Genomic DNA, 62,817 nt, shown 5'->3' with positions numbered 1-62,817 from the left:
GTTCTAGCAAATTAGTTTGCACTCCACCAATAAATGATTTAATAAATGTAACGAATAAATGCCATTTATATGAGTAGAAAACTACCAGTAGTAGCCTATACTTTAAATATATTCATGTGCTGTGCCCATGGTGTGCAAGCACGTGCATCCGATTTCATCACAAATCAAAATTCTACACTTTACAAATTAGGTGCCGAATCGTTTGTTGAGTGTATGTTTGAAGGCCATTTGTTTTAATAAACACAATCATAGGGTTTAGCACAGTTGGAGATGTTGTAGCTACTGATGACGATGATGACTTTTGGGAGTGCAACTGAAAGTGATTAATACAAGTCTGAATCATAAGAATTATAAATATAGTACATTCTAACATAGCATACTACAATAACCCATGCACAGGGCGGATGCACAGCAAATCTCTGTTGAGGATTAATAGCCAAGAGTAGGAAAGTAGCATTTCTTGCAACTAATGCATGATAAAACACTTTTATTACTCCCTGATTTACAATGGTTGCCTACACTGTAAATCCGGATAAGTTCTGGCTACACAAACATTTTGAGGAAACCGATTACCTAAAACAAATTCAGTTAAGAAACTTAAATAGCTGACGTGAGCAGTACTAGCTTCATATGAGTAATACAAACGCATTTTATTTGTAAGGGACTCTTACATTTCCCGCCCCCACTAAGCCACGCCTTCAATAATGTCCTGGTATACAGTGGCCTGAAAGTCATAGTTTACAAGCCACATCAGGCCTACACGTAGGCTTGCAAAATTCCACAAACTTTCCTAATATATATATATATATATATATATATATATATATTAATCTCCCAACCAGGATTTCTGGAAAACCTGGGAAATTTACCAGAAACTGTAGATCACATTATGCTGGCATGCAAAGTGATGTGTAATTCCTATTGGAATCTAGCCAGTGCTGGGTAGTTCAACTGTTGTAGCCTAAACCATTTAAACTGGAACACCCATTTCAGTAACAGGCGCAAAAATGAAATGACTGGATTAGTTTAGAATTGTTTTATCTTTGTGTAGTATAAAATTGAATCAATCAATGACTAAATGTACATACAAAAATACAGATATTAATAACAATTCCAGAAATGTTGTTGTTGTTATATCTTTAAAAAAATAATGTTGGTGTGACTTCTCATTTAATTTTGAGTTTGTGATACTAACGTTTTAAGTAATAATTACTTTTCATTGACTTTTTCTTATACTATAGAAACCGTATTTCCATAAGGGAACCTACATTAAACAAATGGTAGAATGATAATAATGGTTTAGAACAGGGATGGGCAACTGGCAGCGAACCTTTTTGTAGGCCAGAGGATCAATTTCCAAAAACGAAAATAAATAAAGAAATATGTATATATCACACACATATAATTTCGAAATTGCACCTTATATATTCTACTATTTCAACTCTCAACAGTAAGTTGAGACACCGACAGAGTTCCTAATATATATAATATGCTGAATGTACTGTATTAGGAACTCAGTTGGGGTCTGAATTTACTGTTGAGAGTTTGAATAGTAGAAAACACAAGGTACAATTTGGTTGTGCATCAGAAGTTTTTCTCTTGTTATGTCAGTCAGTAGCTAGGTTTCCATCCAATTGGCGGCAGATTTTCATGCAAATATTCAAAAATCTGCACAAATAAAATATTTATACATCAGAGATGTTTCCATCAAATTGACTTGTTGCCGGTCAATGTCTTTGCGTGAAGACATAGTGCACATAAAAATAACTTTTGCTGTTCAGTTCCCATGTAGCAAAAAAATAAATACATGCCATCGTATTTTCAACTCTACTGATGGTTTGTCACTAAGAATTTAGTTTAATATAGCGAGTGTGCCCACTCTGGTATTGGCATATGTGCTCTAGCCACTGATTTAATCTGTAGCCTAATAGAGGGTATGCTTTCCCAAATGGTAGTGGGAGGACCACACAACATGTCACCGTGTGACTTCCAAGTTTTACTTCAATATGATTGTTATTATATCAATATTTGCGCATAAAACAGTTGACACCGCCCTTTCTTGCATAATTCCTTTTACCTACACAAAAAGATCCCACCTTGTCTAGTATATTTAGTTTAGTCGATATTTGGAAAGTTTACCAAGAAGGTATAGCCTACATGATGAGATTATTATGGACAAAATAGCGAGATAATTTTTATTTGTCAAAAGGCAGCCAAGCATTTCTCATATAATTAATTTTACACTCATAAAGATAACCTACCGTGTCTAGTGTATTTAGTATCTTTTTTTTACATTTGAAAAGTTTACCTGCACAAATTTCCAATTTCCATCAGGTCTGTCGTGTCGTTTTTGATCCTACATGTAGCCTACTTTACAGGCATAAAAAGGTTGCATGTAAACCTGGTGACTGACAGTCACTCAATTAGCCCATGTCCGCTAAGATTGGTAAATTAGTCTAGCGGCCAGCTATCTAAACTTGTAATCATCAACTAAATGTGTCTTAGGGCCCCCAAAAGTCTAGGGCCGGCCCTGACTGAGTGTGTGGTTTTTTGTGGCCCCCAAAGTTGCCCATCCTTGATTTAGAACACAACTACGGCCATACAACTAGAATTATATCAATAATTCCAATCATGTTATGTTTCACGTATAAAAAAAGATTCAAACCTAAAACAAAACGCTTACAATTTCATCTCAGACTGACAACCATAATTTATTGAAAGTACTAGTTTAATCGTTATAATAAATTGAGTGTAGGCATGGATTTGTTTGAATACAATGACAGGGCTGCTCGACACATAGGCTACTGCAAAATTATTTATAAACACGCCGTTGATGTAAACACATTATTATTCACTTTAGGGCACAAATAAATAGTGTTGTGTGGAAATAAGACGATAGGCAAGCAGACATATACCGCAAAACTCCGTTATAAAACTGGCCCACATCTGTGAGAGCAGAGAGCCCCCTAGCGGTAGAGGAGCGAAGGGCTTTTGGTTTAAAAAGAAGGCGTATCCCGGAGAGGGAATCTTATTGTTTATTGGAGAAAGGAATTTTGATTAAATCGATTCAATGAAAATTCAATGTTTGATCGGGACTTTAAATAAAAATCACCTAAAACTATTGTCTGCATGTGTTTTAATGGAACATTAAAACAAGTTCACCCTGCAGTTTATAAGCAACTTAGAATAATTTTCTAATTGAGGTATGAAGATAAAGTATCTGTACAACTGTTGTCACAGCAAACCGTGTATATTTATTTATAAACGTGATAAATAATAATGAATCATTATTAGATATTATTTGATCATACATTTGATTATCAAATTGGTCTGATTGTGGGTTCATTTTATGGACCTAACCTACCGGCAACTTTACAATGCTGTTTGTCGTTTAGAGGTGCTGCTGTGTTACGGTATTGTGAATCTGTATGACTATATAACGGACAAGTCTACAGTATTTTGACTGTTGTGTTCTGTAGTAATGTGTGGATATTTGAACCATACTTCAAAAGGTGAATAGAGACTATTTGCCTTTCGTTTTCCCTAAATGTACACTTGGCTATTTTATGAACTTATTGGTTTACTCAAGGAGTGGGAGCCCAATTTAACCAAGCTTAAATTGGGTATGTGTGTGTGTGGCATACATTTGTATCCTGCAATAAATCTTAAAAATGAGAAGTAAACTGTAAATATAAAGCCAATTTGAATACACATCAGGGGGTTTTAATTTACTATCGTGTATAGGTCTATTGAATGAATTAGAAACAAAACACAAAATTGAGGATAAGAGATGTGTCCCTTTTACAATCTTGTCATTTTGGGAAATAGCCTATTATTTTGAGTTTTAAAATTAGTTTCTCAAGAATAATGTATTTCCGATTTATTTGACTGATTTTACTGGCCGGGAACAACATTGTTAAATCTTTGAGCTGTGTGGTGATTCATTAAATCAGCTGCAGCTGCTTTGGGAGACGCGTGATCCGAATAACAACTAGGGACTGGCTTCTGATCAAATAACCTATCGAATGAAGACAATTCTATAGTCTTGGGGTTACCAACATAGTTTACAATGAAATGTTTTTGCAAGCAAGCGGAATGATGCGATTTTGTAGAACAGGAAATACAGGCACATATATTCTGTGTTAATATTCAATAGAATTTGTAAGGCTACATCTGGTGCTTTGACAAATAAACAATTTTCCACCCTGTAACCTGGTAGAGCATGACATTTGCTTATGGATGATTTCTAAATAATCTCTGTATAGGCCTTCTTAAGCCTTACATTTTTGAACATGTCAAATGTGTTATTATTACTATACAATTGGGCTGTTTTTTTCTTTCTTTTTCTTTTCGATTACAATTCAAACGCAAGGCTACCGTGTTCAAAACACGATGTCCTTTAATTAGGCCTACTGGAAAACCTCAAACTAATGTAAACGTAATAAATAAACCTACTATAAATACTAACCATCGCACAGAAATGATCCAGAAATAAACTACCAAAATAAATTATCTTGCCCATAACCTCTATATATTACAATCATTGTGTTTGAGGCAATAAAAGAGCCCAGATATGAAATCCCTTTATGATTTTTATTCTACCCACACGTCTATTCTAATGACACCAAAATAAGTAATCAAACCCATGACCTGAAATATCATGGCACATTACCCAAATGGTTTAACAAGTTAAATGCAATAATCACAAATAGACAAAGCTCAAGATGTTAAATCAATGGCAACATCTCGAATTAACTTTTGAACTGCAAGGGATAGACTGTCTTGTTGCTTTATTGTCTCTGACGCCATCAAGCGGTAGCAAATGTTGCTGACTCATGAAGGCATATAGTCCGGAAGGCCTAGGATCGAAAATGTTGAAAGATCATACATTTGTGGCATGTACTTTGCTGACACTTATTGTAGGGTTGTATATTGTGGTACAATTCTTTACGCATTTCTCAATTCCAGTGAAATTGAGCATTTCCATCAAAGACATGTATTTTTACAGAATCCGCAAAACACACATAACCGTTTAATCAGATGATCAAAAGTGAAGGTATTTTGGCTACTAGCCTACACAAAAAAAGCGTAATACATGTGGAATATTGGATGACAAAAATTGTCCCCTAATTTTATCTGAATGCAGGCTTTTATTATACTAACACATTCTCAATCTAAAATATGTCATTTAGTTGATTCTTAGTTGCAGTCTAAACCGAAAGTAATTAAAATACGAATGACTTTTGCAAAATGTATAATGTAAAAGTTGTAAAAGTACACCCATCATAATCACAAGGTCATTAAGTTATGGCATGAAAATGAATTGCAAAAATTATACTAACTTTGAAAAATGTCCTCTCATTTCATTTGACTAAAATATTTAAAGAATACACTTCATATCATGCATTTCTTTCTCACTCAATATGCTGTTAAAAATATTTTCACATTTTCAAAACAATATTGGCAGCCTATAATCCATACAATTAAATATCGGTGACATATTTACTTAAAATAGACATGTATAATTCTAATATCGGCAAATCTGTCATTGACATAATGCATTAATAAACGTGAAACTTCTTTTGAGCATGGTAAGGATGATCTATTTATACGTTTCTACACAAGAGATATTAGTTCAATTACCAAATGTGGTGATTCGAAAATGATTGTGGTTTGAAATGTGTAAAATGAAATAGGCCAAACTGAATGTAATTATTTCTATTGAATATATAAATTCGCTTTTTATATAGGCACTGGCATAAAATCTCATGAGCATGCAGCCATCTTGAGTAGATCAACGCAAGGAGAAAATGAACATACAAATTGTTGCTAACATATCATAAACCAATGCTAATGGTTAACAACAGAAAGATTGTGGCATTTGATTTGACCATTGTAAAGGTAATATTAAGATATAAATTGGTAAGATGACTCTATTCTAATAACACAGGAAATATCCCAAATCACTTTCCGAAGAGCTTCTTGAAGACACTCTTGTTCTTGGGTTTGTCTTTGGTCTCAGGGTCATTGAGGCTTTGTGGAGGTAGAGGAGGTTGGGCGGTGGAGGGATGCCTCCCCTGTAAGGAACTCAGGCTCTGAGTTATTACAGTCCCTGGAACAAGACCGCACATTATGTTATGAGGCATCAAAGTATTTCAGAGTATTTCATAACGATTTATTAATATAATTACAATGTTAACATGCCAAAAAATGCAGTGAAGAATTTAATTTCTTTGTGTACCAAAATGGTTGTTTGTAACCATTGTGTTGGTTATGCAGTCTCACCTGGAATTTATTTCAGTTTCAAAATGGCTGTTTTTGTAATATTTCAAGTTGTGGGAAACTAATGCATGTGTAGTCTCACCTTCATCTTTGGTCCCCCCTCCTGTAGGGTAGCGGTGCTTGTTGTAATAGGTATGGGGGGGCTTTGGTGGTGGCCCTATATCACTCTCAAAACTTTCATTGGAAACCACACTTTCTCTGGAGCCAACTCTAGAACCAAAACTTTCACGGGAGCCAACTCTAGAATCAACACTTTCACTGGAGCCAACTCTGGAACCAACGCTTTCACTGGAGCCAACTCTGAGAAACCCTTTGTTCTCAGAAGCATCATTGATGTTGACCTGTTTGGAGTACTGATGATCTACTGTGTCCTTTGAGGAGTTCCTGAAAGAAATGGGAATTGGCAAATGTTTCAAATATCAAGATACTATATTCACTCAATTTTATAATGAGAACTACACTCAAAAACACCAGGATTCAAATCAATTGTTTATTAGGCAAACTATTCCGGTAAAGGCACTGGTAAAATATGTGTTATTCATTTATTAATAACAACATTTTAAGAAATGGACCTTCTGTTTGACAGTTGCCTTACCCAGAATCCTCAGAGTCAGAGGAGCTTCCAGACTTGGTGCAGTTCTGAAGTTCCTCTACCCATTTGAGCTGCTGCTCTCGGCTAAAGGCAGCGAACAGGTACTGACTTCCATCATCCAGACTAACGGACATACACAGACAGCAGAACAGACGGTCATATACAATTACATTTTGTCAGAGGAGGCAGTCTTTGTATACTTTATGTACAAGTCCTCAAACTTCTAACATGGCATGTTTTATACAGTACTTAGAAATAGCTTGATTTTCCACTTTAAGCATGGATTCTCTTTCAATAATGTTTAAGGCTCACGTTAGTTTGAAGGTATGGTCTTTTCTCCTATAGTATGGGTTTTCCTTACACACTGCTCTAACCATATTGATGGGGGGCCATAGGGAAGACCTCTGTAAAAGAAAAAGCAGTGACATACTGTACGTTCAAAAGTCATTATTCTCTCTAAAAGCACCTGTGAATTTAACTTCAAAATATTGTTCTGTAGACTTCATGAATAAGCAGTACCTCTGTAGCTGCGTCTCTGTCTTTGAAAAGATTGAGTGTCTCCCTCTCCAGTAATGCATAGACAGTATCCCAGTTCTCCAACCCCTGCAAACCAATACAGTTTCACAGTTTTACTGCTTTATCTTATTGTAAATCATGAATGATTTGATCATTTAAAAAAAACACTGGAGATGACCTAGCATCAACAATTGTTTTAGGTCAGAATGTTTCGGTCCTCCACATTGAGAAAGTAAAACAGGGTCTTACTTTGTTTCCGCTTTGTTTCACCTTGATCTCCAACATCCCATCCATTCTGGCAGGCACTTGACCACTGACCTACACAGATGTAAACAACACAGTTCTCAAGATGGAAAACAGTAGACATAGTGTAAAACGTAAACAAACATGTGTTATCCACTCAGATTCAGAGTGTAGTTTGTTAATTAGTTAGTTCGTGATCTGATCTCACATCAGATGTTGAGTCTGACAGCGTCGCCATCTCCTCCGGTAGGTCCTCTAGTTTCCTGTGGTGTAGCAGTAGAGGGGAAGGGGGCAGGTCTCTGGAGGGGGGAGGGACATCTCCAGAGAGGGGAGGGAGTTTAGGGGGTGTGGTGGGTTCGTTATCTGGCTGCTCAGGATTTTCAGAGAGGACAGGTGCAGATACAGGTGAGGGTAGGGGAGATGCACGTGAGGCTGGCTCAGGTGAGGTTGGGGCTGGGGCCGACACAGGTGTTTCTGGGGCCAGCTCCTCATGCCTGGCTAACGTCTTTTTGAGGGAGAGCCTTGGCTTGGGGGCGATAGATGGTCTATCTGTGGGAGACAACTCTTCTTCCTTCACTGACAATCTATGGGGTCTGTAGCAGGAGTGGCTACTGCTCTCTGTAGCGGGAGAGGATGGAGGGGATGGAGGAGGGTTGACTGGAGGGGCGAAGCGTGGGGATCTAGAGGGGGCCACAGAGGCAAGGTTCTGGGTGGTCAGGGCCCTAGGGAAGGGGCTGGGAGGGGGGCTGCTGGAGATGGAGGGAGATGAATCTGGATCAGGTGTTTTGCCGGTGCTGGTTCTGCGGACCCAGTCTGTGGGTTTTAGGGGTTTAGGGCCAGTGTATCGGGGGGTCTTCGGGTCAGACGGTTTCCTCTTCAGGGAGGTCACCCTGGAAAGCTTCTTCCTGGAATTGTCTCCATCATCACCATGGAAGCTTTGTAATCTCTGCTCTCTCTAAAAAAAATATAGAATAAAACTATGTGTGGTTTAATGGAGTTAGCCAAAATTCAACAGCCATAACATCAGTTGTCAGGAAAGGTGAATTAGCGTCCTCTCATATTTCACTCACCTGTGTTTTCTTCTTCTGTAAGGTGCTAAACCTGTCACTCTGGGCTTGAATCATAGCCTCCAAGTCCTCCTGTTTCTTCATCAACTCCAGAACGTCTGACACAGAGTCCTGGAAAAGGAGACATCACTGAGCATCTTAACAAGGCTTAACCAACTTTCACTTAGTGGGTCAAAAAGGAAATGACATAGAACTAAAACCAATGACCAGTATCATCAAAAATATGGAATTCAAGAAAATATTCACTATTTCATACTATTGTCAGAAAGCATGATGATTTATATAAGTGACAAGGTTCAAACCCTGGTCTCCTGCGCCACAATCCTATGTTAACACCTAGGCTTTTAATTGGGCTGTCCACCAGTTAAAAGACTCACCCCGTACTCCTCTACCCTCAGAGTAGCTTCGTAGGTACTGAGCCAGTGCTCTGCCTGCTCCAGCTCCCTCTGTAGATGTAGGATCTCCAGTTCCTCCTGGTACAACACCCTCCTCTCCTCCCAGACCTCCTGCACCCGCGTCTCCAGCTCCTGCAGCTCCAGAAGACGCTCCCCCAACTGCAATTTGGCAGCAATAGACAGCTTTATTCAATGTTCCTATAACAATATTTAACATTGTGGCACAAGACATATCAATAGAAACAAGGACAATAATGCTTAAAATAATGAAAAAAATTCATTAGCAAAAGAGAAATGTAACATTTCCGTATCTTAGCATTACATTGATGTTTAGGTTTCTTTGACATTATGTCTTAATTGTTAAGTACTGTGTCATTACCTCTTGGCACATGAAGTTGCCTTCCTCCACGAGGTATCTGCCCTCATCTTTCACAGCCTGTGATTTGTTGAGCTGCTTGTCAATCTGAACATGGTACTCTTCGTGTCTTTTGATTAGCTGCTCCAGGTCAGCACCCTCCCCTCCTGACCCCTCCCCTCTCACCAGGGACAGGGTCTCTTTCAGCCATGCCCTGGGCAACACAGGGAAAAATAAAATAACCTCATGATTGAAAACGTAATCGCACTTAAATTTACTTTAAAATGTTCAAATTAGATCCAGGTCACACCTCAATAATTATACGTTCATAAAGCATACATTACACATCTATAAGCACATCATAAATGTGACATTATAGAATTGGGTCTCATCTTGGGTCTTAGCTTATCAAACCTAATTACATGAAATCAAAAGAAGTAGACCTACATGAGTTCTGTCCACTCTGTGAGGTATCTCTGCATCGCCTCAGCCTGCCCCAGTCTCTTCCTGCGTTGGATGGCCTTGGCATGCAGACTAGCCCAGCTAGCCTCCACTTCCTGTAGTCTCTCACCCAGACTGGCCTGCACCTGGGGGTACTTCCTGGTTAGGCCCCGCCCCTCCTCTTTAGTCCGAGACACCTCTCCCTCGATTACCACCAAGTCTCTCTGGAAACAAACAGTTATTTGATGGGTGAGTTAGTGTAACCGGCTGTTAGCCCACCGAGTTAAAGGCATTCGTTTAGGGAGCTAAAGCAAGTCATCAGGCCTTGGATGGCTAATGGAGTCTGCCTCAATGAAACTGCTCTGCTACCATCTCAGTCAAACATGTTGAATGAACTTGGGTTGTGTACTCTACCTCCAGTCCTTCATGTTGTCTGATGAGTGCCTGGATACTGAGTAGATCGTGATCGTGGTCGTCAGAGTCCAACACCACCTCCTTCTCACTCATCCAACCCTTCAGCTCGTCCACGTCATGGTCAAACTGGTGCACCTCTCGGGCAGACTTCAGGTTCTGTCACACAAAATGGCTGCTAAATCACCATGGCTCAGGTCAATTACCCACAGTAATATATAAACAATACTTAGAAGGAGAGTGTTTAACGCACATCAAGCTTGGTACAGGAGCTGAGGGAAAGAACAAAAATAGGGCCACTATAGAAATGTGAGTCGACGTTGCCTTTCTGCCCTACCGTTTAATGTCCCACTTAAGTAGCGACTTATAATATTATTGATAGAAGAACTGGACTTAGACTTTTACCTCCGCTCTAATCTTCACATTCTGGTTGAGATCGTCCCATAATTTGTGCAGCGCTGCCTCTCGTCTCGGGCCTTCAGCAGACTTCACCTCTTGTCGTAGTTGTTGAACAGTGTTGAGTTTACTCTGGCCCAGCGTGTTCACCTCAGCCACAAAGTCTTCAAACTTCTTCTGCAACATCTGGAAGACAGTAACTTTATGATGAAAAGTGTGGCCTGCCTCTAAACTAAAATGCATTCGATATCGATCATCACTTGTCTGATTACAGTCTTGGTAAAGACTGTGTTTCACTAGAGCAATATATAAACGATACATATACACCCAACAGCTGAAACAAACTGTCCAGTACTTGGCGTATCCATACTGGCCCTATTCCCATCCTCCAAGACATGGGTCAAAACTTTTAAAAACACTTGAGCTGCACCTAATTTGCTCTGTATAATGGAACCAATAGAATAGTCCACTCTGCATCTATACCTCCACATCCTCCAGGTCTTGTCCAAAGTCTTCTGACTCAGCCAGGGTCTTGCGGGAGCACAGCCAGTTCTGCAGCTCCCGGGCCTCTCTCTCAAACACATAAAGGTTCAGCTGATCCTCCAGAGCTGCCCGTCGCGAGCCAGAGACACGCAGCAGACTCTCATACTCACCCAGCACGTGTGGAAGACTCTTACTCACTAAATGGCTGACGTGAAATGAGAGAAATGGTATCATGTCAATGGGCTTACAACATTTGGAATGAGAAACAAACATTAAGAAATAAACTAAATGCATTTAGAAAATCACTAAATGTACATATTTCAAATATGCGAATGTAGTTAAATATGTGAATATATAAAATGAATATATCTGTGAGACCACATATGTTAATTCCTGACATTGATAACAGATCAAGTGAATAATGTACATACTGTAAGGTTTGTATGCTGTACCTGTTGGGGTGGCCACAGTGCTCCAGTTTAGCGCCAGTCTCCTGAAGAGACTCTACTTTCAGCCGCTGGTTCTCCATGTCCAGGTCTACAGAGTCCAGGTTCCTCAGGAGGACCTCAGTGGCCTCCTCACTCTTCCCAAAATCTTTTGACTCTAACATTGGTCTCTGCTCATCCATCCACAGTTCTAGCTCTGAAACCTAAAGAGAAATGTAAGCTTATAAAAGGTTCTTCAGTGGGCATCATATCTGGGTGGCACATACAGTGCCTTGCGAAAGTATTCGGCCCCCTTGAACTTTGCGACCTTTTGCCACATTTCAGGCTTCAAACATAAAGAAATAAAACTGTATTTTTTTGTGAAGAATCAACAACAAGTGGGACACAATCATGAAGTGGAACGACATTTATTGGATATTTCAAACTTGCACGCCCAATTTTTCAGTTTTTGATTTGTTAAAAAAGTTTGAAATATCCAATAAATGTCGTTCCACTTCATGATTGTGTCCCACTTGTTGTTGATTCTTCACAAACAAATACAGTTTTATATCTTTATGTTTGAAGCCTGAAATGTGGCAAAAGGTCGCAAAGTTCAAGGGGGCCGAATACTTTCGCAAGGCACTGTAAGTCCCTCACTGTAGAAAGATGTATTAGGAGAGAGTTTTTGTGGATTGTGGAACCTGTGTTTGTGTCCAAAGAGAATGTATAGAGACTATAGAGTTGTGGTCACAGTTATCTACCTCAGAGAGGAAGGTCTGTATTTTCAGAGCCTCCTGTAGCAGTCGGCCCTTGTTTTCTGACTCTCTCGTCAGGCTCTCAAAAATCTTCTTGAGCTCAGCCAGCTTCTCGCTGATCTCATGCGAGGCAAAGTGTCTGCCCCTCACCAGGTTCTGCCCTGCATTCTGGACAGCCTGCACCAGAGGGGTACGGCTCACTATCTCTTGCACCAGAGCCTGCACACACACACACACACACACACACACACACACACACACACACACACACACACACACACACACACACACACACACACACACACACACACACACACACACACACACACACACACACACACACACACACACACACAGAGGTTCGATCAATCAACCAATGGAATCTGACATGCATAACACTTTTTACAAATACATTTCTCACAAAGTTCTTGACAGAACCCCAAGCCCAACGTTGTTGTTAGTATCTTAACTGCAAACTGGAGCATTGACCATCCCTGTCTCTGACCTGATGTTTTTTGACCATAGACTGAGTACTCTGTAGGGAGGTTCCCCAGTCTTTGGCGGAGGCAGAGGGCAGTTTGTCCTGGACCCAGACCAGCTCATCCTCCATGTCACGGTAGAACTGGAACAGCAGCTGCCAGGATTCTAAGGTCTCCCGTCGGTTCTGCAATGGCTCAGCCAGACTGTTATACCTGCAATAACGAAAGTTGGTTAAAATCAGTCTTGAAGGATCATGTAAAAAAAAAGAAAGGTCCCAAAACTTACTACTGTGCAAAACTCTTACAATTCCTTTCACAAGCGCAGTCTCACAGCCATGCAGTATTGGTGTGTGTGTGCTCTGTTACATAGTAATAAACACGTGTTTTGTTAATCTGTGTTTTGTTACTCTGACTAATATTTAAATGTAGCTGGGGAGAATCAAAGACATAATATGCTTTGCCAGTATTATTTATATATGCCAGTATTTATTTACCTATTGACAGTTTGGCCTACTCGTTGCTGGATCTCCCGGGCCAGGAAGTTGCCCTTGGAGCTGAAGTCCTTGGCTGTATCCACCAGGCCCTGGACCCTCTCCAGATAGCCATCCACTACCTCCTCCAGGTCCTGTAGAGCCTTCAGCAGCCTGTTGACTGACGGGAGGTCAGTGCCACAGTCCTCGTTGGTTACTTCAACTTCTACGGACCCAAGCCACTCCTCGATGTCGTCCAGAGAACGTTGGAACTGTAAAGCCTGGTGGTAGAAAATGACAAATTCATAGAAGAATTATAGCTTAACACTTTACTTAAAGACCAATAGCAGTCAAAATGTGTTTTATATCATATTGTACAACAGCTGATGAAACTAACACTGTAAAAGTATGAAGGCATTTGATCAGTGTTATTTCCTAATAGTTGCTGGTACAATCTACACAAGACCTTCTATTCAGCAGGTTTTGCATGGGTGGAGTTTTGGCTTGCCTCGTGACACCAGCAGCCGATATAAGTTAATATAGACCAATAACAAAAGAGAGTCTAACTCCGACCACTCCCAGACAGTCCTAGCTAAATTCCTGTTTGAGAATTTGTTTTGTTAAAAAGCTATTTTTGTTTCTTTTCAACCAAAATTATAAAAGTCAGGTATTTAATTGTTGCCCAGAAAGGATTTGATATTGAAATAAAAACAGCTGCAATCGGCCTTTAAAGCAGAATGCTTTATTACTTGATTATTTTACCTGGAGGGGATGTTGTCTCTGCAAATACACTACATGACCAAAAGTATGTGGACACATGCACATGTGCGGGGCTGCTCGGCCATGGAAACCCATTTCACGAAGCTCCGGAAAAACAGTTATTGTGCTGACAATGCTTGCAGAGGCAGTATTGCAACCCGAGCACAGACGATTTCTACCTGTTTACATGCATCAGCACTCGCTGGTCTCGTTCAGCACTCGCCGGTCTCGTTCAGCACTCACCGGTCCTGTTCTGTGAGCTTGTGTAGCCTACCATAAGCTGAGCTGCTGTTGCTTCTAGACATTTCCACTTCACAATAACAGGACTTACACTTGACAGGGACAGCTCTAACTGCGCAGAACTTTCACGAACTGACTTGTTGGAAAGGTGACATCCTATGACGGGGCCACATTAAAAGTCACTGAGCTCTTCAGTAAGATCATTCTATTACCAATGTTTCCCTAAGGAGATTGCATGGGTGTGTGCCCGATTTTATACACCTGTCAGCAACGGCGCGTGTGGCTGAAATAGCTGAATCCACATACTTTTGTATGTGTAGGCGACCAATAAAATTTGATTCAATTTTTAGTTTATCATCTCATAAAAGTTACATTATCTTTTTCACAGTATCATCTACTGTATCTATCATCAAAGACGAGTACAATACGTCTATGAGGTGCAAATACCTGGTAGGCCTGCTGCAGACGAGATTTCTTCTCTTTACAGTTGTTGAGGAGCAGGTCCCAGCCATGGTTAAGGTCCTTCAGCCACGGTTTGATCTTCCCAGGAGTGGAGTGACCCGCTGCTATCATTCTCTCCCCCTCCTGGTGGTGAACATTGACTCAATAACACTTGCCTAGACCAGTCACTGCTAACTAACTGTACTGTGGATAACATCTGCCGAGACACTGGTCTCAGAGCTTGCAGATTCTATGAAGGACAGAGAGCTATGTTATTCTATCATAAGGTGTATTGAGCTGTCATAAGCCATATGAAAGTACTGAGATAATACTCTGTGATTAATGTGCACTGAAAGCACTTCTTCACACATACCTTAGTAAGAGTGTCAACTCGGTTACGGTTGGCTAAGATCTCAGCCTCAAAGCTCTGGTGTTTCAGCAGTTTGGCCTGGAGGTTGATGGGGTCTCTCCAGCTTTCATCCAGGGCCACTGCATTCCTCTCATTGAGCCACGAGCACACCTGCAGGTTCCAGTTATCACACATTACTTTACAGGTTCAAGGTACTACACATTACTTACAGTGCCTTCAGAAAGCATTCATACCCCTTGACTTATTCCACATTTTGTGTTACAGCCTAAATTAAGAATTGATTAAATAGATTAGTTCTCAACCATCTGCACACAATACCCCATAATGACAAAGTGAAAATGAAACACAGAAATATCTCATTTACATAAGTATTCACACACCCGATGCTATGAACCTCCAAATTAAGCTCAGGAAGCATCCAATTTTCTTTGATAATCCATGTCACTACAACTTGATTGGAGTTGACCTGTGGCCAATTCAACTGTTTGGACATGATTGAGAAAGACACACAACTGTCTATATAAGGTCCCACAGTTGACAGAACATGTCAGAGCTGAAAATATACTATGAAGTCCAAGGGCCTGTCCGTAGATCTCCGAGATAGAAATGTGATGAAACATATATCCGGGGAAGGGTATAAAACCATTTCTAGAGTGTTTAAAGTTTCCAATACCACAGTGGTCTCCATCATTGGGAAATGGGAAAAATATTGAACTACCCAGACTCTGCCTTGAGCTAGCCGTCCAACCAAACCGAGCAACCGGGCAAAAAAGACCTTGGTCAAGGAGATGATCAAGAACCCAATGAACACACAGAACTGCATAGTTCCTTGGCTGAGATGGGAGAACCTGCCAGGACAACAGTCTCTACAGCACATCAGTTTGGAAAAAGACATGTAAAAGACTGAGATCATAAGGCAAAAGGTTTAGTGGTCTGATGAGACAAAAAGTTTTGGCATGAATGCAAAGCGCTATGTCTGGAGAACCAGGCACAGCTCATCACCCATTTAACCGTAAAGCATGGTGGTGGGAACATCATCCTATGGGGATGCAGGGACTGAGAGACTGGAAAGAATAGAGGGAATAATGAAAGGAGGCAAATACAGGCAAATCCTTGATGAGAACCTACTTCATAATGCAAACAACCTTAGACTGGGACGAAGATGTATGTTCCAACAGGACAATGACCCCAAGCTTACAGCCAAAGCAACACCAGGATGGCTTCAGAACAAGAATGTGAAAATCCTTGAGCGGCCCAGCCAAAGCCCAGATTTGAATCCCACTTTCTGTGGAAAGACTTAAAGATTGCTGTTCACTGCCGCTCCCCATCTAATTTAACAGAACTTGAGAAAATCTGCAGGGAAGAATGCGAGAAAATTCCCCAAATCCAGAAGTGCAAAGCTAATAGAGAAATACCCAAGACGACTCAAAGCTGTAATTGCCGCCAAAGGTGCTTCTACAAAGTATTGACTCAGGGGTATACTTATGTTTTAGTCTCGCATACCAACCTCATAGACCCACACTAACATGGAGTTGGTTAAAGTGGACTCGTCAAGCCGATCCAACTTGTCATACCTCATAGCTGCTACCCAGGAACTTCTGGAGTTGTAGAGATTCTTCAAGAGCCTTCCGGCGAACCTTACTCATTTCCAACAGTTTTCCTTTTCTGGAGAGAGGCATGTGTTTTGAGTCAGGTATAGCAAACAAAGGCAGAAGAAATCACTGCATACACCAAACAATACATTTGTATATGGGAAGTCTTTGAAAACAGGGAAATATTTGGCTCATAGTTCATTGTTGGCTTCTACCTGAGCAGCACAGACTTGCTCTTGCACTTGATATTGTCCGAGTCAAAGTGTTTCTGCTGGATCAGCTGTCGGGCGAACCGCTCCACTCCTTCCACCTGCTCCATCTGAGCATCCAGCGTGTTCTCAAACAGGGCTTGCTTTCTCTGGAGGGTCTCCACATCAGATAGAGAACTCTGCAATAAATCAATCAATGTCACAATTTAAAACAACACATCTTGATGCAGCCTTCATAAGTCCTTTAAAAAGGCCGACATAAATTGTTCACACATCATTTACGAGCAAATACATTTGAGTTCCTACCCCAAGGTCTTCATTGGCCAGAAAGGCCTCCTTGTTGCTCAACCAGCTCTCACTTTGCTCCATGTAGCCAAGGAATATCTGAAATGAAAACAAGATTTATGTAACTTATTTAAATGTATTTGACCCTTATTGTATTAGGTGCGTTGACTGCCAATAAGCAATAAATAAGCAGGAAAACATGCCGAATGTTCGATGAGCTACATTCGCAACATAAATTGTTCAAATGTCTCTAAGTTCGGGTTACCTGTAAGCCTAGAGCCTGATCCAGAGTCTTCTTCCTGTTCTGCCAGGTCTGGCTCAGACCCATCTTGGCCTCTTCCAGCTTGGTCAGAGACTTATTGATCTCTGATGATGAGCTGTGTCCAGACTTTACCAGACTCAGGCCAAAGTCTCTGACAGAGTCGATACGCTCCCCCCGTGCATCAATCTCAGTCTAGAACACATTAACACATTTAATCTCTTCCCGGAAACATACGTTTGCAATTTAAATGGGTCTTATGGGAGGTTAAAATATTTGTAAACCTCCTTTTCTAGTGAGACCTAGAAAGATAAAGAGCAAGGAGACCTAGAAAGATAGCCAAGATAACTTGAATATCATAATCGGTCGTCACCTTCCAGTCTTGATGTTCTACTATGAATCGCTCTGCCTCGTTCTTGCTCTTGGGCAGGCCTTTCTCTCCCATCTCAGAGCTCTGCTTCAGGGTCCAGTCCAGTAGGAGGCGCTGGTTAGCCTTGAACAGCTGCAGCTGGTGAGCCTCCTGCAGCCTCTCCTTCCTGTAACATCACTTCCTATAAGTCTCTCTGCTGCTTCCCCATACCCCATAATAATACAAATGGAAGTAGATGGTGTCCTAACAGAGCACACACATCTATACTGTCATAATGACTTGAATAATGATTCCATTGTGTAATTTTTGCAAGATCAAAGTACACTATATATACACATACGTATGTGGACAGCCCTTCAAATTAGAGGATTTGGCTATTTCAGCCACACACGTTGCGGACGGGTATATAGAATAAGGCACACAGCCATGCAATCTCCATAGACAAACACTGGCAGTAGAATGGCCTTATAGAAGAGCTCATTGACTTTCAACACGGCACCGTCACATGATGCCACCTTTCCAACAAGTCAGTTTGTGAAATTTCTGCCCTGCTAGAGTTGTAAGTTGATGCCAAGCTTCGGCTGGAGTGGTGTAAACTGGAGCAATGGAAACGTGTTCTCTGGAGTGATGAATCACGCTTCACCATCTGACAGTCCCACAGTCTAATCTGGGTTTGGCAGATGCCAGGAGAACGCTACCTGCCCCAATGCATAGTGCCAAATGTCAAGTTTGGTGGACGAGAAATAATTGTCTGGGGCTGTTTTTCATGGTTCGGGCTAGGTTGCAGTGAAGGGAAATCTTAACGCTACAGCATACAATGACATTCTAGACGATTCTGAGCTTACAATGCCATGCCTAATCTCCCACATCAGTGCCCGACCTCACTAATGCTCATGGCTGAATGGAAACAAGTCCTCACAGCAATGTTCCAACGTCGAGTGGAAAGCCTTCCCAGAAGAGTGGAGGCTGTTATGGAAGCCAAAGGGGAACCAACTCCATATTAATGCCCATGATTTTGGAATGAGACGTTCGACGGGCAGGTGTCCACATACTTTTGGTCGTGTAGTGTATCACGTTTGGAAAGAGTACATATTTTCAGGATATTTCAGTCATTATTTGCAACACACCTGAGTTTAATGTCCTTCTCCAGCTTCACAAGGCCGGTTTTGACCTCTTTCTGCTTTTTGCTCAGTTTGTCGGCCATCACAGACTGAGCTTTCAGGCGGTCAGCGGTGTCCTTTTCCAGTGCCTGGCAAATCAACACAAGACCAGGATGCAATTAGTTGGTCTTTCAAATATTTGATTCAATTCAACTATATTTTTCTGTTTCACTGTAAAACGTATTACAGTATATCGGGCCATGTTGTGGCTTCTTCTTACCTTGCCTCTTTCTTGTATGACTCCAGCCTCGCGTTCAGTCTCCTCGTGGCGTCGTATCAGATTCTCCACACTCTCCACATCCCAGCCACAGTCCTGGCCTTGCAGCAGATGCATCTACAATAGGAATCCCAGCAGATAGGAATTAAATACAATATGATGGGGACACACTGTCAAGACGACAAGGCTGTGTCATGACGTTGCCTTGTTGGTGAGGTTTATGACCCCCATAAATACCTTTCCCCCTTTCCTCTCTCTACTCTACAGACTTGAGTTTTGGAAAAGCTAACATAGAGAGAGTCTGGTAACATCAAAAGGGTGGGGAACGGAACCATATTTCGGTAATTCAACCAGTTGAAAATATCTGTTGGTACTTAAAGAATATAATGTCAGATCAGTTGTCGTCTGAGACATTATTACTGATGATAGGATGACATAAACTGTATCTTGGAAAGTCTACACATTCTATCAGATTCACATGGAACTATTGTGCAATTTAAATGTTTAAATATGAAGCTATTTGTGAAAGGATGAAATGTCATTTTAGCATCTAAATGAGAGAATTGTTTTCATAAGTGAACTATGCTCAACTCAGTGGCCCCGACCATGTGAACAGACATTGGTTGTAAACTATGAAACATGCCCTTCTCTCCACCATTACAAAAGCCTGTTGACGAAAAGTCAACCTTGTGTTCCCGATGACGTGAGGACTGTCCGTACATTTAAAAGGGCTAATACCAACTACAGAACTAAGCCAACCTCAGCGTGAGCTCTGGTTGCGAATGGTTGAACGACGACAACCTAACGAAATTAACATTGTGTTCCCGGTGAAGTGAGGCTTGATGTCCATACGGTTAAAATGGCAAATTTCAACGTGGAGGTGGCGATTGACACGCTGGAAGGATGAATTTCGACTATACCAGCCAGAATATAGCATGAGCTTATAGTATGGCAACTTGGTATGAACTTTGAACTCTTATTCACTAAAGAAGTGATACATCCTAGACGTTAAGTTAACAGCAGCAGCTGTAAACGTGGGCTAGGAAAGAACGGAAAATCTCTTCAGAAAGACAGGGTACTACAACGTATCCGTTCTGCCACACAACATATTCTTCAAAGGACAAGAGGGATTTCTGCTGGGCAACCCAGCCTTCCATCTACGACTAATCTATCGAAGCACAGCTCAGAGTAAATATTTCTTACATTTTCCTTTTCCAAAATGGGCGGTTATTTAGAATGCATAAGATTCTGTAATTACGATAGCATAGCTTCATAAGGTCCGGTAGAGACCCAATCCCTTTGTTCCTCAGTCTTCCCGCGCTTTCATTCTAACCCAACCCCTTTTCTTTGTGTAACCAGCCGTCATATTGGTTCCATCCACTAGGGACGTTTTCTTGTATGACATAATTAGCAGTCAATGTATGATCCATCCTGTGTATATGCAATTCTGTGTGATTATTTAGGTATTTAATAAATAAATAAATAAACCATTTTTTTTATTGCTTATTCAACTTGTTAACCAGGGTTCTTGAAGATAACCAAGAATTTTACGACGTTCAGATGAGACTGAATAAGGTGACGATTAATAATTGACTGCTAGGGCCTCCCGAGTGGCGCAGTGGTCTAAGACACTGCATTGCAGTGCTAGCTGTGCCACCAGAGATTCTGGGTTCGAGCCCAGGAGGCGGCGCACAATTGCCCCAGTGTCGTCCGGGTTAGGGAGGGTTTGGCCGGCAGAGATTAGGGAGGTTAGGGAGGGTTTGGCCGGCAGAGATATCCTTGGCTCATCACGCACTAGCAACTCCTGTGGTGGGCTGGGCGCAGTGCACGCTGACACGGTTGCCAGGTGTACGGTGTTTCCTCCGACACATTGGTGCGGCTGGCTTCCGGGTTGGATGGGTATTGTGTCAAGAAGCAGTTCGGCTTAGTTGGGTTGTGTTTCAGAGGACGCATGGCTCTCGACCTTCGCCTCTCCTGAGTCCATACGGGAGTTGCAGCGATGAGACAAGACTGTAACTACTACCAATTGGGGAGAAAAAAGGGGTGAAAAATAAATAATAATAATAATTGACTGCATTGATATAAAAGATTAGCTGGTCTTTAGGAGTTTATTCGGAAGACAACAGCTCTATAAACATTCTTCCGTGGTGCCTCGGCATTCTAGTTAATTACATTTACATGATTAGTTTAATCAGGTAATATTCATTACAGAGAAATTACTTTATGAAATAGCATGACAGGTGTATACTCAAATACTGTACTCTGAAACTGAGATCTGTGATATCTTCTTATGACATATGTTACAATAAGTTACAGTAAGAGACTTAATATCAAGTAGGTTTTATAGAGAAGGGTTAAGATGAAGCCATTCCAACCTTCTCATTGGCTCTCTCCCGGACTTCATCCAGTTCTCTGATGAGAGAGTGGATCACCAGTGCTGCCTCCAGCTTCTTCTTATAGCTGCTCAGGTTGCCATGGAACTTACTCCATCTGATGGAAGGTGTGGTGAAAAGAAAAGGTGTTAGAGCAGGTCCAAAAAATATATAATTATACTACAGTATGTGTACAGTACATTACAACTTTTCTGGTTGAATAAAGGCAATGGAACCTGTGAGCTGTAGAAATAGTTTTCCTCTTGAAGGACAAACATCACCACAGTCATCATCATCATCAACAAATTCTCTCAGTAGGTTGGGTGTCACCTGTCATTAAGCTGCTGTCTGCGCTGTTTCACTGTGGCCAGTTCGTCACTGTTCTGCCTCTCCAGCCGAGCAGCCAGGCTGTTGATGGCCTTGATGTGAGCATCGTCCACTGTGACTTCCTGAAATAAAACGCACTCAATTCAATTTTCCAATTCTCCTTCTTGATAAGTGTCACTAAACTCACCCAAAGTTCCAAGTCCAGCAGCGATGGAAAACGTTAGTACTGTAAATTCCGTATGTTCGTTCAGAAACAAACTCACCCCAGAGCCTGATCCTCTAAACTCATTCAGTTTCTTCAGCAGTTGGAGCCCATGCTCATAGTCTGTGCCAACATCCCCTATGTTTATCATCACCTCCTGAAAAATAACAGAAAACATATAACAAATCTATGTAAAAAATTATTATTTCCACGTTTGTTTTTTATATTATCAATATGCGAGACATGCTGACAACTAACTGGTATCGTGGTAGCTCCTGCATTCTACTTGGAATCCAACGTTTTGTGGTTGCATTCTCATCTAAAAAGTCTCACATTGCCATACGGCCTCCTCTTGAAAGTTCCTTCATACATTGCTTTTCTAAGTGGTGTGCTCTGACAAAAGATTGTTGTTGACTGAAGCTTTACACATTTAACACTGAAACTTCCATCTGATTCAAGTGTGCAGGGACTTCTTTTCATAGCTCTTCTAAGACTCCTTCATCAATTGTTCTAGTCCATTCTTACCTTCTGTCTGATCCAGACCTCCACCTGGTCCACCTTCTGCAGAAACTCCAAGAAGTCTCTGTTGTCTTCTAGAACCTTCCCCCTGGCGGCCACCGCCAGCTTCAGCTCCTCCCAGTGTTTCTGCAGAGCTGCAACACTACGACGAACCTCCTGGGACTTAGGGTGATGCAGAGACACCAGCTCCTCACCAGCCTAGGCCAGCACAGGGGTCAGTTTGAGTCAGCTCAAACATTGATACATGAATCTCTATGACCTATTATGACTTATTATGAGACATTATAAAGGCTCATACATCCTTATAAGAAGTTGTAAAGGATTATAAGGATGAAGTGTTACTGAACTATGTACTGTAGTTATCGCTGACAAGAAACCCTCCCCAGTGTAGTTTAATAACAGCTCATACCAGCTGCACTGAGTCAATGATTCTGCTGTGGGCGAGAATCTCTGCCTCAAAGACTTGATGTTTTTGGAGCAGCTTCATCTTGGTCTGCAGGTTGCTCAGGTCCACCTTGGAGTCCTCCTGCATCTTCTGCATACGCTCCGACACCCACTCCTCAGCCTGGGCCAAAGACAGACAACATCACAACATCACTTCATCAACCACAGGCAGACCTTGGTTCAAATAGTCATTCTTTTCCATAATTATTTATCTCTAAATACTCCATCTACACTTGATTGAGCTTTTCTGTTGCAAGGGAACTAAAGGACTGGTCTCGAAGTCCAAGCCCATCTGGCACTCCAGGTCAGCCAGGCTCAGCGGGTGAAAGTAGTTGAAAGAAAACAAATAGTATTTGAATGATTGATGAATCAAAGAACGAGACTGCTTCCAAGATGGCCGACCGTAGTTTTCAACGTAATCTACTCACATTCGCATACACCGTTTCGTGGTTGTTTACATCATTCTTTCTTTCTCAGTTCACACTAGCACTCAGTGCACACTGGACAGACAGCAGTATCGTGCGAACACGCTCTGGGAACTCTGTCAGAGCGTGCTAAGCACGTCAATGGATAGTTTGTACTCAAAGGTGATGACTAAAGTGTCTTCTTAGAAATGTTCAAATTTTACTTTTCCGTGTCGACGTCTACGGGAATTGTCTTTCTGGGCCAGACATCAGTTAAACTGCAGTACCAAAGCAAAACTGTAAGTGCAGTCAAAAGCGTGCTTCTGGCCCGGAACCCTAGCCCCTGGATTGGAACCCATGTCTGACCACAGGCGATGTGGGGTACTGTACCTCGGCAGCATTGCGGTTGAAGATGCAGAGCAGCCTGGAGATGGCCAACTCCTCTCTGCGTTTGATTGACAGTCCCTTAATCCTGCTTCGCCTCTCCAGGAGGGCCTTCAGCTTGCTGTGGATGTGGCCGGCTTTCTCACGACTGAAGTCTTCCTTCTTCAGTCTCTCAGCAAGGTCCTTCAACAATGATATCTAAAGAGCAATGACAGTGCTGTGGTTGAACAGGCTGAGACACATACACAGAACACTTTGACAGTGTATGTTATATCATAGATTATTAAATTCCCATGTCTTTTTATAAAAAATAAAAAAAGGTTTTATCCTACTGACATTTTAGGACTTTGTCAAGCAACTAGTTACCGACATTTTTTTTTACCATGATTTCTGTGTTAATATGGAGGAATTAAAAATAATCTTGTCTTTTGTATACTAGTGGTGTGTGGCAAACCTTAAAATGTTGACTCAATAGTAAACTTTGTAAACCAAATTTGGCACAAACGTAACATGTAAAGTGTTGGTCCCATGTTTCATGAGCTGAAAGATCCCAGAAATGTACACAAAAAGCTTATTTCTCTCAAATGTTGTGCACCAATTTGTTTACATCCCTGTTACTTAACATTTCTCCTTTGTCAAGATCATCCATCCACCTGACAGGTGTGGCATATCAAGAAGCTGATTAAACAGCATGATCATTACACAGGTGCACCTTGTGCTGGGGACAATAAAAGGCCACTCTAAAATGTACAGTTTAGTCACATTACACAATGCCACTGAGGAGTATTTCTGTCTGCAAAAAAGCCCTGTTGTGAGGAAAAACTCATTCTGATTGGCTGGCTTCCCAGTCGGTGGGCCTAGGCCCACCCATGGCTGTGCCCCTGCGCAGTCACATGAAATCCATAGATTAGGGCCTAATTCATTTATTTCAATTGACTGATTTCCATATATGAACTGTAACTCAGTAAAATCATTGAGATTGTTGCATGCTGCGTTTAAAGATATGGAGCAACCCCAGATTTGGCCCCTCAGGAGCGTAGCAGCCACTATAACACAATCTACATAACCAAGTTGTGGTTATCATCTTTCAGATGCAATTGGAACAGAGTTGATAGCCCATAATGTTCCAAAGTTAGAGTTAAAAGTGTGATGGCACCGGCACCTATATTACCTATATAGCCAATATCAGTTGCCATTTTACGTCGTACAGGTATGTCAGATTAGCTCAATCGCCACCTTTTTCAGCCTCCTAGTACCACAGAAACAACACTTTGAATGAATAACAGACAAATGTTCATAACAAGTGGCCATGGATGAAATGAATCAAAATATCTGTTCAAATCATGAAAAACATACAAACATGTCTATGTTGATACATCACATTCTGACCATAAATGTGTAATAAAACAATCTAATGCTTATTTAGGGGAATACTGCTTGACAGACAGTATCTCTCTGAAATGATTACCAATTGTATCTCTTTGAAATCATTACTAATGATCAAAAATGATCCCAGTTGGTGTTTTTAAGCTAAAATGATGTTGGCGCTTTCAGAGTTAAGGACAATAGGATAGTGCCCTTCATAAAGATGGACAGCGGAGGCTTGAATTCAGACCTTGTCCTCCTGAGTGCTGAGGAGTTTCTCAAAGGCTTCATGGCGTTTTATGAGTCCCTCTGTCTCATCAACTGACGTCCCCAGATCACTGTTCTTCAGAAGGATCTGGAAGGAAAAACAAGAAGTTGGGGGCATTCAAAATATGAACATGTACTGTAGCATAGGAGAACATGAGTTTTGCTTCAAAATGGATGTAATTGCGCCGTCAGAGGGGCTTGCACTGACAATGTGAGTCTTGAAACAGAGCATATATTCTTTGATTGACCAGCTTTGACCTCTGACCTCTTGGGAGTTGGTGATCTTCTCCATGCTCTCTGTGTCCCTGTAGAAGACCTGTTCCAGGTGGGTCCCCTCCAGGCCTCTCTGTTTCCTCTCCCAGTGGCCATGAAGTGAGTCCCTCTCCTCCTGTAGACCACTCAGCTTATCCTGGACCTGGTTGGAGGAAGACACCACACATTGCCAGCTTATTTAGGTACCATTTATGTAAACACCAACTCTCTCATCTTGTATGTAATTCAAGCCTCAGAATGCTGGGACAGTAGACAATATTTTCACAGAAAATATTGAGACATTTACAGGAATACAGAGTGTGTATATGCTCATACAGGGTGTGTATTCAATGTTTGTAATTCTGCTGCAACTGAATTGTGTTTCTGTGGCAATAAAGATCTCTTAAATTGAATACCTCTCTTGCATTGTGTCTGTCCTGCACCTGCAGCTCCTGCCCCATGGCCACTGCCTGGTCGTATGTCTCCTCCCGGGCCACGATCTCAGCCCACAGCTGCTGGTGCTGGGCCAGGTGCAGGTCACAGGTGGCCACGTCTCTAATAGACTCCTCCGCTGTCATCACATTCAGCACCTGGGCACACCACAGAGCATAGTCCTGGACCTAGAACACCAAAATAGATTGACGTTAAAACCAACATGCAATATATACATCATGAAATATCCAAATCAATCCATGTAACAAGAACTAGGAAACTCTTAATGCTGATTTCCTAGACTCAAATGAAGTCTACCCTGGACTAAAAAGCACATTCAATGTAGAATCGCCATTGACAATGCTTATTAGTCCTGGTAAAGGCTCAGAGAGAGAGTTTGCAAATGGAAATGGTGTCTCTAATGGTTAATATAGAGTCAGTTACCGTGTTGAGGAAGAGGTAGCGCTGGCGTGCCCGTTTGAGGTCTCCCTCCCTCTGGTCCATGTGGAGGCGCAGCTTCTCCCAGTGCTCCACCACCTTCTGTTGTTGATCCTGCAGGAGAACCCTCATCTCTGGGGAGCACAGGTCCAGGGTGGAGTCTGCCATATCCAGCAACTCCTGGAGCTAAGAACAACCCATATGACAGGAAGACTCATAGATGGACAATGAAGACATGCAGGCAACCCCCACAACTGGCCTGGATGGTCATTTGAGTGACCTGTGCGCCACAAGATTGTGTTAGCCCGCTGGGCAAGTCTAAGGCAAGGTTACTTATCATACAAGCGTGGCTCACAAAACCACCTCCATTACAGTAACCACTGAGTGAAATATCCTCAAAGAACAGCTTAGAAAGCCCTAGCTCAATCGTTAGATCAAGAAAATGGAAGAGTAAGTGACAGTTTTATACAATCTATAGTATCATGCAGGGCAAAAACTAATCGGAATTCTGGGTGAACGGATTATCATTGATTGTATTGTTGCTAAAGCGAGTCATTGAGAACATTTGTTCACAAAAGTTGTGGGTAAACTATTGATGTGTTGTGTTCAGTACCTGCTGCTCGTTCCCTGCTAGCACGTGGACTAGAGCCTCGTGTTTACGAAGCTGCAAAAGCACCCCTCGCAGGTCCCTGGCGATGTCATCGGGAATGCTCTTGTACCTCTCCTGTGGTGGTTGGAGAGAGAGCGAGAGAGGGGGTGGGGTGGATGGATGGAGAGAGAGAGAGAGGACACAGACAGAGCATGAATCACACAAACTCAATAATAATTTATCAGCATGCATTTGCTAAGCAGTAGTGACTTTTATTTGCATTACACATCATTCAATTTTACCCTCACATTTAAATGACACGGTGTTCTTTCAGTGAGCATTACACAGCTGATTGTTTGTCTGAGTCAGATCAGTGCCTTAAATTCACTACCGTTCAAAAGTTTGGGATCACTTAGAAATGTCCTTGTTTTTGAAAGAAAAAACACATTTTTGTCCATTAAATTGATCAGAAATACAGTGTAAACATTATTAATGTTGTAAATGACTATTGTAGCTGGAATTGGCACATTTTTTAATGGAATATCTACATAGGCGTAGAGGCCCATTATCAGCAACCATCACTCCTGTGTTCCAATGGCACGTTGTGTTAGCTAATCCAAGTTTATCATTTTAAAAGGCTAAGTGATCATTAGAAAACCCTTTTGCTATTATGTTAGCACAGCTGAAAACTGTTATCCTGATTAAAGAAGCAGTAAAACTGGCCTTATTTAGACTAGTTGAGTATCTGGAGCATCAGCATTTGCGGGTTCGATTACAGGCTCAAAATGGCCAGAAACATAGAACTTTCTCCTGAAACTCATCAGTCTATTCTTGTTCTGAGAAACGAAGGCTATTCCATGCGAGAAAAAAGCCATATCTCAGCCAATTTCAAAGAAAAGACTAAGATGGGCAAAAGAACACAGACACAGGAAGATTGGAAAAAAGTTCTATGGACAGACAAATCTATGTTTGAGGTGTTCAGATCACAAAGAAGAACATTCGCGAGACGCAGAAAAAATGAAAAGACGCTGGAGGAGTGCTTGACGCCATCTGTCAAGCATGGTGGAGGCAATGTGATGGTCTGGGGGTGCTTTGGTGGTGGTAAAGTGGGAGATTTGTACAGGGTAAAAGGGATCTTGAAGAAGGAAGGCTACCACTCCATTTTGCAACGCCATGCCATACCCTGTGGACGGCGCTCAGTTGGAGCCAATTTCCTCCTACAACAGGACAATGACCCAAAGCACAGCTCCAAACTATGCAACTATTTAGTGAAGAAGCAGTCAGCTGGTATTCTGTCTATAATGGTGGCCAGCACAGTCACCGGATCTCAACCCTATTGAGCTGTTGTTGGAGCAGTATGGTACGGTAGCCAATCCAAGTTGTGGGAGGTGCTTCAGGATGCATGGGGTGAAATCTCTTCAGATTACCTCAACAAATTGACAACTAGAATGCCAAAAGGTCTGCAAGGATTTAATTGCTGCAAGCGGAGGATTCTTTGACGAAAGCAAAGTTTGAAGGACACAATTATTATTTCAATTCAAATTCATTATTTATAACCATGTCAATGTATTGACGATATTTCCTATTCATTTTGCAACTCATGTTTTCATGGAAAACATTGACATTTCTAAGTGACCCTACATTTTTGAACGGTAGAGTATTCATTTGATTGAACCGTTATTTAACGAGACAAGTCAGTTAAGAACAAATTCTTATTTACAATGACGGCCTACACCGGCCAAACCCGGACGACGCTGGGCTATTTGTGCACCGCCCTATGGGACTACCAATCACGGCCGGTTGTGATGCAGCCTGGATTCGAACCAGGGTGTCTGTGGTGACGCCTCTAGCACTGAGATGCAGTGCCTTAGACCACTGCGCCGCTCACGAGCCCTACTTTCAAGACCATTTCTAATTCATCCAAAATATACTTTTTTTTTTTTTATTTAAACTGTACCTCAATATGTCCTAAGGCATCGGTGAGATCTCTGTAAAACTTGTGACACTCCTCGGCTTTGAGTAAACGGTCTTTGCGGTCTTTGGCCAAGTCCTGCAGTTCCTTCCATGACAATCTATCAAACAGGAGGGAAACGAGACAAAAACAACCGACTCAGGTCCTCAGGTAAGATCTCTTTAACATGACTTTCATCCCAGTAGACATAGCTGCTTGAAATGACATCATCATTGCAACAAGTTAAGAAGCATGTAATGATGTCATTTCAACCAGATTTGAGTTGTATTTCGTCATTTGAATGTGGATACATGCATTGTTAATTTGTACAGTGGACTGGTAGTGTGAGCAATGAAGAGTATCGATTAGGTGCCCATACCTGAGCTGATGTTGTGCATCCCCGATGGTGGAAGCTTGAGGGTGCTTATGTTGAATGAGACTATCAGCAAGCTCTTTGCAGCTCCGCATCCTATCAAAACCCACGTCCAAATTCTTCAGGAAGGCCTCAAATTTACCATTCAGTAGCTATCATGGGAAATCAAGAACATTTGTTAACATTTTGTTTTCAATGACAAATGCCACATTTTGGAAGAAATAGGCATTAGTCACGCTCACAATCTGGATAATATTTTCCTAACGGAACATTTTGGAGATCTGTGCAAATATATACTGTATAGACAGTAGTGGTAGATGGTATTTCTCACCACTACATGTTCATAGTCATTTCCGTAGTCCTCAGAGGAGGCTATCTGTCTCTGCTGTGTGATCCAGTCGTCCAGCTCTGAAGACTCCCGTCTGAACTCATGGAGGTGGAGAGCCTCCCTCAGCTTTTGGCCCCTAAGAGAAGGTAGACAACTCCACTGTTACACACAAGACCCATAACATATGTCTCCTCGTGGTGCCTGTTGTTTGTTGTTTGGGGGGGCATCAAACCATGATCTCATGGCATCTTTGTATCAAATGTCATGTGTTTGATTGCTTGAGCTCACCTGACTTGGGCTTGGTGTTGCAGCTGGCTCATCTGACTGCTGATGCGGCTGTATGGTCTGTTGACCTCGTCCAGGTTCCACTCATGGACGGCTGACGCCACACTATCCCCCAGCTCCTCCACCTGGGCCTCCAGCACCTCCATCTGCCCCTCCACCGCCTGCAGATGTGTACATCAGCATTACACAATCCATGCTCCTCATCGTGCAGCTGCATTAGACACCATGCTCCTCACAGTGCAGCTGCATTAGACACCATGCTCCTCACAGTGCAGCTGCATTAGACACCATGCTCCTCACAGTGCAGCTGCATTAGACACCATGCTCCTCACAGTGCAGCTGCATTAGACACCATGCTCCTCAAGGTGCAGCTGCATTAGACACCATGCTCCTCACAGTGCAGATGCATTAGACACCATGCTCCTCACAGTGCAGCTGCATTAGACACCATGCTCTTCACCGTGCAGCTGCATTAGACACCATGCTCCTCACAGTGCAGCTGCATTAGACACCATGCTCCTTACCGTGCAGCTGCATTAGACACCATGCTCCTCACAGTGCAGCTGCATTAGACACCATGCTCCCCAAGGTGTAGCTGCATTAGACACCATGCTCCTCACAGTGCAGCTGCATTAGACACCATGCTCCTCACAGTGCAGCTGCATTAGACACCATGCTCCTTACCGTGCAGCTGCATTAGACACCATGCTCCCCAAGGTGTAGCTGCATTAGACACCATGCTCCTCACCGTGCAGCTGCATTAGACACCATGCTCCTCACCGTGCAGATGCATTAGACACCATGCTGCCCAAGGTGTAGCTGCATTAGACACCATGCTCCTCACCGTGCAGATGCATTAGACAGTGGTCCCTAGATTTGTAGATGCTTTAACCAACTCCTCTGATTATCACAGCATACTATGGCCATTCAGCAGATGGCTTTATCCATAACAACTATATCCAAACAACAGAACTGTTGACAGTGACGTATAGTTTGAATACAGCCAGTCAAACACAAGAGAACAGGAGAATGGGGTTACAGTACCTGATGTTGCTTGATAAGGCTCTGGGTGGCTAGATCGTTTTTGCCGTACTCATCAGTGCTGACCAAAGCTAGAGTCTCAGAAAGACGGGTTTCCAGCTCCGCACAGTCAAGCAAGATCTAGGAGCAAAAGAGTACAGTGATGAGGTATAATGATTATTGTCCTTCAGAGGTACAGTCTAAAAGAAATGTGAGATAATGTCTAGATGCTTTTTATAGTAGAGATCGTGATTATAAATTGCCTGGCTGGACTGATGAGACAGTGGATTGCACCGCAAGATGGAACAGAGTAAATAGGTATTTTAACGTCACAGATTTAGTCGGTGGTAACTTGTGGAATAGACACCGGCTGGAATGCTTTGGATCCATCACAATCAGGATTCTGCTTTCCTGTTAGCCCTACCTGTTCTCTAGTGATGGCCCTGTTCAGGTGGATGGCCCTCTTGTCACAGGCTGCCTCGAGCTCCTCCCACTCTGTGGCCAGGTGTGTATTCCTCTGCTGGACTTCCTCTCCATCATATTGGCTGGACTTCTCCAAGCTCTGCCCCTTCTCCAGGACCCGGTTCAAGTGTTTACGGTGGGCGTTCACTTCTGCCTGCAGCTCCTGATCACAGAACACACATTTGATTTTTGTCAGGGACTATGCACAACACATATATTGCACCAGCTTTAACTCATTTACATCTGTCCACCCTGGGCAGGAAACAAACTAACCAAAGATACTGGATGAGAGTCACTCTGGATAAGAGAGACAAAAATGACTAGACATAAAATTAAATGTAAATCAAACTTTCTCATTATTTTCTTGTTACCAGACTGATACCTTGTGTTTCTGCATGAGGTTGATAGCCCCTGCCAGGGACTTGTCATAGTTGGTGGAGCCAGTGGATGGGTGGTGTTCAGTTATCCAGGAGAGTTCTATGTCTACATCGTGATAGAAGCCAAACAGAGCCACGGACGCCTCCAGCTGGGCCCTGCGACGATCCAGAGGCTTCTGCAGCGACTTGAACCTGCATACAGAGATGATGTCTCAAAAATATCCACACGGATTATGAACAGGGGACAGATGTTTTTTCTGACTATGTTTCCTGAACCGGAAAAACTCTTCAATGCATAAATGAATGGATCAATCAATTGGATCGATCCGTGGATTGCTTTACTGCTACTAATTACAGATCACATTAATCTGCCCTTACTACTTACAGCTTCATGTACGTATCTGTCTCCTGAAGGATCCTCTGGGAGTCAAAGTGGTTAGTGGCCAGGTGCTTGGCCCGGGTCACGATGGTGTTTATCTTGTCAGCCAGTTCCTGGGCCTCTGCCTCTAGCTGCTGGTGCTCCTTCAACAGCTGGCGGCTGGAGCGAAGGTCGTGACCTTTGGCTGCATTCTGCAACATCCTCTGGATGGCCTCGATCTTCAGCTTGGCATCCTGGGAACAATGTGATTACAATTTACCCCGGTCCTCAGGTTCAATTGCTAGCTCATATAGACAGAGAGAGAGAGCTGCCTGGTGGACGAGACCAAATTATGATCGGCATCATAAGCATCATCAACACATTTCAATTTATGGTCAAGAAATAACTAGGTATATACTGAAAAATTACTTTGTGAATTAGTAATAACATCCTAATAATAACCTATGATTGACCTATTTATTTTATACCAGTGGAAACAGTACTGTAAAATGAAGTGTGCTACCCACATTTATCTACAGCATTCTTACCCACAAATCGATAGCCAAACTAGATCCAGGTGGGTAGTGTAGAGGTTGTTAGTGTGTTACCTGCAGTAGCTCCATGAGCTGCTCCTGCTGCCCAGCCTGTCTCAGCTTGTCTCCTCTCTCAGTCATCTTCCCCTGGAGCCTGACCCAGCGACTGTTAACCTGGGTCGACTTCCTCCTGATGTTCTGGCTCTCGTAGTGCTCCTCCGACAGCATCTCCTCTCCCAACTGATGGAACCAGACAACAGGTTAACTTACAGTACAATATAGCAGTACAGTAACAGTAGCATCTGCTCCCCAAACTAATGGAAAGCGACTAGGCTTACCGTACAATATTTAACAGTACAGTACAGTAAGGAGGCCTTCATCCTAAAGCTTTGGCTCTGGTAGTGCTCATCCACAAGCATCTCCTCCCCCAACTGGTTTAGTGGTCCAGTTTTACTGAACGTTTGTCAAGTTTTCTATTCATGTTGGTTGAAACTTGGCATCTGTATCACCAATAGCATGATTAAGAAGTGGGAGCAACAAACAGTGAACAGACTTTTGTTCCTTCTCTATAAGTGCTTTTTTGTTGTTTTAGTTTTGCCACGATTCGTGGCGAAGATGAGAGAAGGTGTCATTATGAGCCATTAGGTATAGAAAGGATAGGAATGGCGAAAGCCCTGTGATACCTGTGTGAGTCTGTCTAGCCACACTTGGTTAGCTTGCATCTCTTTCTCAGCTGCTTCATGTCTCTTCAGCTTGCGGAGGATATTGGTAGGGTCCCGGTACGACTCGTCTTCGGCTATCTTGGACTTCTCCTCCATCCACATGAGCATTTCTTCAGCATCTCTCTGGAACTCCTGATGACAAACACATGAGAAATGTTCAAGCGCTTAACTGCCATTGTAAAAGGTACACAGAAGGTGGGTTTCTATATCAAGTGTACCTGATACTTATGTGAATCAAGCAGGAGGGTCCGTCTTCGTTTGCAGCTCTCTCCAAGCTTCTTATTGCGCTCTTGAATAGTCTGTGACCTCTCCTGTATTCTAAAAAGTCATAAAAAAATGATTTGATTATTTCAATGTTTAAAAAAAAAATAATTTGAACAATACATTGTTCACTGCTACACATTTCCTATACATTTGGGGGAAATGTCTCCAAACTGGTCATCAACATAATAAGCCTTACTGTTTGGCAGCAAAGTGTCGTTTGTTGACGAGTTCCTTGCTCTTGTCTTGGAAGAGGCTGATCTGTTGGTCCAGAGAATTCAGTAGGCCCTCCAGTTCCTCCTGTCTGCCCAACAGACTGTGGACATTGTCTACAGAGTCCTGAGCACAGAGAGGGAGAGACAAACACACTGGATGAGAACAGAAGTGGTCTTACCTGAACAAACACACATACATACACAAAGACACATCCATCGCCACATACCCATAAGGCTTATTATTATATTCCCATTCATTGTAATAACAGTGTACAGTATATGTTATCTTACCCCCAGGTCTTTGACCTTCAGCCTGGCCTCATGCCCAGACAGGGCTGCCTCGATACGATCAGCCTCCTGATTCAGCTTCTGTAGCTCCACCCCCTGTTCCAGCCTCCTGTTCCTACTGCCCCAGAGTTTGTCCAGCTTGGTCCACTCCTGGCTCAGCTTTCCCAGCGTCTGCTGGACGTCCTTCACACCTCGGTTTCCCCTCGATTGTTCCTCAAGAGACTTTCCAAGTTTCTCCATGTCTTTCACCCTTTTAGTTAGACGAACACAAGTACATTACAGTGACATTTACAAAAAAAATGTGTCACACATACAGTGCCTTAAAAAACGTATTCACCCCCCAACACTTTTACCGTGTTTCGTTGTCTCAGATTGATCCACAAAGCCTAGGGCACCATGTCAAATCAAAAGAAAAATTCCAAAAGCTTTCAACAATGTACTAAAAATGAACAACAGAAATGATCAGAGTAAAAAGGTATTCCTACCCTTTGTAATTGCAAGTCTAAATTTGCTCAGGTGTAATAGTCACACAATTTGTTGATGGACTCCACCTGTGTAAGAAATGAGTGGATCACCTGCTTTAAATGAATCTGTGAGGATAAATCCGGCTCTCTCTGTATGGTCCCAAAGTATGGTAGAGACTTTCACGAACGCTAGGCGGTATGTGTGGCACAAGTCAAACACTGCACACCAGCCAGGTAACACCATCCCCACCGTAAAGTATGGTGGTGGAAGCGTCATGTTATTGATGCTTTTCAGCAGCAGGGAATGGCAATATTGTCAGGAGTGATGGGAGGATGAATGGCGCACAATACAGAGACATACTAGATAAAAACCTGCGCCCCTGGTCTTTCAACATGACAATGATCCAAAACACAGTTTGTGTGTATCTGATAGCAGGGGTTATAAGAGAGAGCTTTCAATTTTGTGCAGATATGGGATATACATTTTGAAATAAATTCTAAATATAGTCGATTTATTTATTGTCCTATCATGATGGAACAGTCTTCAACCCTATACCCTAGACACCGATCTGAACGACCCTCACACTAAGGAGAAGTCCTAATCGGTTTTATGGGCCTACTGCAAGTAGCCGATAGGCAGCCAAAACAGAAAGATACACGCGATCAGAGACCTACTAAAGCAGCACCGCCCCTTCAAGATTCTTAGCCTGCCTGGCAAAGCCCCCTGATGGGTGAGCATAACATACAAGGATTTTCTCAAAGCTGCTAATGAGAACCTTGATGACCTGGTACCTAGCCGGTGGGGATTCCGGTGGGGTGCTCCCACCCAGGTAGTGGCAGTGCTGGCAACACTGCCTGCAGTAACCCATTGGACGGGGGTCACACTCAGATAATCAGAGAGTGGGAAAAGTATTGTGTCCCTGGTGGCATGGAATGATCAAAGAGATACATGGGAAAATGGTCACAACGGGGGAAGAGCATGTGTGTGTTTCAGGGGAAGGGGGTGTACCTGAGGTCCATCAGCTAGGACTTGACATTGGAAACAAAGATCTTTCTTCTGAAACTTGTCAGTCTATTCTTGTTCTGAGAAATGAAGGCTATTCCATGCGAGAAATTGCCAAGAAACTGAAGATCTCGTACAGCGCCTTGTACTACTCCCTTCACAGAAGAGCGCAAACTGGCTCTAACTTAAAGCATTGTTGTATAAAGGCTTGTAAGTAAGCATTTCACTGTTGTATTCGGTGCATGTTACAAATACAATTTGATTTGAAAAACCATTGAGCACTATGATGAAACTGGCATTCATGAGGATCACTACAGGAAAGGAAGACCCAGAGTTACCTCTGCTGCAGAGGACAAGTTCATTAGAGTTAACTGCACCTCAGATGGACACCAATAATAAGAAGAGACTTGCTTGGGCCAAGTAACACGAGCAATGTACATTAGACCGGTGGAAATCTGTCCTTTGGTCTGATGAGTCCAAATTTGAGATTTTGGGTTCCAACCGGTGTGTCTTTGTTCCCACCATGAAGCATGGAGGAGGAGGTGTGATGGTGTGGGGGTGCTTTGCTGGTGACACTGTCAGTGATTTATTTAGAATTCATGGAACACTTAACCAGCATGGCTACCACAGCATTCTGCAGCGATATACGCCATCCCATCTGGTTTGCACTTAGTGGGACTATCATTTATATTTCAACAGGACAATGATTCAACACACCTCCAGGCTGTGTAAAGGCTATTTGACCAAGAAGGAGAGTGATGGAGTGCTGCATCAGATGACCTGGACTCCACAATCACCTGACCTCAGCCAAATTGAGATGGTTTGGGATGAGTTGGACCACAGAGTGAAGGAAAAGCAGCCAACAAGTACTCAGCATATGTGGGAACTCCTCCAAGACTGTTGGGAAAGCATTCCAGGTGAAGCTGGTTGAGAGAATTCCAAGAGTGTGCAAAGCTGTCATCAAGGCAAAGGGTGGCTTAACACGGATTAGTTTAACACGTTTTTGGTTACTACATGATTCCAAATGTGTTATTTCATAGTTTTGATGTATTCCCTATTATTCTACAATGTAGAAAATAGTTACATTTGTATTCTTTTTTTAATAAAAAAAAAAAAAAACTTGAATGAGTAGGCGTCCAAACTTTTGACTGGTTCTGTGTGTTTTGATAACTATATATAATACAAATCGAGGTGAGGGCATTGGAAATGCTTTTGGCGGTTGATCTGCTTCTGTTCTGTGTGCTCTTTTCAAAAGATGGGTCTCTCAGGGGCCCTGGAATCCGGGGGGGCAGGGGTGGTCTGCCGATCACTGGGATAACAACCCAACTTCGGATGGGGGGAGGGAAACTCAAAGAGACTTAATAACTGCCAGAGGTGGTTCAACCAAGTACTGAGCCAGGGGGATGAATACTTATAAAATGATGACATTTCAGTTTTTTATTTGTATTATTTTATTGTTTACTATTTTCTTTATGGGGTTTTGTGGCTGGGGGACTACTTGAAGAACTTGTGGCCGGCTGAATACTTTTTCAAGGCACTGTATGTTTTCCCAGCGTCATGACTCATGAATATGTCTGTAAGAAACTAAATAAAGGACAGTACAAAAAAAACACTGTGTATGCTTTCCTATTGTCTCATCATAAACTATCCTTCTCCTACTAAATTACCTTAGAAACACTGCTTACCTGAGAAATAGTTGCACTGAATACATCATTAGATACCTCCATGTCCCAGCATGCAGCACATAGCATATTATTATAAACATAAGTACATTTTCCAGGAAGGTAAGAACCCAAAATTCTGTTTCACCTCTCCCTTTGCGCGTCGATCTCCATCCTCAGATCCTGGTTGTCATTCAGGAGGGTCTGAGCGGAGGTCACGTCCGAGGCTGTGTCGTCCTCCAGTAGGCGGTCCTGGGCGGCCCCGGCCCACAGCAGCAGGTCCCTGGTCTCCTGCTGAAACAGCTGCAGCCGCTTGGCCTCCTCCAGAAGCCTCTGTCTCTCTGATGCCTGGCCCTTCACCTGCTCCAGCAGAGCCTCCAGGCCCCGCACCTCCTCCATGATGGCTGCGGCCTCTGCTGGGCTGCAGTCCTGTTTCCTGGTTCACACAGATATGTAGAACGTGAATGAATGGATGGATGAAATAACTAACTGGCATTACACTCAAAACCATCAACACTAACAAGTCTTGGACTAGTGGTGGTTGTCTGACACATATAGAGGTTTACAATTGTGCTTTACATTTTAGCCACACTCTTGAGGTATGATATCTTCCTCTCCAGGGCCTGTATGTCTCTTTGTGCTTGAGCCTGGGCCCTCTCCTCAGTGTCCAGGGCCGTGGAGGTAGTACCCACACCGTCCACAGTGTCCAGCTGGGTGAACTGCTCCATGAGCTGGGCACGGGCCTCCTCACAGCTCTGGAGGAAGGATTGCACATCCGCCGTGCTCAGCAGCTCATGGCCCTTCTCATCCTTCAGCTTCTGCATGCGCTCCCACCTAGCAACAACAACAATAACAACATGGACAGCTCTCTTCAATGATTAAACATTGTGTGTGCGTCTCAGTAAAACGCAGTGCATTTTCTGTACGCCATAAACATTTCTGTGAACAACAGACAATCAAGAACTATCTAATCTGAAAAACTGTGTTGATCATGTTATTCTTAGTAGATGTCAGTAGTACTATTACAAAATAGTTTTCTGCAAGTCCACCTACCTGCGTGTGACTTGTCCTTGCTTGGCCTGTATCTCTCTGTGTTTACTGTGTCTGCTCTTCACTAGCTCCTCCCCCAGTCTGGTAATGTCATCGAGCTGGCCCTTCCCACTTGCCAGCTCGGTCAGAAAGTTCTGGAACATGGGGAGTTCATGAGAAGGTGAGTTCTAACTATTATACAGTGCCTTGCGAAAGTATTCGGCCCCCTTGAACTTTGCGACCTTTTGCCACATTTCAGGCTTCAAACATAAATATATAAAACTGTATTTTTTTGTGAAGAATCAACAACAAGTGGGACACAATCATGAAGTGGAACAACATTTATTGGATATTTCAAACTTTTTTAACAAATCAAAAACTAAAAAATTGGGCGTGCAAAAGGAAGATGGTTAAAATTGATGGGAAGATGGATGGAGCCAAATACAGGACCATTCTGGAAGAAAACCTGATGGAGTCTGCAAAAGACCTGAGACTGGGACGGAGATTTGTCTTCCAACAAGACAATGATTCAAAACATAAAGCAAAATCTACAATGGAATGGTTCAAAAATAAACATATCCAGGTGTTAGAATGGCCAAGTCAAAGTCCAGACCTGAATCCAATCGAGAATCTGTGGAAAGAACTGAAAACTGCTGTTCACAAATGCTCTCCATCCAACCTCACTGAGCTCGAGCTGTTTTGCAAGGAGGAATGGGAAAAAAATTTGGTCTCTCGATGTGCAAAACTGATAGAGACATACCCCAAGCGACTTACAGCTGTAATCGCAGCAAAAGGTGGTGCTACAAAGTATTAACTTTTTGAATAATTTTGCACGCCCAATTTTTCAGTTTTTGATTTGTTAAAAAAGTTTGAAATATCCAATAAATGTCGTTCCACTTCATGATTGTGCCCCACTTGTTGTTGATTCTTCACAAAAAAATACAGTTTTATATCTTTATATTTGAAGCCTGAAATGTGGCAAAAGGTCGCAAAGTTCAAGGGGGCCGAATACTTTCGCAAGGCACTGTATCAAGTACATAATAGCACTAGAGACAAAAGCTGATGTACTGCTAATGATTTTGTTGTGTGTGTTATGAATGTGTTATGAAGGCCTTATGTAGGTGGCCTTCAAATAAATTGCTATGGAATAATCTCAGTGATGAGGCTGGTTTATTACCTCATATTTGGCCTGCACCACACCCACGTTGTCAGAGTTAGGACTGAAGGTGTTAAGGATGTTCTCCTTGTCCTCCATCCAGGACTCAAACTCCTCACAGGTGTTGTAGAAGCGGTGCAACCGAACAGTCTCCTCCAGAGTTTTCCTCCTGGACTGTATGGTGGAGAAATCAGACACAAATACACAATTTGGGTGCCAGTGTGTGACAACTTACATGTGTGCTACAGGATGATCACTCTAGGTCCTATTCTCTGTACTGGGCGCTGCCACTACATCATCAAAGATGTCTTCACAAAGATGTCAAAAGCATAAAACAAAACGTAGCGTTATAACGTAGATAACTTAGATGTGGTGTAATGATTTGTATTGCTCTACTGCTTATGTCATGCAATGGGAAACCATTTTTCACCCCCCAAAAAAGTAGAGGAGAATCTGAAATACCGGGTCTTATTTCTCACATTAGCCAGGTTGTGCAGGCTGTTGAAGTCCCGGTCTAGACTGCTCTGGGCGCTCTCTATGGTTTCTCTCTGGTAATGTGGATCAGGAATCGAAGAGGACTGGATCTCAGCGGTCCCCCGGCGCATGGAACGTCTGCGACGCGCCCGGTTCTCCCTCTTAGTGGGGCTTTCAGTAACCCCATTGGTGGATGGAGGTGGTGTAGAGGGAGTGTTCTATTTAAAATGGAAAATTATGAAGTTTAAACTGTGTAGACCAGGGGTATTCAAATCTTACCCTACAAGGTCCGGAGTACTGCTGGTGTTATGTTTTAACTGATAATTAATTTCACACACCTGGTGTCCCAGGTCTAAATCAGTCCCTGACTAGAGGGGAATAATACCGGGGGGAAAACAGTGGAACTGGTTTTGAAGTCCAGATTTGAATTTGAGGGGTGTAGATCGTTGATCTCAACCTGGGATTATGCGGGCTGGTTAATGAGTTAATGTAGGCACACAATTATACTTGCGATGATTCAAATGGGTAAAGTGCCATAAAGCTTTTTACTAGGCCACAGAGACAGCTAATAGTGAGGCTTACTGTAGATGATGGGAGCTCTGTGAGGTACGTCTTTGGCACCAGCTGTTCGTTGCCTTTGCTGTCCCTCACTAGAAACGTATCCTCATTGTCTCTGTTGAGGATAGTCACAATTTCCCCACGGTCCCACACCGTCACACCTGGAAAACAGAGACTGTTTACCTTAGAAACTGGACTAAGTCTATTGGTGGAAAAGTAACATGAAAAACATTTCACAATTTTTTTCTACAATTTGTTTCTATAAATAATCCATATTCTATTGAAGTTGAGAATCTGTACCTCTTGTGTATTTAAACCTGATCTTGGCATTAGCCTCCTGTGTATGGGTCTGGTTAGATGTCTGAGTGATCTTTGCTCCTCTGAGGGAGGTCACTCTCCCAGGTGTGGTCAATCCCTCCTCGTCACCAGAGGAATCACTGTACTGTGGCATCTTGTTCTGCTGGGCCTCAGCCTGCGGAAAAATACGAAAGTCCTCAGCAACTCTTGGAAGCCAATGGGGGTGGATTTTAATAATAAGCTATTTCTTTATTATTAAAACCAATGTGTTTGAGGATGTATTCATGACACAATGACATTAAAAAGCTGCGGTTTAGTTACAGTGTCTTCAGAATGTATTCACATCCCTTTACCTTTTCCACATTTTGTTGTTACAAAGTGGGATTAAAATGGATTTAATTGAATTGTTTTTGTCAATGATCTTCACAAAATACTCTAATGTCAAAGTGGAAGAAAAATTCTAAAATTAGTAAAACTTTTATTATTATTTTTTAATAAAAAGGGACCTTACAGATACAGTATTTTATGTGTGGGGTACAGAGACTATGCAACTTATTATGTGACTTGTTAAGCACATTTTAAGTCCTGAATTAATTAGTCTTGCCATAACAAAGGGGTTGAATATTTATTGACTCACATTTCAGCTTTTCCTTTCTAATGATTTTGTAAAAATGTCAAAACATAATTCCACTTTGACATTATGGGGTATTGTGTGTATGCCAGTGAAAGAAAAGCTTTATTTAATCCATTTTAAATTCAGGCTGTAACACAACACAATTAGGAAAAAGCGGTGTGAATACTTTCTGAAGGCACCGTGATTGATGGGGAACTTACTGTGAGCGGGGCCAGCTGGGAGGCTCCCCTGGCCTGTTCTCCCAAGCGTTTCACCTCCACAACGTATGCTCCCATCTCCTTTTCCAGCCGTAGGTGGCGCTGCAGCAGGGCGCTGGTGGAGGACTCATCCTTTCCATAATCCTCGCTGATCAGGAGGGGCTTCCTGTCGCTCAGCCACGAGTTGGCCTCGGTCACATCAGCAAAGTACTGAAGAGGAAAATAACAGATAATAAATAATATAATACAATTTAAACAAAACTTTCCCTGACCAAGATGGCTGTCCTGTAGTTGTTGCCAGGTTGCTAATGTCCAATCTAGTGTTCTATCTAATTCTTTGGAAAAGAGAATATTACATGCCAGAGTCTGGCATAGTGGTTAGCCCCCCAGACTCTGAAACAGAGGAATATATACCCCTAGTGACGTGGGTACAAATCCCGTCTCAGTCCTTCCTCTCTGTCTCCCTCTGTATCTGTCACCCCACTACATTCAAACTATCACGGTCTATAAAATAAATAGAGAATGTCAATGAACTAGCTATGGTAGCTTTCTCCAGCCTATTACTACGTACATAAGCTTACATAGATGTATATGTAATTCCTCCGTCAAACCATCTATTTCTCTGACTTTTATTTTTGCATTGTTTTAAAAGTTGTAACCTGTTTGATAACGATGGCTGCATGCAGTCTGTTTTTGCGATTGACCACATCATCCTTCAGGTGCTCCCACTGTTTCTTCAGCGTCCGGACCGACTTCTGGATGTCCTCCTCACTGGGGTGTTTCCCTCTACACATCTCCTGACCTCTACTCACGACCCCTGAGCACAGAGACTCATGAGACTGCACCTCGGCTTCAAGAACCTGACAAAACAGCGATGGGTCAACAAACACATAAAAGTGAGGGTTTGGTTCACATCATGACATTACATATTTTCATTTGTTTAAATGCCAATGTATTTAGATAGGCGTATGCCAAAGTATTTATCATGCCATGGGTTTAAGCTTATATTGACTGCTATGTAAGCTTAATTAAACTTGAAGTTGAATAATCACTGTTTGTGTGACTGAAGAAGGCCTGACCCAAATAGCACCCTGTTCCCTATATAGTGTGCTACTTGGATGAGGGCCCTGGTCAAAAGTAGTGCACTATAGGGAATAGGATGTCATTTATGATGCAACCAAGGTCTGACCTTGTGTTTCTGAATTGCCAGCTGGATCTGGCTGAGATCTCTGCCCAGACTGGCAGACTGAAGGGGAAGCCACCTCTCATAGATCCACGCCTCCACCTCCTCACAGTCGTGGAAAAACTCAAACAGCTTCAGCTGGCCCTCTAGCATTTTCCTCCTGTTGATTCATTAAGACAATAACCAACATAATAAATTGGGTGGTTTGAGCCTTAAATGCTGATTGGCTGATAGCCGTGGTATATCATACCCTATACCACAGGTAAGACCAAACATTTATTTGTAATGCTCTAATTATGTTGCTAACCAGTTTATAATACCAATAAGGCACCTTGGGGGTTTGTGGTGTATGGCCAATACACGGCTAACAGGCTGACTACACCGCTCGTGTCATGTGCGCGAGCGTTGCAAAATAAATGTAGAAATCGATATTATTCAATTATTGCACCCACACTGCTTGTGCGCGCCAACAAGTGCATTGCCAAGGGCTAAAATAGAAGTCAGTTCTATTTCTGACACAGATCACGCTGCAAGTCCTGCCTCTCCCATCTCTTCATTGGTTTATAGAAGCAGGTACCCAAGTGCCATCTCTTCATTGGTTAAACCCACGTGGGTGACTGAAAGACGAACGAGGCCAGTGGCACTAATGCACCTAATTTATGAAAGTTGCCAATCGCAATATAATCAAGAGACGAAAAAGCCTGGAAGGAGAGGATGACTAAAAACGATTCGGTTGACCGTTTTATTTGTGGATTCATTGGTGGAGTAGAGGACCTTGTGCATTTCAGGTAAAATAACAACTCTATGTTTATATCCCAGGACAAATTAGCTAGCAACAACAAGCAAGCTAAATAGGACAAATTAGCTAGCAAGTGCAAACTAGCTAGCTAAATTGCCATAAATGTTTAATGCTTTTCAACATGTCCACAAATTAATATAATTGGTTCAGGGTTTGTTTTGATATTTTAACCTGCGTGTGGAGATCGTGTTTGGTGTGGGGGGACAAAATATATTTATGCACGATAGAGCTGCGCTTAAACCGTTGTATATATGCCATATACCACACCCCCCAGGCTTTATTGCTTATTTATACAACGGGTGGGTCTAATACTGAATGCTGATTGGTTAGAAGCGCATTCCAGCCTATTCCACAAGTTACCACTGGCTAAATCTATGAAGTTAAAATGCCTATTTACTCTGTTCCACCTGACTGCTCAATCCTCTGTCTCATCAGCCCAGGCAGGGAAGTTATCAACTTGATCTCCACTATCTCACATTTATTTTAGACTAACATTTCGTTTTCAACAGTGGAGACTTGTATAAACCTTGCTGTCTGTCTCTCCCACATTTAAGTTCGATCTCCAACTGTCTCATGGTAATGAACCTGTAGGGTTCGGAGGTTCGGAGTCGGGACGAGAGAGAAGCAGGCAGCGATTCTCAGCCAGTCGAAATCATGAATCAGCTGGCATCATTTTTAAGGATAAATACAAAGAAATATCAATTGAAAAAAAGGTAACAAAACGAAGTGTAGCTAGTTTGCAGTCTTTCCAGCTTCAGTTTGAAGTTATTGTGTTAGCTGTGTTGTTGGCTAGCTCCTTTGACAACAGTGTCCCAACAAGAGTGCCTCTTCAGCTCATTGTTATGCATGTATCCAAATAAATGTCACTACAAAACAGCTTAAACAAATGCAGCTACTGTTGTTATTCTGTAGTTGGCTAGGTAGAAAGCAAGGGATAAGAAAGTTAATTTTATCAATGGAACATTTAGAACAAACGACTATAGATACAGAATAAAAAGACTGAAAGACCGAGTCGCGTCTCTGGCAACCGAACCAATAGAGCGAAAAGCCGGCTTGGGCAGTATCCCTAGATTTGTTTAGGGACTATCTTGTGGAAGGATGAAATAATATGAAATATTAATCAAAATAACTGTTTTGATTGAAATATGTAAATCATTACTTGAATATGTTGGTAACCCGTTGTATAAAAATGATAATGCCCTCGAAACCAATGTTTGGCGGACATATTGGCACGGTTTGCCAGTGTTGTGCCGAAAATCTCCCCCCTTTCAGAATTACCCCCTTCTAATTTCCTTAATGTTGAGGCAACAGTCAAATACTTTCTATAGAACAAACTTCACATCAGAATAGACAACTGAAATGAATAATTAATGTATGTGTGTTATATTAAACATAGAGGAGGGAGTAAAATCTCAAATAACCGGCGTCCGCACATCGACTCTGTACCAGCACCCCCCTGGTATATGTTATTTTTTACTGCTGCTCTTTAATTACCTGATAATTTTATCTCTTATTCTTATCCGTATTTTTTAACTGCACTGTTGGTTAGGAGCTCTCAAGTAAGCATTCCACTGTAAGGTCTACTACACCTGTTTTATTTGGCGCACGTGACTAATAAAATTTGATTTGAAAAGATAAAAGAAATGTTGGAAAGCAATAAACATTTCAGAACAACTATGGCTGAATTATTATCCTTACACTTTCAAAAATACTAGTTGAATAAGACATGGGAGAGATGACAAATGTTGGCAAAGAGATTTATTTAATAGACTAATACAAAATCAGTCGCGGATTTAGGTACGAGTGACATAGGCTGCGGCCCATTTCATCATCTTGCCGGGGGCGGGCGCGGGTGCTTAAGGGGGGGTTCGCCCAGGGCGCCATGCAAACTAGAACCGCCGCATACACTTGATACAAATAGCCAAACCGAAAACTGCAGACAAAAATGCTTTCTGCTACTTAGATCAGTGAAATGTAGGCTAAATTGACAACGGAGTGAAGAGCAGAAATCTCAACTCGCAAGCAAGTGGCAGCAATGAAGAACGCGAAGGGGGTGGGGGGCAGGAGGGGAGATTTTCGGCACAACACCGGCACTCGAGGAACACCCATGCCAATATATCCTCCAAAATACCAGCTTCTCGGGCATTAGACCCACATCAATCAACAGTTACCATTCCTGTGGATCTAGATTTGACAAAGCACTACACTACTAATAGGTCTCAATTATCAGTAAGTTCCAACTGAGAACCAATTCAATCATTTGCAGATTGTGTTTACACTGTGTAAATCACTCTGAAACAAACACACCATGAAAGCCGTTTGTCACACAAATATTGTCATTGCTAAGGTACAACCACACTTATACTTAAAATAGTTGTATAAATAAACCTGCGGTTTGCCATTATCTACAATGTATTAAATGTGGGCCTAAGGTGTTGTGTGTGTGTGCTCACCTGTTCTTACTAAGGGCCACCAGAGAGTTGTACTGAGCATTGAGTGATTTGACCCTGGTCTGGATCTGCTGTGCAACTCGGTGTGTCCCCTTTAAGGCACTGTTACTGATGGCACTCAGAGTCTCTCCATGAGCAGAGATCTGGGTTTCCAGCAGGTCCTGTTTCTGAAGCAGGGCCCCCACCTCCGGGAGCTGCTTCCCAATGTCAGAGGACCCTGCTAAAACCTACATTAAGTATGAAAATTGAAGGATGAAGCATTAAGCGTATTACTGTTATACATTATACTGTGTTGTTTGCTGTCCATCAGTTGTGTACCTGTAGATCTCTGAGCTCCTGGGCAACCAGTTCGATGTCCCTGAGGACACTCAGTGTGTTCACAATGTCCCCCAGCTGCTCTCTCTTCTGCTGCAACTGAACCAGGATGTCTTTCCAGCGCTTTGTGATGCTCACCTCTCTGAAACGACGGACGGAAAACACCAGTGCAGATATGCTTCCTACATGCTCACAGTTCCCATTCAATCATGTAGGCTTTATTGCATTTTTTATGAAATTATTTGGACCAATGGGAAACAAACATACTGATTTGTTGGGGTATTTACTAAGTATTTACCTTCACTGTCTAACAGCACTGAATCTTACTGTACCTCCGGATGACTTGGAACTTGCTGTGGTAACTGACCCTTAACTCTGGATGACTCGAGTCTTGCTGTGGTAACTGACCCTTAACTCTGAATGACTTGAGTCTTGCTGTGGTAACTGACCCTTAACTCTGGATGACTTGAGTCTTGCTGTGGTAACTGACCCTTAACTCTGGATGACTTGAGTCTTGCTGTGGTAACTGACCCTTAACTCTGAATGACTTGAGTCTTGCTGTGGTAACTGACCCTTAACTCTGGATGACTTGAGTCTTGCTGTGGTAACTGACCCTTAACTCTGGATGACTTGAGTCTTGCTGTGGTAACTGACCCTTTACTCTGGATGACTTGAGTCTTGCTGTGGTAACTGACCCTTAACTCTGGATGACTTGAGTCTTGCTGTGGTTATTTAGTTCAAAGCCTTACCTCCAGGTGACTCTGATTTATTAGGATCCCCATTAGCCATCGCCAATGGCAACTGCTAGTCTCCAGGTGACTTGGTCCTTACCGTGGTAATTTAGTTATAAGCCTTACCTCCGGATGACTTGTGCCTTGCTGTGATAGTTCCCCTTCTCGATGACAGCTGCCATGTCGCTGATGGCTCTGAAGCGAGGCTCCCTAGCCAGGGTGTCTGTCCCCAGGGCCTCCAGTCTCCGGGCAGCAGCATGGGCCTCCTCCAGGCTGTTTAACCCCCTCAGGTCCTGTCTGCTGATCAGCTGGGCTGTGTCCTCCAGATAGCCCTCCCTCAGCCCTGCCTGAATGGATGGATGGAATAGAATTTTAGTCAGTGTCATAACCCATTATAAGTGTACTATAAGGCATTATAAAGGATGTTATAGAGCATTATATGCATGTGCTTTATAGAAAGTGTAACCAAAGACCAAGACATACAAGCATTATTATTAAATAAAACACTTATTTCCGAAGTGGTCCTCAATAATAAATCAAATAACACCTAATAATAAAAAAGAATAAGTTACAAAACAAAAAACATTTACCTTCCTGCCAAACTTCTGGGCCAGCTGCTCCAGTTGCTCCAGCCTTAGCAGCGCCCTCTGGAGGGCGTCCTCTCTCTCATGCTCCGCCCGCTCCAGTAAGGCCCAGTTCTTCTCGATGTCCCCCAGGGTCTTTCCTTCTGGGGGAACATAGGCCCACTGGTTGTTGGCTATGAGCTTGGTGCGCAGGCTGAAGAAGTTTTCCTCGATTGCCCCTCGCTCCTGGTACTTGGGGGGTTTCTCCACGGTGCGGTAGGTCTTGAAGGAGGCCACCAGCTGCTGCATGTCCCTCAGAGAGTTGGGAAAGGAGCGATCGTTGAGCTCCACCACTTTGGTCTTGATCCACCGCAGGAGGTCAGACACCATTCTCTCATACAGGATCTTCTGATCATCTAGCTCCTTCAGGAGACCCACGATCTGGAAGAAGAAGGGAGGGAGTTATTAAACTAACGAATCAGAAAGATACACATAAAACATACAGTAGAACCTCCTATGGATAATGACAACATATTGAAATAAAGTTCATGTCATTTCCTTCAATCTGAAGGCTAGAGGGCACTGCATTCTGCATAATTTAGAGTTTGTGGCTGCTTGGGAGCAATCAGTCATTCTTTACTCTCTATTCAATGATGTCAAACAATGTTTACTACATACACTGCAGTTGCAAAAAGAGTTTTAAAAGGGTTAAGATTGATTGAATTTATTTGACAACAAAAAAATAAAAAAATTCATACACAAGGGCGTGCGCCGGTGACGCCTCCACATGCAATTTAAGAAAAATCATCAAGGATAACACAATAAGCTTAAAAGCCTATTTCCATTGTGGTCCTTTTGAAGAGGGAAGGGGAAATGCAACTAAGTTAAGTGGCAATAGAAGTGGCAACAGACAATGAGACCAAATTGTTGTTTGATTCATAACATCAGATAATTAGTACAATTCCCTTTCATGATAAACAACTATGGGCAGGTACATCTCTCTTGTCTCACACACCATTTATATATAAAACAATCAATCCCTAATATATTCAAGACAATCACAACATGATAAGCAACAGGCACCAAAAGGCAGACCATATGCTATCCCGGGCATTTCCCTTCTCAGCCACATACAACACACTTTTGAGACATGCTACTATTTAATATTTTCTTTCAGCGAGAACTCGAAACTACCCACGGAGGTAATACATTTCACATTTTTCAGAAGATTATTCCAAAGAAAGGCAGCTGAGTATAAAAAAAAACAGTTTATTTCCCCATACCACTTTCAAAGTGGGAATGGTCAAGATGGTTAACTGCTGGAAGTTTTAAAATAATCCTAATTTGTTCTGAGATGTCTGCTATTTATTTTTGCATTATCTTGGGGGCACTATTGTACCAGGAAGAGTACGCATAGTCATAGCGGCATTGAACAAGAGCCCCTGACAATGCCCCCATTGCATTCTTATCCAGATATTTGGAGGTTCTAGCCAGGGACCTAATTTTATGGTTCACTTTGGAGATAAGATTTTGTGCCATGGTCTCCCCTGTCTGATGGTTATTCTAGCACAGATCCAAGATACTTAACAGAGTATTTTTCTGTGGCAAAACTACCACCTTAAAATCAGGGGATTTCCTCAGTTTCACTTTGGATCCGGACAAGATGGACTCTGTTTTTCCAGGGTGAAGTAACAGCTTATTGTCACATAGCCATTTACTGACATTCAGAAGTTCAGCACTGAGGGCTTTCTCAACCACATTTTTGTCTTTGTGGGAAACCCACAGTGCAGAAGGCCAAATCTCTAAGCCAAACTAAGTCCAGGCATAGCTACACACCTTGCTCACTACACCAGTACATACACACTACACAAGTGGGCAACATACATACACACGCACTACACCTGTACACACCTCACCCACTATACTTGTACATACACAATAGGCCTACACATACACTACACCAGTACACACCTTGCTCAGTTTCTCCATTCGGGGTCCAATGGTGGACTCCCTCCTGTGTTGCCATCTAAACCATTGGTTACTCAAACTGCCACCGAAGGACATGTTATGCCTGTCAGCTCCACTGCTCTTTGTAAATTCTCATAGTGTCTAGTTCTCACTGCCGCCTTTATCCCCGACGCAACCTGTCAGTCATCCTTTACTGTACTGTAATACACCTTTATGATCACACCACAGAGGCTCTCGCTCTCCCCCTCAGCACTGCAGAAACACGTTGCTGTGTCTGTTTCCACGTGTTAGCATGGTGGTGATGATGAGAGGATGATGATGTGTCACCCGGCTTGGCTCAGTCCTCAGGCTCAGTACATTCAAAACAAACAGCACTCCACTCGGTCCTGCAGCAGCTCAGGTCACTCTGGCCACTGTGCTAACATAAACGACGCTAGCGTACTGTCCTTCGATAGAGCTCCCTGTCTCTCTCTCGACCTCAGATCCACTACAGAGCAACTAACTGCACAGCCTCTCTCACTGACTGGGTCAGATTAAGAACTTCCTTCCAAGTTGTCAGTCCTGCTGGCTGGGCCCGATCTTGCAGGAGTTGTCAGTCAGTGAGTAGTAGGTTAAACTCAGGTTATGCCCCTAGCTTCCGGCTACATTGTGTCTCAGTGTCTGTTTCTCCCCACAACGGACAGTCATTGGTCTGCATTACAGGATCGGTGTTTGTACTGATCTGATTAGCTCTAGCAGTAGCACCACCCGTCCACCCATTGCTCCACAGTGAAATCCCCGGCCTAATCCACAGGTCAATCAGAGGAGGCGTTGCCTTCATTTAGAAATTACAGTACATTCAAGATTAGGAGAGATGCAGTTCAACTAATGGCCTACAGAGGGCACCTGAATCCTAGGTCTGGATATGAAAATGTGGTGTGTGTGTGTGTGTGTGTGTGTGTGTGTGTGTGTGTGTGTGTGTGTGTGTGTGTGTGTGTGTGTGTGTGTGTGTGTGTGTTGTGTACACTGTACAGTGGCCTCGCCTATTGTTTTGTCAACATTGAAGAGAGAATAGATGTTGTTATCATCATCCCAACTGAGCCACCAGGCCAGACGGGCCCATCCCTGACTAGATCTGATGTGGATATGACACAAGGATAAGCTTTCCTCACACATCTTACTATAGATAACCATAGACAGGATGGATTAGGACTATGGATGCCTGTATGTACATCACCAAGAGAAATTCCTAGTAACAATGTTTTTGGATTCTGATTCTACTGACCTTGGCCAGTCTCTTCTGGATGGTCTGTCCCTGCTTCATCTTAGAGAAGTAGTGGTAGTAGAGAGAGACGTAGGTCATGACGGACTTCTCATCTGGGTGTTTAACATCGATGTCCTCCACATCCAGCAGCTGTAGGATGCCAAACTCATTCTCGGCCAGAGAGAAGGCATGGCCCAGGTTCCTCTTAGGGTCCTCCTCACGAAGACGATTATAATCAAACAAGTCAGGTCTGCGACAAAATGTTTTTCCATTAAAAAAAATATGATGGGTACAGTAAACAAAAACTATACATCTGTAAACTCCCAGGGGAGTTTCTCAGACCCGGATTAAGCAAATGTACTTCTAGATGATTAAAAATCAGTTTTAAATGGAGATTCTCTATTAAAAAAGGCTTAATCTGAATCTTAGAAACTGCCGCTCGGAACTATCCTGCCATTTTCCCCTGTACCGGTGGGCATGAATGAGGGCGTTGAATGCCAGCCCATTCCTCCAGCTTCCTGAGAAGTCCTGCACATTGACGTTGGAGTATCCTGCTGTCTTACGCTGGCACCAGATCAGAAGAGCTTCCCTGGCAGAACGACGGGCGTTGCTGGCACCACCACTTGCCTGAAACCGGTAGACCAGACTTAGTATGCAGTCTGCATTTCTGGCACTGACTTGATGAGAACAATATACTGTATCACATCTTGTCATTTTAATTAACATTTTCACATTTCTTTGAACCACATGAAGTTCAGATTTCAAATATAGTATGACATATAATACAATATACACTGAGTGTACAAAACATTAAGGACACCTTCCTAATATTGAGTTGAACCCACCCCCTTTTGCCATCTGAACAGCCTCAATTCATTGGGGCATGGACTCTATAAGGCGTCGAAAGCGTTCCACAGGGATGCTGACCGATGTTGACTATAATGCTTCCCACAGTTGTGTCAAGTTGGTTAGATGTCCTTTGGGTGGTGGACCATTCATACACACGGGAAACTGTTGAGCGCGAAAAACCCAATAGCATGGAAGTTCTTGAAACAAACTACTGCAACTGGCACCTACTACCATACCCCGTTCAAAAAGGAACATGCATCTTTTGTCTTGTCCATTCACCCTCTGAACGGCACATATACAATCCATGCCTCAATTGTCTCAAGGTTTAAAAATAATTGTTTAACTTGTCCCTCACCCTTCATCAACACAGATTGAAGTGGATTGAACAAGTGACATCAATAAGGGATCATAGCTTTCACCTGGATTCACCTAAATTCCCCTGGTCAGTCTATGTCATGGAAAGATCAGGTGTCCTTAATGTTCTGTACACTCAGTGTATAATCTCTATTCATTCAGTGAGGTGTATTCCAGGTCACGCCCAGGACAGAGGAAATACACTATATCTACAAAAGTATGTGGACACCCATTCAAATAGTGGATTTGGCTATTTCAGCCACACCCGTTGCTGATAGGTGTATACAATTTAGCACACAGCCATGCAATCTCCATAGACAAATATTGGCAGTAAAATGGCCTTACTGAAGAGCTCAGTGACTTTCAACGTGGCGCCGTGATAGGATGCCCTCTTTCCAACAAGTCAGCTCGTCAAATGTCTGCCCTGCTAAAGCTGCCTCAGTCAACCGTAAGTGCTGATATTGTGGTAGGCCAAACAAGGTCACAGAATGAGACTGCAAAGTGCTGAAGCACATAGCGCGTAAAAATCATCTGTCCTCGGTTGCAACACACACTACCGAGTTCCAAACTGCCTCTGGAAGCAACGTCAGCATAATAACTGTTCGCCTAGAGCTTCATGAAATGGATTTCCATGGCCGAACAGCCCCACACAAGCCTTAGATCACCATGCAATGTCATGCATCAGCTGGAGTGGTGTATAGCTTGCCGCCATTGGAAACACGTTCTCTGGAGTGATGAATCACGCTTCACCATCTGGCAGTCCGACGGCAGTCCATCTGGCAGTCCGAACTTGACTGGCCTGCACAGAGCCCTGACCTCAACTCCATGGAACACCTTTGGGATGAATTGGAACGCCGACTTCGAGCAAGGCCTAATCGCCATACATCAGCGCCCGACCTCACTAATGCTCGTGGCTGAATGGAAGCAAGTCCCCGCAGCAATGTTTCAACATCAGTGGAAAGCCTTCCCAGAAGAGTAGAGTCTGTTATATCAGCAAAGGGGGGAACCAACTCCATTTTAATGCCTATGATTTGGAATGAGATGTTTGACGAGCAGGTGTCCACATTCTTTTGGTCATGTAGTGTATTATAGAAATGTAACTTTTCTGGCCAGAGGTTCCAAGCCTGTTCTATACTTTAAAATGATATGAGAAATACCTCATCGAGATTGATGGCTCCGATCTGGAAGCGTAGGATGATGATCCACAGCAGGCCCAAGATCAGGGTCCGATCTCCATCCACAACGTTCTCAGGGCCAATCAGATCCACACGAATCTGAAAGGTCAGCAGGTACTGGTTGATAACTACTCAGAAGAAATCCAAAACGTACAGTCGTAAAAGGGGTACATGAGAACATCAAATAAATATGGCTATCGACTAGTCTAAATGGAATAATCCATTTTTAGTTTCTGATATTGCAAAACAAAAGTAAGCATACTTGTTCATGTGAACTACTGTCAGAGGCAAAACAAGACCTCCAACAACTCAGAAACAACCACAGAACTGTAAAACCCAAAAAATGTCTTGCCCCATGACACTTCACATAAAACGTAGGCCTGTTTCCCTAAAAATGAACCTCAAAGACCCTTGCAGAATTAGTTATCATGCAAAGTGTCCCGGGGTAAGATATTTTGGGGGATTTCTAAATCCTTCAGTTCACTAAACTCTGTATTGTGAATGTACCTTAGTCTTGAGGAAGTTGATAGCGATGCTGTTGTTCTCCAGGCAGTGGACCCGCAGGGTGCGTCGGCTGGGAGTGGGCAGCTTCTCCCTGGAGATTAACTCTAACAGACGGACAAGGGGGACCCCTGTCTTCAGCTCTGTGTACACATCACTAAGGGACAGCTTCTCCTGGAGAGGGACAGACAACATGTGTGTGTAAATGGGGGGGGTTGTCAAACTCTGATGAAGGTCTATTAAAAAAATACATTGGGGTGAAGTCCATTAAATTGTTGTATGCTGTAAGTACAGTACCAGTCAAAAGTTTGGACACAAATCAAATGTTATTTGTCACATGCCCCAAATACAACAGGTGTAGGTATACCTCACAGTGAAATGCTTACTTACAAGCCCTTAACCAACAATGCAGTTTTAAGAAAAATACGTAAAAAAATAAGTTATTCAAGAGCAGCAGTAAAATAACAATAGCGATACTACTGTATATACAGGAGGGTACCGGAACAGAGTCAATGTGCAGGGGCACGGGTTAGTCGATGTAATATGTACATGTAGGTAGTAGAGTTATTAGAGTGACTATGCATAGATAATAACAGAGAGTAGCAGCAGCGTACATTTTTAGGGCCTTCCTCTGACACCTACTCATTCAAGAGTTTCTCTATTTTAACTTCTATTTTGACTAGTTTCCACTCTCTATTATTTTCTACATTGTAGAATAACAGTGAAGACATCAACACTATGAAATAACACATATGGAATAATTTAGCGACCAAAAGATATTGGTTGCTAAACCATCAAATATTCAGCATATGTGGGAACTCCTTCAAGGCTGTTGGAAAAGCATTCCAGGTGAAGATAGCTGAAAGAATGCCGGGCGTGTGCAAAGCTCTCATCAAGGTAAAGGGTGGCTATTGGAAGAATCTTGATTCGTTAACACTTTTCTGGCTACTACATGATTCCATATGTGTTATTTCATAGTTTTGATGTCTTCACTATTATTCTACAATGTAGAAAAGAGTCAAAATGAAGAAAAACCCTTGAATGAGTAGGTGTGTTAAAACATTTGACTCGTACTGTATGTGGAGCATTCATGATCCCCAGAGTGCTGGAGGTTCTTCCTATTTTGTTATTTGCTTTCTGCATGCACTCGGAAACATGATATGTGTGCATAGTTTCTTCTATTCAGTCACATGTTCCAGCCAAGTAATTCCATACTATTAGTTTTAGTTGACAGCACAGAATGGCTATACTGGACTGTTGAATATATGATCATGCTTCGTCCAGCTAGCCAATTTCCTGCTATTGTAGTAGTAGTTTCAGTTGGAAGCATAGCATGATAGAAGATTTGTAACATGATTTGTAACATGATAGAAGATGTACTGACATAGGTGATAAACAATCACTTCCTGTTTAACAGAACACCTGTATGACTGACCCGTGTTACGAAACCTGTCATGAGACTGCACCTCTGTGACGTCACCTGATCACCCAGCTACCGCGGCTAGTTAGAGTAAAGCTCTAAACCTGCTCATCTCTTCCTTAGAAATATGCTTATGTGATGAAACGTTTTATTCACAGATTGTGCAAGTCAGGAAGGAAACTATGATCAAGTCGTCATCACCTTCACTTCTGCAAAAATCCAATTCACTTTCTCATACATACTGTGGTGTCTATTTTCAGTGACCTGTGTAAATTTGAGACATTGGGTTAGGAGGTGCAGGAAATGTTAGATTGGCTCCGGCACAGTCAGCCAGCTGCAGCCAGGGCTATGAGGCTCTGACATCGGGGCCTGTTAGTTAGGCCTGCTGCCACTGTGCTCCATTAAAGTGTGACTCAGACAAGCACCCTTCCCCTGCCTCCCTCCCTCCCTCCCTCCCTCCCTCGCTCCCTCCCTCCCTCGCTCCCTCCCCTGACCTCTCTTTTCTCCTTCCCGCCCTCTCTTTTCTCCTTCCCGCCCTTTCCTGCACCCTATCCTCTTGGACCAGTGTGACAGCCACTCCCTAATCCAGATGCCAGGGAAATCATGTCTCAGAACAGATTGCTTTACCTCCTGACAGCCACACTTGGGTTCAAATACTATTCTAATTTCAAATACTTTCTGTGCTTGATTGAGCTTGCCTGGCTTAATGAACCAATACATTAGTCCCAAAACGGCAAAACCCACCACTCCAGGCAGGCAAGAACAATTGCTCAAAGAATTTGATCGATTTCAAATAGTATTTGAACTCAGGTCTGCTGACTGCCTCTCTCCTAGACGGGCAATTATGGGAGCGCCTAAGTAGGCCTGGTCTGCCCTGGTCTTTCTGGATCCACGGTGGTGGGAGGCTGGGAGGGGTACCAGGCGAGTGCTCACCCATTACATCATTACACTGGTTATTATACATCACTGTTGCAGTAGGCACGCCTGCTGGCTCAGGTCTTCATAGATTTTTACAGTACAGCATAGAGCACTTTAGCCTGATCCCATCTCAACTAACATCAAGGCGGTGTCCCGTTCCTGTAGGTTCATGCTCTACAACATCCGCAGAGTACGACCCTGCCTCACACAGGAAGCGGCGCAGGTCCTAATCCAGGCACTTGTCATCTCCCGTCTTGATTACTGCAACTCGCTGTTGGCTGGGCTCCCTGCCTGTGCCATTAAACCCCTACAACTCATCCAGAACGCCGCAGCCCGTCTGGTGTTCAACCTTCCCAAGTTCTCTCACGTCACCCCGCTCCTCCGCTCTCTCCACTGGCTTCCAGTTGAAGCTCGCATCCGCTACAAGACCATGGTGCTCGCCTACGGAGCTGTGAGGGGAACGGCACCTCAGTACCTCCAGGCTCTGATCAGGCCCTACACCCAAACAAGGGCACTGCGTTCATCCACCTCTGGCCTGCTCGCCTCCCTACCACTGAGGAAGTACAGTTCCCGCTCAGCCCAGTCAAAACTGTTCGCTGCTCTGGCCCCCAATGGTGGAACAAACTCCCTCACGACGCCAGGACAGCGGAGTCAATCACCACCTTCCGGAGACACCTGAAACCCCACCTCTTCAAGGAATACCTAGGATAGGGTAAGTAAGGGTAGGTAATCCTTCTCCCCCAACAAGATTTAGATGCAAGTGGCTGTTCCACTGGTTGTCATAAGGTGTATGCACCAATTTGTAAGTCGCTCTGGATAAGAGCGTCTGCTAAATGACTTAAATGTAATGTAAATGTAATCCCAGATCTGTTTGTGCTTTATAGCCAACTCCTCATTTTTTATATAAGAAACAATGTGTTGAAAATTACAAATTGTTTGCATAGTTAACTTACACACAGCTCTGACACACACACACACTTACCCCACCAGACATGTCACCAGGGTTATTTTCACAGTCCCCAAATCCAGAACAAATTCAAGAAAACGTACAGTATTATATAGAGCCCTTATTGCATGGAACTTCATTCCATCTCATATTGCTCAAATAAACAGCAAACCTGTTTTCAAAAAACAGATAAAGCAACAGCTCACAGCACAACACCTCTCCCTTATTTCACCTATTAGATAGTTTGTGAATGCATTGATATGTAGGCTACGTGTGCCTTTTTAAAAATGTGTGTAGTTCTGTCCTTGAGCTGTTCTTGTCTGTATTATGTCATTATGTTTCATGTTTTGTGTGGACCCCAGGAAGAGCAGCTGCTGCTTTTGCAACAGCTAATGGGGATCCTAATAAAATACCAAAAATACCTATGGCCATGTCATGACGATGACCATAGGAGTTTGCAATGCGTGATGCTGTACTGTAAATACAGATCCAGGTTGACTCGGTGTGTTTGTGATCCGGTTTTCTTTGTAGTCACATGCTCCGAATACAACCTTACAGTGAAATGTTTATGTATGGGTAATTCCAGAAAAGTGGTGTCCAGTCAAAGGATTATATACAGGCCTCTGCCTGCCATGCAACATTTCCACTACTGTGATATGCAACGCAAATGTTACTTGTGGGCTGATTTCGACAGAACAACACTCAGGGGGAGAGAGACAGAGAGAGGAGGAGGAAAGGGAAGGGGAAGCATTTCAAATGCATGTGGTGAACCATGCATCTGACTCACATGGTGTGGGTGTGAACAACCGTAATATGCCTTGTTCCCATGCAGGAAAAAGAGGGACATAAAAGAAAGAACAGTGCCCATATTCTGACCAATTATTAGTTTACCTTCAGTTCCTCGGAGAGATCTGACGTGATGGGATCTGAATAACAATGTTAACTTACGCTAGAAATGGAACATTAAACAAAAGGTAATGCTATAAAAAGAGACTCTTTCCTTCCTGTGTGTCTGGCTGGTGCAATATTTATGCCAGATCTTGGATTCTCTCTGTCTCTCCCCCCTCCCTGCCATAGATGATAAAGTGAGGTTACATATTAACCAAGCGTCAGCACTGTTGCCTGTCTAGAGTCCATAAAGCATGATGGTCCCCTCAGCTAGTTCAATCCTCAGTTCTGGCCCTACATGTCCTCTCTAACTGATCTGAGATAAGAAGCCATAGCCCTACCCATCTAAATTGCCCATGAGGGGATGAATAAAGGTGTATTTGAATTGAATAACTTGAGCTTCTTGCCAATTACATTCAGTTTTGCACCATCGGGCTCATATTGAGTACATCTCAGAGGAATGGATAGAATGTAATGTAGCGAAATGGAACATATTTCACAGTTGAATCTTAACCTAATTTTGGATTCATCAAATATTGCTGCCATTGATCTACCACAGATCTATTTCCTTATTACATTGCTATTGGCCAATATTACCTCAGAGCCAACAGCTGATTAGTGTCTGTGAGATAATTATGATTTTGTCAAGCTTCAACATGTTGTTACAGCTTTCACAGATAGTGGCTAATCAGATACTTTGAGGTCTCCTTTATGAAAAAAAGATTGCAGAGCGAGTGTAGAATACCTGCAGTATGCTGTAAATACTGCATCCAAAATTACACTTTTTTTTTACTGCAGTTACAGTGCAGTTCCACTGCAGTACACCGAGGTTATTCTGCAATTACAGCCTTTAAAATACCAGAGTCGACTGCAGTTAGTGGACTTTCACTGCAGTTTAAAAACTAAAAAGCTTTTTTGCAAGGGCTGACTCGGAGGTCAGCCAGCTGCTAAGGAGAGGTTATCAGGCACACTTGTGAAGTGTTGTCTTTGGTCTTTTTCAAGTTGAACCTTTCGACCAGCACCAATAGTATGTGATTAGTGTATGACATTACTTTGAGACACTTGATAAGCACGGTACTTAAAAGGCACGACAGTTAAAAAGCTGATACGCATGAAGAACAATGACTGAGCAAAACATTTACCCCAAAACAGTTACAAAAGGCGTTTTCCACAAAGACAGCAGGACTGGGCACTGAGCCAGGCCGTTGTTTAAACCCTAAACAGTTGAGGGAGAAGCAGTGGGTGTAGCCTCAGAGGGCCATTTGCTTTCCTCCATTCCTCTTACCCCGTTCTTGGTGAAGACACTGTTCATCCATTTGGTGTAGGTCTTCTTCTGGACAGCCATACGCTGCTCCTGAAGCACCTGGATACGGCCTGTCTCGAACTCCTCCCCGTCCATCCTGACGGTTATATATATTCACCTGTAGGGAGAGAGTAATATCAACTTCACTACCATTACTTGTCAAATCAGCCTACAGTACCCTGCTCAATGCAAAGTTTTGAGTATTCGTTCCAATCTCCATATTTTGTGTCACTTCAAAACAAACTATTTGTTGGTTGGAACACTAAACAGTACTCGCAATTGCTGTAAGGTAGTCCGTTTGCAAATCAGCCTAAGTAGCGACGTCTATGTCCGGTGGCTGAACATGATTTTCCCGATTCCCATGGTTTGAGTACAGAGTGAAAAAGTTCTGTCTTTGGACTGTGTCAATACGGTGAATCTGAAGAAATGATCACACAGTTAGTCCAACCTAACCCTGCTGATCATATAGTTTTATACCTCCTCATTTCTTTTACTGGCCTATTCAACAGGACTGTAAAAATGATTGGCTTTATAGATAATATCATCCGGATCATGCCATGCTCTTTGTAGTCACAGGGCAATGCCAGCTCAGATCCTGGACTGGGAACTGTGTTTGAAGTCTGCTATTTCCAACATATTTACAGTTGAAGTTGTACATTTACATACACTTTAGGTTGGAGTCAATAAAATTTGTTTTCCAACCACTCCACAAATTTCTTGTTAACAAACTATAGTTTTGGCAAGTCGGTTAGGACATCTACTTTGTGCATGACAAGTAATTTTTCCAACAATTGTTTACAGACAGATTATTTGACTTGGAGGTGTATCTGTGGATGTATTTCAAGGCCTACCTTCCAACTCAGTGACTCTTTGCTTGACATCATGGGAAAATAAAAATAAATCAGCCAAGACCTCAGAAAAAAAATTGTAGACCTCCACAGGTCTGGTTCATCCTTGGGAGCAATATTCAAACGCCTGAAGGTACCATGTTCATCTGTACAAACAATAGTATGCAAGCATGAACACCAAGGGACCACACAGCTATCAGGAAGGAGACACGTTCTGTCTCCTAGAGATGAACATACTATGGTGCGAAAAGTGCAAATCAATCGCAGAACAGCAGCAAAGGACCTTGTGAAGATGCTGGAGGAAACAGGTACAAAAGTATTTATATCTACAGTAAAACCAGTCCTATATCAACATAACCTGAAAGGCCGCTCAGCAAGGAAGAAGCCACTGCTCCAAAACTACCATAAAAGCCAGACTACGGTTTGCAACTGCACATGGGGACAAACATCGTACTTTTTGCAGAAATGTCCTCTGGTCTGATGAAACAAAAATGGAACTGTTTGAACATAATGACCATCGTTATGTTTGGAGGATAAAGGGGAAGGCTTGGAAGCCGAAGAACACCATCCCGGGTGTGAAGCACGGGGGTGGCAGCATCATGTTGTGGGGGTGCTTTACTGCAGGAGGGACTGGTGCACTTCACAAAATAAATGGCATCACGAGGAAAGAAAATGATATATTGGATATATTGAAGCAACATCTCAAGACATCAGTCAGGAAGTTAAAGCTTGGTTGCAAATGGGTCTTCCAAATGGACAATGACCCCAAGCACACTTCCAAAGTTGTGTCAAAATGGCTTAAGGACAACAAAGTCAAGGTATTGGAGTGGCCATCACAAAGCCCTGACCTCAATCCCATAGACAATTTGTGGGCAGAACTGAAAAGTGTGTGTGAGCAAGGAGGCCTACAAACCTGACTCAGTTACACCAGCTCTGTCAGGAGGAATGGGCCAAAGTTCACTCAACTTATTGTGGGAAGCTTGTGGAAGGCTACCCAAAATGTTTGACCCAAATTAAACAATTTGAAGGCAATGCTACCAAATACTAATTGAGTGTATGTAAACTTCTGACCCACTGGGAATGTGATGAAAGAAATAAAAGCTGAAACAAATCATTCTCTCTACTATTATTCTGATATTTCACATTCTTAAAATGAAGTGGTGATCCTAACTGATCTAAGACAGGGAATTTTTTACTAGGATTAAATGTCAGGAATTGTGAAAAACTGAGTTGAAATGTATTTGGCTAAGGTGTATGTAAACTTCTGACTTCAACTGTTATTTTTGGACTAAGATAAACTATATCCATAATTTTTTGTAGTAGGTTTTAGCTGGTGCTTACTTATACTTTACAGTAACAATACAGGCTATTATTCCCACATACATTCAAACTGGACACTATAGCGGACAAACCATTCCTTCTCTCCGTCCTCTGAGATGAAAACATTTCAGTGTTAAAACTGTCTCAACTCAACATCGGAGTCCTTCATCTGAGCCAAGTCATATGACAGCCGTTTTTTTTTTTAAAGAAACTTTACTCAGTAACTAGCTAAGACACTGGTGTCTGGTCATACTAAACTACTGTAGTTACAACAATGAGCAGTATCTCATAAAATATATGTTGAACATGCAACAAGGTTAAAAACAACATACATACTGAAGTACACAGGACGTACTAAATACTGGCATGACAAGAAGACTCTAGGTAACACAGTATCGTTACTGTAGCAGTATTATGTGGCCTTGTTTTGGAAAAGAGAGCTTTTGTAAGGTAAACTACAGTGTTCATCATGAACCTGTTGTCAACACATACAGTATAAGAAGCATTATCTCTTGAATAATGTAAATAAATCACGGAAGACAAATCTGGAGATACACTGTAAACACGAGAGAATCGTAAACCCATAGGAGGAAAGATATGGCTTCTTTGCTTACCTTCCTTCTAAAGTATCCTTATCAATTGAGATTGTGATGCACAATGTGAATAAATCTCAGAGACTCTCATCTACCCATCTCGCAGATTTTAGGGGGGTCCTTCTCCTGTCCAGTAATGCGGAAGTGAACTTTGAAACCATTGGAGTAAGGGATTTACAGCATGAACACTTGACTCACCTGACTGCATGGGAGGCAAAGGGCTAGCGTTATAGGGCAATTTGGCAGACAGAGTAATATGCTGAATAGGCAACTTTCATTGCAGAAAGGGGGCGTGAGAAGGAAGTAGATGTGGATTCTGATTTGATCTAAAGCACAGTCGGGGCAGGATTACCGACCGCGCTTTTGGGGGATTTTAGGGTCGTGGCCCCCCAGATAGCATATTAACATGTAAATATCCATGTCAAATTTGTTGAATTGGAGGAAATTAGCTTTAAAACTGCAACATTTGGTCTCAAGCTCTTGGCAAAATGTGTACAATAACAGGACGTTTAGCAGGTTTCCCAATAATAATAATTATGGGTGGGGGGCCCTGGTAGTTGGGACCACATGTCCCGGATTGTGCGGAACAATCCTGCA

At 42.7% G+C, this 62,817-nt stretch overlaps 1 protein-coding gene across 1 annotated transcript; it reads right to left on the bottom strand.

The window, feature by feature from the left end:
- Positions 1-4,579: 4,579 nt before the first annotated feature.
- sptbn5 (spectrin, beta, non-erythrocytic 5) lies at positions 4,580-62,323 on the bottom strand. Its single transcript, XM_035743279.1, has 71 exons — positions 62,242-62,323; positions 59,442-59,577; positions 53,991-54,158; positions 53,466-53,582; positions 51,575-51,732; positions 51,127-51,355; positions 47,922-48,335; positions 47,458-47,678; positions 46,604-46,742; positions 46,289-46,512; positions 43,043-43,196; positions 42,513-42,713; positions 41,857-42,063; positions 41,026-41,197; positions 40,750-40,886; positions 40,173-40,385; positions 39,715-39,867; positions 38,562-38,692; positions 38,088-38,342; positions 37,657-37,944; positions 34,384-34,630; positions 34,077-34,216; positions 33,835-33,934; positions 33,578-33,748; positions 32,970-33,134; positions 32,389-32,615; positions 32,009-32,195; positions 31,589-31,789; positions 31,189-31,305; positions 30,148-30,305; positions 29,863-29,995; positions 29,538-29,683; positions 29,165-29,279; positions 27,232-27,342; positions 26,625-26,804; positions 26,165-26,368; positions 25,762-25,911; positions 25,480-25,584; positions 23,871-24,062; positions 23,042-23,197; positions 22,639-22,830; positions 22,175-22,270; positions 21,915-22,033; positions 21,588-21,702; positions 19,216-19,329; positions 18,963-19,084; positions 17,839-18,001; positions 17,472-17,660; positions 17,228-17,305; positions 16,928-17,100; positions 16,695-16,785; positions 15,124-15,270; positions 14,757-14,894; positions 13,335-13,591; positions 12,867-13,053; positions 12,368-12,580; positions 11,634-11,830; positions 11,182-11,386; positions 10,708-10,884; positions 10,306-10,461; positions 9,898-10,115; positions 9,475-9,664; positions 9,078-9,254; positions 8,704-8,811; positions 7,842-8,588; positions 7,640-7,708; positions 7,394-7,477; positions 7,187-7,278; positions 6,878-6,997; positions 6,365-6,666; positions 4,580-6,112 (listed from the first exon to the last, which is right to left on the bottom strand). The coding sequence occupies exons 2-71, from the start codon at positions 59,553-59,555 to the stop codon at positions 5,964-5,966; spliced, it is 12,285 nt and encodes a 4,094-aa protein (XP_035599172.1). The 5' UTR covers positions 59,556-59,577; positions 62,242-62,323; the 3' UTR covers positions 4,580-5,963.
- Positions 62,324-62,817: the final 494 nt, after the last annotated feature.

Source organism: Oncorhynchus keta, chromosome 29 (assembly GCF_023373465.1).
Source record: "Oncorhynchus keta strain PuntledgeMale-10-30-2019 chromosome 29, Oket_V2, whole genome shotgun sequence".
In the NCBI taxonomy this organism is placed as follows: Eukaryota; Metazoa; Chordata; class Actinopteri; order Salmoniformes; family Salmonidae; genus Oncorhynchus; species Oncorhynchus keta.
This window is presented reverse-complemented; position numbering and strand designations above follow the sequence as displayed.

Bases quoted from the DNA above. Each gene is read 5' to 3' on its own strand.
- sptbn5 (XM_035743279.1), bottom strand. From the start codon at position 59,555: ATGGACGGGGAGGAGTTCGAGACAGGCCGTATCCAGGTGCTTCAGGAG. The intron at 12,581-12,866 runs GTCAGAGACAGG...GTGTGTGTGCAG, and splicing joins CTATGGTCAAAAAACATCAG to GCTCTGGTGCAAGAGATAGT. The intron at 11,831-12,367 runs GTAGATAACTGT...ATTTCTCTTTAG, and splicing joins TACAGACCTTCCTCTCTGAG to GTTTCAGAGCTAGAACTGTG.